The 72,089-nt window shown below is 40.0% G+C and overlaps 3 protein-coding genes across 5 annotated transcripts; 2 read left to right on the plus strand and 1 right to left on the minus strand.

Annotated features, from left to right (window-relative positions):
- The first annotated feature begins 954 nt into the window (after positions 1-954).
- LOC149933311 (uncharacterized) lies at positions 955-8,169 on the plus strand. Of its 3 annotated transcripts, XM_090155277.1 has the most exons (3): positions 957-1,499; positions 7,751-7,980; positions 8,044-8,166. In XM_090155277.1, exons 1-3 carry the CDS (start codon positions 1,474-1,476, stop codon positions 8,112-8,114), a joined length of 327 nt encoding a protein of 108 aa, XP_090011403.1. In that variant the 5' UTR covers positions 957-1,473; the 3' UTR covers positions 8,115-8,166. The 3 variants fall into 3 exon arrangements, 2 of the variants coding, with proteins under 2 accessions (XP_090011401.1, XP_090011403.1); XM_090155275.1 differs by having other exon boundaries at positions 955-1,499; positions 7,751-8,168; XR_016472774.1 differs by lacking the exon at positions 957-1,499 and adding an exon at positions 3,327-6,541 and having other exon boundaries at positions 7,751-8,169.
- A 20,640-nt stretch (positions 8,170-28,809) lies between these two features.
- On the minus strand, positions 28,810-39,491 carry LOC149933312 (uncharacterized). Its single transcript, XM_090156367.1, has 4 exons — positions 39,343-39,491; positions 38,989-39,227; positions 32,773-33,314; positions 28,810-29,455 (listed from the first exon to the last, which is right to left on the minus strand). Exons 2-4 carry the CDS (start codon positions 39,148-39,150, stop codon positions 29,176-29,178), a joined length of 984 nt encoding a protein of 327 aa, XP_090012493.1. The 5' UTR covers positions 39,151-39,227; positions 39,343-39,491; the 3' UTR covers positions 28,810-29,175.
- A 4,669-nt stretch (positions 39,492-44,160) lies between these two features.
- Positions 44,161-56,055, plus strand: LOC149933313 (fatty-acid amide hydrolase 2-B-like). The gene is made up of 7 exons (XM_090155949.1): positions 44,161-44,461; positions 46,316-46,535; positions 47,363-47,572; positions 49,198-49,317; positions 52,154-52,308; positions 53,547-53,642; positions 55,301-56,055. Exons 1-7 carry the CDS (start codon positions 44,219-44,221, stop codon positions 55,886-55,888), a joined length of 1,632 nt encoding a protein of 543 aa, XP_090012075.1. The 5' UTR covers positions 44,161-44,218; the 3' UTR covers positions 55,889-56,055.
- Positions 56,056-72,089: the final 16,034 nt, after the last annotated feature.

Below are 72,089 nucleotides of genomic sequence, written 5' to 3' on the forward strand. Positions count from 1 at the left end.
CTTACTAATTTGGAAAATATTTTTATTAAATTTTTTTGAAACATTTGTACTTAATTACAAAATAACAGATGTGAAAGCTTGAGAGTAGTTCATAGGGCCTGGTTTCGGGTCAATTGGAAGGTATCTCTTATTTTTGGACATTTTCACCCTTCATTTGACTCCTCATAGTTCGATCCAGACCCATCTTCAGACACCTTGATGAAAGGGGATGAAATAACAGTACATATTTCTACCATTTAAAGTATTTAAAAATACTGTGCCAAAAATTAATGAAAATCACTCGATGCTGGTTTAAACTCTTTATTATGTTTACATTTTAATCTGAATTATACTGTTTCATAGCTTCCTCATACCTTACTATATACATATTGATTTATTCTAATATTAACTTTTTTCCTCAAAAAGTACTTGTATTGACTTGTGAATGTGGATATTCAAATAAGTTTGATGATGGAGGACTAGCCATTTTGAATATGGGACCATTCTGCATAAGCCATTTTGTACACAGAAAATATATTAAGCCATTTTGTACACGGAAAATATACTAAGGATTTTCAACATTGTCGGCGAGGCAATTTTTTGCTTCAAGTCTCTCTTCCAATGGGCGCAACGTTTGAAAATTGACGAAATGTTTAACACTATACTGCCATAGAAACATTACTGGTTTCTAACGTAACTCTAAAATTGTTTTTAATTTCTGAAAGTTTAGGTTACACTCTCTCTACCCAAATATATAGACAAAGAAATGAAAATAGGAATACTGTTGTGGCAATATTCAGCATTAAACTCTAGAAATATGACACCCTTTATACCAGGAGCAACCTTAACACAATTACTAAAAACTTATTACGTCAGTTTTATCAGAGTGCTATTAATTTTTTTTATGAAACATATAGTATTTAATTGGAATGACAGAACCTTTTTTATTAAAAATTTACCCAATATTTACTTTTTTTTAACTTAGTAAGTCTTAGGTCTTTGCTTATATTCTAATATTTAGTAAAAGAGACCCTTTTTTGATACATAAAACATCACACATTATTAATGTTTCCAATGAATAACTGCTTAGGTATATAGGTACTTCTCTCGTAAGAAATATATTATATACTTCTGCTAGTACGTAAATTAAACCTTTTTTTGAATTAGGTGTACAATAATTACCTGAACTGTATGCCTGAGAAAAATATTCTTGACACCTTCGCTTGAAAATTCAAAAATGATCAAAAATTTTAATTGTTTGAAACCAAATTTATCGGTCTACTTTTGTAATGGAAAGAGTGCTTATTTGTTTTCATCTAAGGTATTACCAGTTCTTCATAAGATAATTTAATTGTTTTGTTTCTTTCATAAAGTAAAATTTGGTTTTGCCAAAGTGGGCCCTTTGTTATCTTACCAAAGATAATACATTTTTTATCTTTATTGTATGTAGGGTACACTACAGGTTTCACCAGGAATTCATACCTCGAACTTGGAATGGTTATCCGGCCGTATTCCCTATGGTAAGATCTCGGGGACCGTTTTCAGTGACGTGAATGAGAAAAAAAATCGCCCCCTCGCACGTGTCTCCCCTCTTTAGGAGTTTTTACGCCGCGCAACCTCCCGTTTTTTGTTGTTCGACTCCCCGTCATTTCGAAATTTAGGGTTTGAAACCCTACCATTGATAGCGACGGGTCAGCTCGCTCTCCCGACCTCTCCATGTGGAAGGATTAAGTCCGGCATTGTTAGCGCTGTCAAAATTGTCAGCAGTTACAATGCCCTTGAGAACCGCGAAGTCCGAATTACGAGGGGACCGTCGCTATCAATAGAGCGACAGCGAAGGGAAAAGCAAAAAGATGTTTGAACCCTTTTTCGACACAGGGGGATGAAATTATCTGGCAAAAATAAATCTGACTAAAAAACGAGCAAGTTCGGCTTGTAGGAAATCTTTCAACAGCCACCCAGTTCTACTACCAGGAGTGTTTACTCTCTATTGTGAACATGGTAAAGGATTATAGAATCATTTGTTAGTAGCAATTTTCCATAAGTTGGGAGTTATCAAAATTAAAAGCAACAAATATTTTTGAGGGGCCACTTGTTCATCCTAATATGGGGCTGGTGGACCCTTTTATCTGATTCAGCGTCTTTCAACATGTGCATCAATTACTAGCTACATTAAAACCTCAGTTACAATTATCTTCTCAAAATATTTACCAAGATAAAAATTAGTATGTCTTACAAGGGAAGTATCCATCTGAAGTATAAATGAAACATGTACCTTTGCTGGCTAATGATTTAAAACGCAAAAATTTACTCTTAATTAGGAATATTTATTTATAAGCCATATTTTTAATAAAATCAGTAAGCCTCTGCGAAGATACATGTTTAAAAAGAATAACATTAGCAGTATAAGGAGATTAATACTTCTCTCTAAGAGGTATATTATATATTTCTGGTTTTAAGTCTTATTAGCTACATAGAATTGATATGAGTGTAAAAAATTTACCACTAATCATTAAGGTTAGATCAGGGAAAGGGGTTTTTATGGGTTTCTTTTGCAATGTTATTTAATAGTATGGAAGCAACTATGTTATACAACAAAACATACGATGTAAAGTTCTATTTACTTAAGATATATGTTATGTTGTGAATCTAAATATAACCTTTACAATTTTGACAACAGGCTTAGGAGGTTTGCAAGTTCAATATGCGTAGTTGATGATTAATGAAATTAAAAACGACTTCGTTATATTTGCATATTTAATAAAATATTTATGATATTTACAATGAAAGTCCGTCGTGCCTAGCATGACATCTTCAGGGAAGATGTCATGCTAGGCACGACGAAACTAGTCGGACTTTCATTGTAAATATCATAAATATTTTATTAAATATGCAAATATAACGAAGTCGTTTTTAATTTCATTAATCAATTTTGACAACACGATTTAAAAAAGGCTGGTACTTTGAATTTACTTGCGTAAATTGAATCTGAAAATTTTGTGGTAACCCTTTATTTACTACAAATGTTATAAGCTTCAAATATGTACCTGCACAGGCTACCACTGCATTTTTCCAATAAAAAATTAGAAGAAAAATAGTTTTGGCTTGAAATCATTTTGTGACTTTATATAGCTATTATAGTTTTATATTATAATTGTATGCATACAGCCATGTTGCATGGTTGGCTATCTGTACTAAATAGATTTTATATATTTCCAAACTGCATTGTTTATGTATAATAATGCTTGTGCTCTTCAAACATTGCCTGAACAGAGCCACAACTTTTTAACAACACAAGGTTCCTTGTTGACAGACTTCACTGGAAAAATCATACTGGTAAATTTTTATAATATGTTATTGACTATGTACAATTTCCAAGAAAATAGCTATAGGCTTATTCTGGAAATGTTACATTGCAATGAAAAGGGTCACAACCTGGATCATAAATTAATTCGCATAATGATTAAAGTTCATTGTTACTTAGAAAAATATCTGGCTACAAAGTAGTACATGTAATCAATTATTTGTAAAAATAATTGGGGCTTTTAAAAGTGCAAAACTCATGCTAAACTTTTACGACTACACAATTGTTAGCAGGATCTGCAATACTTCTAATTTCATAATTTCAGTTTGATAGCAGATTTATTTTAAAACTAAACGCCTATTATAATGGCATTTAGAAAAAATTAGGTAATGGAGTGTACTACATTAAAAATGTCCTCTTCACACTGACTAGCAAATAGTGTTCACTAGATTGCCATTGTTGGATTTCCAAAAAACCATTATTTTACTTGACTCTTTTACGATAATGAAAACGAGAGAGAACATGGAATTTAGTTTTATTGGAAGTTTATAAAAATAAATACTTAAATCAAAAGCCTTGGTGTAAAGTGTCTGAGTTACCTTGAAATTTTAGACCTGTAAAGCCTAGGTCAATCTTTAATTCTTATTTGTTAGTCGAAGCTACATGTAGAATCAACAAACATGAGGAGAGAAAAATTTTCATTGGCTGTTCATGCATATTTTTTACTTGGGGAAAGTGCCGGCTTATTTTAAAAATAAGCTGGCTTCAAATAGGCTCTAGGCAAAAAAAACTTAGAATTCTTCAGAGTTATATATGATTAGTCTCCCCTCGCGTGTGGTGCATTTGTTAAGAAAAATTTATACTTGCTTTAGGTTAGGCTTCACAAAGCACTTACCAGGTGACTAGGTTTAAACCCTTCTAAAAAGTTCCTCCAATAAAATGTATTGTTATCTTCAATTAGTGTTTGTACGGGGACCCCTTCCCCCGAAAGTCTGGAATCCCCAACTTTTGTCCTCGACCCCAACTCCAATCCTGATGATCAAAAATTAAGTCGGCGTTAAGGTTTTTGGTTAAGGACAGTTGCACCCTACTAAAAATAAAAGATCCTTCCCTCCCTTTTTTCGTGGGTGATAATGGAATGACGCTTGTGACCTTCGAAATGCATCACTCAAGGGGTTTGGTTTTTTTTAGTTTGTTTTAGAATTGTGGTCTCGGCTGCAGAGCTAGTGCAGTGGTATTTTTTTTTGTAACTTGTAAGGTGAAAAACAATGGGAACATTTTGAGCAGCCTTTACAAGAAAAATCCTTTACTAACTTGGAATATTGAAGAAAAACCTAACTTTCACAGGTATCTAAAACTGGGTCACTAATACATACAAATAGTTTCCCATCAACAACCCCAATTTTGTTTTTCCGTGGATAGCCCAACCCTGTACGAACACTATCTTTAATAGCAATAGCTTTATTGGGGCCCGGGAGTGCTCTCGGTGGCTTTTGCACTAATAATTCAGTGTATTCTTCACCAAAGTGATAAAGTGAACTTTACTGACAGTGGGACCTAGTTGTTAGAAAAAACCAAAACATTTGTCATAATAATGAAAGAATGAAAATAATACACTTCGAAGTTATTTCAATGCTTCTATTCTGCAAGCTTTTTTCATGTTCAATTCAATCAAAAGTAATAATAATTATTAGCTCAGCTAAGTCATCGACAATAGTGTTGCCATTATTTCAGTGGGCTGGTTTAAATTGTTTATAAGGGTAGTGGCAAGCCCTTTATGCCACATGAGAACTTGCAAAATCAACACAAGAGTGATCTTGAATTTTTAAAGCAGTGCCACAAGCTGAGAAAAAACCCGGCTTGATCCTCTTAAGAATAATACTCAGTCTAATACCCAAGGCACCACCTTAGGCCCAAGTCATCTAGCGACTTATAATGCCTTTAAACAGGTGGCCGGGTTACGACGCGTAGGAGGGTGGTGGCAAGCCCTTCATGCCACGCGAGCCAACAGCTCCCTACACTAACTATTACCGTTAACCTTGACAAGTGTGTATGGGAAGGCAAAACGAAGAACTCGGGGGAAAACCTCTTTAACCAGTGGGGAGAGAACTTGCGAACTCAACGCAGGAGTAGTTCCCAGTTTTCACCCAGTGCCATAAGTTGGGATCAAACCCAGCTCCTAACCACTCTGCCACCCTACCTATAAACTGATATTTTGCTCTTTCCATTTACAGAAAGTAAAACAAATCTAATTAATTACTTTAAACTAATATTGTTAACTCAATTTTTTTATCACAGGTTGTCCCACTAGATATTTCTTGGAAAAATATCCACAATATAAGCAAATGAATTCAAGTTCACAAAAAAATTTAAAACTCAATTTCCTACATGACTGAGACAAATTTTATTTCACATGCAAAGTTATATATGTGGTTAACAAAGAAAAAACAAAATGTAAAATGAACTATGAAAATAATAATAAACTTTACATAAGAGTATTATAAATATTTAGAGTAATTTTATGACAATATACATTTTCAGTTATGAAAAAAGAAAGAGATTCGTATGGAACCTTCAACGACCTCATTCATAATAACGATATAAGTGCAAAGTATTTGAATCTTCTTACTGGTTAGCTTAGACAATGAAATATAACTTAAACCACTTTTTACAGCTATCTAGATGTACATGTAGACAAGCTTCTTAAGCCAATGTTAAATGACGGGAAAATCCATTGCAGTGCCATTTTCTCACAAATGAATTAGAACAAATCTATAATTAACCACCTGGGGGGGAGTGGAAAAAGCTTAGAATATTCACCATGAAACTATATAGCCGTGTTGGATGAGTACAGTCTAGTTCTCATACAGTAATGTTGCCCGGTTTTTTCTATTGGTAATGTATGGGTTTATCAGTTGGAGGACCCGGGCTTAAATGTTGGCTCTGGCGTGACAAATTTTACTCAGTTTTGCACAGTTCTTTAAAAACTTTGTTTCTGATAAAAACAAAGGTAACGAGATTATTAATTACTTTTGCATTTCAAAATTGAAATATTCTATAGCATAAATTAAAAGTAGCGACTAGTGCAAATAATACGAGATAAAAAAGGCCAACAATTATATATTTAAAAGTGCACAAGATAAATTAATTAATTAAAATGAACCCGACTAGTTTCAGATACACGATTGATCTGTCATCAGGGGTCTAATCAGTTTACACACACTGGTCCATATCTATAACCTAGTAGTTTCTTAAAAAGTAATACATTCAATTTTTTTATGTTATCAACACCAGGACCTCCCTTACCAAAAAATAAGTTGGTTTTTAGTTGGTATTTAGTTGGTTTTCACATTTAAGTTGGTTTTTAGTTGGTATTTAGTAGGTTTTCACATTTAAGTTGGTTTTAAGTAGGTTCAAGTTGCCAGCATATTTTAATAAACTATTTAAAGAGGTAATAAGTTGTTTTTAAGTTGTTTTTAAGTTGGCTGGAAAATACTCATTTTTTGAAGTTGGTTTTTAGTGGTCAGATAATTACTTATAATTTTTAAGTAGGTTATAAGTTGGCTTTAAGTGGTCTTTATTAAGAGGTCTTTTTAAGTAAGTTTTAAGTTGGTTTTAAGTGGTCTTTATTAAGAAAGCTTTTAGTTGGTTTTAAGTTGGTGTAAAGTGGTTTTTAAGTAGGTTTTTAGTTGGTATTTAGTTGGCATTTGTTCCAAATACGAACTTAAAACCAACTTAAAAAGTTACAAGACCACTTATTTTTTGGTAAGGGCTAGGTCACTAGTCCGTGAGCCAAGCGAGTGGTTGGTTTCATGGCGCCATCTATCACTTTTAACTAGACATTTTCCAAAGGCCACTGAAAGCGCTGGTCGTATCACAACCATTGCTTCTTCGGTTATCTCGAGACCTCATCAAGCGTTGATCAGGTAGTTCAACGATATAAACTTTATGCTGAACAATTATTCCATTATCTCGGTGAGACGTGCCCAAGCCGCTAAGAGTTTCATCTATGTCGTAGGCTAAAGTTGTCGGAACATTTGGGTAAAACGTCTTAAGTAATAGTAGATCCGATTCGTCACAGGCCTCAATTTTTTCAAGACAAAGAGCCGTATTGATTTCTTCCAATTGTGTGTATGATATGCCATGACAAAGCCGATTTAAAAATGTTATAATTTCGACCTTACCAGTTAAACGTGTCGCAGAATCCCTTGGAAAGAAGCGTGTGAGGCTTTACTAGGAATGCATGCTTTCACCGTTTGTGATACGACCAGCGCTTTCAGTGGCCTTTGGAAAATGTCTAGTTTAAAGTGATAGATGGCGCCGTGCAGAAAGCGATGTCAGAATTAGGGAAATCTTGGACTATAGAAGACGATCTTTTCGATAAACTTAGAGTTTACTTGCAAAATGTACGCAATTAACCACCTCAAAATCAAGTTCAGTAAACAATCTTCACTATGACCTTTTTAGGCTGAAGAGAGGTCAAGTAGATTCTAGTCAGCTACCTCCGAGCAAGGATGCACTTTACCGACATTCGAGGCGCGCAAACTATCAAGCGGCTATTTGGCGAAGAAGTTTGGAAAAACAACCAGCTATACCTAGTCCAGATGGCCAGATAATTGATGACAACGAAATAAAAGTAAATTGGATGAAAGCACAGTCTGCGCCTAATTCAGTTTTGGAACTAATGGCTTGTAAATGTAAGAAAGAATGCAAGTTGCCTACATGCAAGTGTATGGTAAATAACATTCGCTATTCTTCAGCATGTATTCTTGAAGATTGTGCCAATATGATAGAGCACATGGTGATTATCGACTCTGATGACGAAGAATAACGCTTAAAAATAAGCGTAATGTGTAAATGTTGTATAATAAAATAAAATTGATTTTCAAAGCATATTTTTCTCATTGAACATATTGAGGTTTTTCCAATAGTCGCTGAGCTATATCTTCGGAACTAAGCGAGATAGCCTATACCTGTACTAGACATTAGTTATTGGGCTTGAGTCACGCTTTCGAATGCACTATTACACAAGTAACTAGGATGAGCGGTAGCAGAGCTATAAGCTTTCAAAGGTTTGTGAAATTTGAATTTTCCCCCTTTTGGGGGGGAAAGCTGTGCGTCCAAACCGTCCACCAATTTTTCCCATACTCCCCAGTATTTTCGAAATTTTGAAATTGGTTAAAATAGAAAAAATAGATATAAATTGATAAAAAAAACATCAAAACTGATCAACTTTTGATCAATTTGAGGTCAAAATCCCATGTTATTTTCAATGGGAAAATTTAAATTTGTTGTTGTCAAAAACATTTTTCGTTGCCATGGCAAAACGGTTGCCCATTGAATATATTCCCTTTAGGATTTTTCAAGTTACATGAAGGTCTACCAATCCCCCGAGTTTGAACAAAATCGGTGGGTTACACTTCGGGATGTCTCCTTGTAAGTGTAGCTAGACGTGCCCGTTGCCGGAACCGAAGAACAGTGAGCTAAGGTGGAGGTATGAACAAATAAAAGTATTATTAAATCATTATATTGGCGTCTTCCCTCAAAAATAAATATAAGACGTGTAATCTCTCTGTAGTTTCAGTATTTGAAAGGAGTTTATTACACATGTATATATTTATGTATATACATACAAACATACACACACGTGTATGTATAAATGTGTATGTTTACATGAATAAGTGTATATACGTATGAACATATATTCACATTAGCCACGTTCACACATACCCTCGTTTTGATTTATCTGCGGTTAATAGAGTTTGGAAATCTGTTTGTTCACACGTTAATTTCCAGTGAGTTTTGAAGAAAATTGGGCATGTGTAGTATAGCCATGTAATTAGGAGTACGTATGCTCATGCAGTTCTGTCACGTTTTAAAACCATCTAATTAAAGACGAATGCACAAAGAAAATTTTTTTTAATTTAATTATGCCAAAAGCTGGAAGATTATTTTCTTGTAAAATATTAATATTTTATTAGGCGCAAAAAATCCACGATTGTTGATTTTCTTAAAGATTAAAAAACATGATGTCATGAATCGCTGCCAAACTGGTTGAAGAAGTGGTTCAGCCGAAGCGATCTGAAACATTGGGACGCGCAACAGCATCCAAACATTGCGGGAGCGCTCGCATCTTTTCAGAGGGTAGGTGCATGTGAATGCGGCTTTTCCTATTTTCGACACAAAGGTAAGAATCTGTTTGAAGAAGTCATGCGTCTCCAGCCGATGCATACCAACATGCTCAAACCTTTAAGCCGCATAGATGCGTGTATGTTTGTATAGTAATAATAATAATATTAGTAATAATAGTAATAATAATAAAATAAGCTTTATTGGATATTCCTACTATATGTTTATGTGTGTATAAATAGGATTGAAAATCTATTAACGATTTTCAATCATAAACCTTGTCAGGTAGAGTTCAACAAATAATAGCGGTCTCTATCACATTTGCAAAATTTGAAACCAATATTACGTATATTAAGAATCAAATTCCTATTAACGTGTTAATATGAATTTAGTTATTTAACTAAGTAAGTTTGGCGATGGCCATCATTTTGAGTGAAAATTTATATCTATAGCAAAAAGCATAGGTGACGTTGCATGATGTCCTGCTGCCAAGTACCTATAAATGCATTTACATATATTTGACAGAAATGTCAATGAAAAATTATTTAAAAAGACCCTCTTTAAAACTGCTCACTAAGGCTGCTTCCATGAAAATGAAGGGTTTGGTGTTAACATCGGGCTAGTAAACAAAATTTACCTTTAGAACTCTCCTGAGAAAGGAATACAATACAAATCTGAGCTTAGGAGGTACACGCAGTCAAAAATGATAACCCCAAAAAATACACATACGTGGATAATAGGTGTAACCTAATATTTAACCTACAGGCATTTCCCTTGTTTTATGTTTACGCAAACAGAAAATCATGATTAATTTAAAATATGAACAGTGTTTGCAAAAACACCAAAATGGGTCTATAGCCACTGAAAGAAGGGTTGGGTCGGTATTTTCTGGAAGTGTTCTTAAAATATTCAGGTGAGCCATGTTACCTTTTTAGTAAGAAATTATACAATCTAAATTTGTTAATTCAAACTAATATTTAAATAAAACGCTCAAATAATTTATCCAAGATAACAGTAGGCAAATATTATTTTGGGCCTTGGCCTTTTACACATGGCGCTGACTTAAGCGACGAAATATTACCAAAATTAAACGAATTTATCACTTAAATATGGTCAATTATTATAAAAATACATGATTTATAATAACATTCCCTTTCTAAGATTAATTAGATTAAATATTACGCTTGAAAATAGGTTATAAAATCCTACAATGCTAAGAAAACGTCGTAGGCCGCTTTAAAATAAAATAGCAGACGACACTTACGACGAACTCTGCAGACAAACAAAATCCATTCGAAATCCTTTACCCCTCCACAGCTTCCACAATACAAAATTGTAATCATGGTTAGGGTCTGATTTTCGGAACATTTCATTTCTCCATATGTTCGTCAAAAGTGTCGGAGATAATTATCAAATCATCTAAATAAGCTAAAACCCCAGAGTCCTTTAAATGGTTAAATAGTATATTCATCATTCTCTGGAATGTGCCGGGGGCGTTGGTTAAGCCAAACATTAGAACGGTAGGGTGAAATAAGCCCTTATGAGTAACAAACGCGGCTTTGTCGCGACTACCTGGATCCAACGGCACCTGCCAGTAGCCGGCGCGAAGGTCCATAACGGAGATATATTTGGGCTTGTTAATTCGATCAAAGATGTCGTCTATTCGCGCCATGGGAAACTTATCTTTCCGCGTATGTTTACTGACTTTCCTATAGTCGATACATAGTCGCTTACCGCCATCTTTTTTTGAAACTAATATAGTAGGCGAACTCCAAGGACTGTTACACGGTTCTATAAGACCTAATTCTAACATTTCATCTATAAGTTTGTCCATGTCGGCCTGTTTGGCGGGTTAATAGCGGTAAGGCGGTTGCGCGATAGGTGCGGTATCTCCCGTATCTATATGATGAGTCGCGGAATTGGTTTGACCCGGTACCAACGAAAACACATGTTCGAATGGTTTAATTACCTCGCAAAGCCTAGACTTAAGTATCGGGTCGAGGTTGGCAGAGCGTAAAGCCGTATCTAACCCCTCCCTATCTATGTCGTAAATTAAACAAGCTGTGGGACAATTATTTAAACGTTCCTCAAAGATATATCGCACCCGTGGATTTTCTCCCCAAAACCAAGTATTATCAGCGAAGTCTACACAAATTTTAAAGAAACAAACAAAATCGACACCCAAAATACAGGGATGCGGTAAATCGGGCATAAAGAAAGAATCGTGAGTGACAGTTTTTCCGGGAAGTGTAAAAGTAACAGAGACTCCCCCCTGAGTACCCTTTAAGGAGCTATCGGCTATTGTTAGGTTTTTATCAATATTTTTATAAGTACAGCCTTCAGACAATAAGCGCTCCTTTAAATTGGGATTAAAAAGTGTATAGGACGAACCTGGATCTAATAATGCTAAACATTCGAAAGTACCAATTTTAATTTTAATGAATTTTAAATTTAAATTATTACTATCCCCTGACTGAGCTACGGAAACTGTACCCCTCTCCCCTATTGGGTCCACTATGGACGGCTTCACTTCTTTGCGGGAGGTTTCGGAACCCCCCCTATCCCGTTTCCCGACCATTGTTGGGAATTTTGAGGATGTTTAGTAGACGCTAAGCTACATCTATCTTGAAAATGGCCTGTTTTATTGCACAACTTGCAAATAAGTTTGGGGCACTCTGGGCGTTTATGTCCCGATTCTTGACAATGATGGCAAACGATAGGCGTACCATCACCGTTGGTTTTAACTGGTAGCTTTTGGGCGCTATTGGAATTATTCGAATTAGTAACTCGAGAGTTATTCGAATGAGAATTAGAATTGGTAGGCCTATTATTGGACGAATGACCATTACGGCCATTGTTATAGGAATTATTCGTTGTATTACTAGCATTCCTACTCCCTTTTAAAGCTATTTCAGTACGGGTAGCGTCTGACACTAAATCTCGAAGAGTCGCATAGGTGTTACGGGCCAAATAGGGTTTTAAATTAGGCAGCAAATTATTATAAATTATGCTCAATTGCGTATGCACCTCGAGAGGTCTAAGTAACCCTGAAAACAAATCTTGCATTTTCTCAACATAGGAGCTTACTGACTGACCTGGATTTTGCCTATAATTCATTATCTGTTCTAGGGACATGTTATCATTATTTTGCGAAGAAAACTCTTCCATTAAATAATGCTCAAATTGCAACCAAGTGGTAATATTTGCCTGCTTAAGCCACCATTCAAGAGCGGGACCCGTAAACATAGCGGGCGGCCAATGGGTGAGAAACACGTCTTCGGGCATTCCGCGACTAAGGAGCAGCTGTTTGGCCTTGATTAAAAAATCTTTGGGTCCCCCCTCGGAAAACCGACCCGAATAGGTAGGAAGCGCCATCGTAGGCAGCCAGTTTTTATTGACAGGTGGCGCCGCGTACATAGTTTGTCCCAATCCCATAGCCCCGGAGTGGACAGTAGGCCCTAAACCAAACGTTTGATTAGCGGACGTGCCGGGTAAACTAAAAATAGGCGTAAAAGGCTGAGATTGCGCGAACAATTGGGAACTTACAGAAGTTACAGGGGTGGTTCGCGGTAACGTAGAATTCATTATTGGTAAGCTAGACAATTGGGCGGTTGTAAACAGTCCCGTAGGTTGAGAAACCGGTGGAATGGCCGTAACGCTAGAGGAGGGGTTTTGAAATGAGCTACCCCCCGCTACTTGGGCTTCACGTAATATTTTAACCTCAGAACGCAACTGTTTAAGCTCCGCGAATAACGTAGTTATATCTTGTCTCGTAAGTAATGGGGCATCTTCGTCACTATCCCCATCAGCGTTAGCAGAATCACTATTACTATCTTGATTTTTAGGCATTGTTCTATTGTGTAGGCGGGCTAACCTGGATTGATTCTGATAGTCTTTAAGGCACGCCTCGCAAGATTGAAATTTACCCAAATCGGGCGCGCAATTAGGATGGAAGTTGTTCATACGACGTAAAGCAAATTAAGGTGAACGAAGCCACAAGGCTCCAAACCGAGTTAATATTAAATAAAATATTTGTCTATAGAGACATGAATAAGAAAAACCATGCAGAACGTAGATATATGTACATTGACATGTGGCTATGAGTGTAGATATTAAAAAAAAATCGTAAAATGACTTCAACGCGAGTACAATAGACCCCCTACTAAGGAGAGTTACGGTATACGAGATATACGAAAGAGAGACGAGCTTTGTGGACACGCCACCCCCCCCCTGGACCGGACGGACCCCCAGTTATGCAACAATCTTTTGGTTGCTCTAACGAGAATTATCTCGAGCGACCAACTTACTAGGTATTGTTGGCATATTATAAAAATTAAATTATATTAACTAAGTAATTAAATTAAAAGGGCAAGATTTCCAAGTGAATAATTAAACAAGTTTTAATTATAAAAACTGAATATCATTAATGAAATAGCAAATACAAAATAAACAAATCCTATAACCCTAACCAATTAATACTTTTCAAACTAGCTAACTTATACACTAACCCCCAGGAATATTCCTTTGAATCCTAACATTATATGGCCAATATTTAATAATTTAAAATTACGGGTTAACCCTTATTCGCGTCACTAATTAAAACTAGAGGATTACAGTTAATAATTCCTTATGGAATTCTTACTAAATACAGAGCTCCTTATAGAGATGTAATTGTTTAACAATATGTTAACTAGGTAACCTCCTTACAAAGTGATATCACTCATTAAAATAGTGCGCTTATTAAGAATGCGGTTTACCGCCACAATTAGGTTCTACTCATCGTTATAGTTTCGGTGGCTCCCGTCTGATGACTTGGTGATAAATCCAATGAAGAGTCCACTGTTAGGTATGACTTCGACGGCACACATTTCACTTTTTTTAACGGTTCTTTTAATAAGTCCGCGTGTTTAAAGTCTTAATACGACGCATCACGACTAACCCTTTTCGGGTGGCGAGTACAGTTGCGAGACGAGTGGTTTCGTTGGAGTTCACGACAGTTCTTTTTCGTTTCTTTATCCGAGCGCGTTTAAGAAATCTCGGGTTAAGGTCACGTGACCAGGTCGAATGACGTTTATGGAAAATCTTAAAACACATTTCACCACTTTTGTAACCTTTGCAGGTGAGTCCGATACATTTTTACAAAAACACACTTTATATCGTATATACATGAAAAACCCTTGGAAATCTTCCACGGTCAAAATCTACTTAAGGAAAACTTATTTCTCAAGCATTCCACAGAATTACTACAATGCACGGGAAATCGTTGGACGCTCGAGGTAGAAACCCAGGGGACCCCCCTACGACCTAGCCCATCTCTCTTTCCGTATATCTGTGATAAGCCTATATTTTATATTTTCACTTGGAATATTTTTATTTTTAAACTTACAATATTATAATATATATTTTTATGCAATTAAAAATGGTACGACTATAAAAGATCGTTACAGGGGGTCGGAACAGACACCTGGCCATGAAAGTTTCACGCGTCGTGCAGGTCCCAGGGAAGGGGCACCCCTGGAGCGCTTTTTCGGGTCGTTCAGCCTAACAAAGGGCAACCATGCCATCGCTCCGTCCCCCTCCAGATTAGGTATGTTTCTGGCCAAACGGTTGCGGTTCGTGGAAAAGTCAATAGAATTGCGTATTATTTATATTTCATTTTTGCTTCCGCCTACATGATGATGATATTTACATTTCACCTATTTTATTTAGATAATTTTCAATCGACTCGTAACTGTCGCGAAGTATAGATCTGTGAAGTATTGTGAAAACGAAAATTTCCAATTGCATAAAAGAATGAAAAACTAGTGTAGATTTCCTATAAATTTGATAAAGCTACGCAATATTAATTTTTTTATATGAAATGGGTAAAATGGCTTAAAGAGGTTAGAGCGGATTTCACGAAAGCTAAGATAACCAAAAGCACATATTTATGCACTAAACACTTCATTGGATGGATCTAAAGAACCAACTGATGAATTTCCGGACCCTGTGCATCCGAATTTTGTATCCATATACTTATCTTACATATTTGGGTAAATTTTACAGAGCATGGTATCGCTTTTAAAGTCCATATTGTCACGAAGTATGGAATGTAATGCCAAATTATCAACTTCAAAGGAACCTACAACTTCGAAAGAACCAACTCAGACTAATGTTAGTATAACCAAATTTATAGTGTTGACACTGCCACAAATTATGGTAATTCATTTCTTTTCTGTAGAAATCGGTATCTTTGTTGAAGCCAAATTTTTCAAGTACACCAAAACCGCTTTCTCGACTTCCAATATCAGAAAGACGGATAGAAGCTCAAAGGTTCCTGGATCTGGACAAAAATGTAAGTTTTTTATTAACTGACATAATTACGCTGATGAAGTCGAAAATACTAATTGTTTTTTGTTTGCAGGATGATGAAACAGAATCAATGGATTTTGTTGACCCTGATAATTTTTGAACACCTTAATCCAGAATACTACCAACCAATCTGTATATAATCTGGACATCAGTAATCAAAGCTTAACCAAAAATGCAGAGATAGTTGCTCAAAGAGAAACTGCAGATAATTCGCACATGATCAATGAAACTGACGGAGAATGCATTTCGGAGATAGTCATCCAAAGTGAAATTGATGATCAACATATGATTCAAACTGAGAATGGAAATCAACAGCTAATAAATAATGCACAGAAGACACCTGCCAAGAACATTTACAAAGACTTTATGACCTCAACAGAATGGCTAAAACTAGTAAAAGAAAATTGGTTGTCCAACTTATCCAATTTAGAAAATAGGAAAGTGCACTTTCTGAAGGTTATGGAAGAAACTAACATCCCATTAATATCGATATCCATAAATGAGGACTACAGCGTAGAAGCTAAAGTCTTTGAAAAGAATTTGGCCAACCATAGCTTAGTTGAGTTACCAGCATAAATTGTTTGAATGGATTCTTGGAAAACATTAACAGGTTCAAAATTTGTCAAGGAGTTAAAGAACCTAATTTGATGGAACTGTTAAAGGAAAGGTGTCGTGGGTATTTCAGCTTCAATGTTATGAGATATGAAAATTGTATGGGACTCTCAAATAGCAAAACATGCTTCTACAATTTTTTCGATTTGATCAAAATGAGTTAATCGTAACCTACAAAAATATACTGCATATCAACTTATCAATTATCATACATATTTTAATTGGGTACCAAGGCAAAATAACAATAATAATAATAATTAACTAGGCTAATACCCTAGGTAGCACTCCAGGGCCAAGTCTTCTAGCGACTTTTAACCTTTAGTAACTACTAACTACAATTAAAATCAAAGGACATGCTACATACTTCATAGTTTGCAAACACTTAATTAAAATTTCAAGTTTTAAATATATGTAAAACGCGAGGGAGCAGATCTTTTGTTACAAATTAAAAAATTTCATTTATTTAATTTTAAATCAATAATTATTAATTTAGTTAACTCAAAAATTCTAAACAGAAAAATCCATAAAGTTACTTACTTCAACTTTCCTCCCGGTTTTTAGTTTTTTCTTGGACTTGGTTTACGTTTTAGTCTCAATTTTAGTTTTACTTTGCTATTCTAGAAAATTCCATAACAAAACAGAACACGCGAGTAATCTAGCCAATAGGCGCTAGAATACACAGCTTCTGCCTTTCCTTTTTAATTATTTCTCTAAGAAGTTTTAATACAAATGATATGGATAACGAACGCGCAAGCTACTCTTTATATGGTCCTTGGCGCTGCGGCCTTAAGAGAGGTGCCAGATATAAGGACTAGTTCGGCAATTTCTAGAATAGCAAAGTAAAACTAAAATTGAGACTAAAACGTAAACCAAGTCCAAAAAAAAACTAAAAACCGGGAGGAAAGTTGAAGTAAGTAACTTTATGGATTTTTCTGTTTAGAATTTTTGAGTTAACTAAATTAATAATTATTGATTTAAAATTAAATAAATGCAATTTTTTAATTTGTAACCAAAGATCTGCTCCCTCGCGTTTTACATATATTTAAAAACTTGAAATTTTAATTAAGTGTTTGCAAACTATGAAGTATGTAGCATGTCCTTTGATTTTAATTGTAGTTAGTAGTTACTAAAGGTTAAAAGTCGCTAGAAGACTTGGCCCTGGAGTGCTACCTAGGGTATTAGCCTAGTTAATTATTACTATTATTATTATTTTGCCTTGGTACCCAATTAAAATATGTATGATAATTGATAAGTTGATATGCAGTATATTTTTGTAGGTTACGATTAACTCATTTTGATCAAATCGAAAAAATTGTTCGAAGGAAGGTTGAAAATAAAGAAATTTTGTACAACAATTAGAATTAATTTGAATGGTAAGTTAGAGTTTACCACAGTGGCGTAATATAAAATTCTGGGCCCATCTGCAGCCTGAGACAATGGACCCCCTTCAGTGTTTTTTATTAAGAGCCTTAGAGAAGGCTAAGTAAATAGAAAAATTAAAAATTTTAAAGACCATCTTTTAGGACGGGCCTGTCATTATACCACTAATTTACCAAGTTTGCCCAGAGAACTTTGTTCTAGGCTATACTATATTTGGTTTAATATTTTACTATTTTCAAGTAAAACGAACAGTGATTTCAATTACTTTTTTTGACAAATATGCAAACTATTTGGCTATTTGAAAACCAAATACGTCGAATAATTTGATATTCGAAATACTATTTGGTATTTGATCAGTTAACTGGTCTAAATTTTTGCCCTGAAAATATTCGACCAAATTATTTGACGTTATAAATATTCGATTTGGTATTTGCCGTGCTTTGAAAAAAATATTTGATATTCGATTCGATCCCCAAAAAATGGTATTTGCACACCTCTACTCCTAGGTTCTATTTTTCTTATCTACCCGTCCACGGAACGTGTTTTCTGGAACCAATTGACGTCAGACGACAAGGGGCGCTACCGATTTCCTCCCCACTACCTCCCGCGAAATTTATCTAAAAAAACTCGCTGTATCAGCCAACCTCTTAGTACTACTGTCTCTACAAACCTTGCACGGGACTAACGTACGCCGAGAAAGCCACGGGACTTTAAAATAGGAACAAACCCGAAAATCGCCCCCCCCTATCCTCTCCCCCACCTCCCACCTCCCCGTTTCCGAAACTCACGGGCCTTCTGAAACTACCCCTTACGATCCACCCCTCCCACCTACCTCCGAAATCCGCGGCAGACCGACAGATAATTTCGGGTGTATTGCGTGTTGGGACAAACACGGCCCAACTCTCAGGGGCGACTGATTTTGAGCATTTTTAGAAACTGACATTTGCGTTACTTTTGAAAATTTGTAATAACGAATTTAAAAACCAAATCGGAAATCAAAGCCGACGCGATACGAAAACGCGAATCGTAGCGTACGTAGAAAAATGCCACGCGACCCTCGCGCCCGTAACGCGCGCGCGAAAAGCGTCGGAAAAGTGGGAAATAAATCGCCAAAATCGGTTGACGAACGTACGTACCACCCAACCAACAGCTTTTTATTATATAGACTAGACGAGAAGCCCGCCTTACAGGCGGGCCCTCAGCTAGTTGTGTGTTTCGAGGCGCTCCACTCCAGTACGCCCCCCCCAAAACCTTTTTCCCATGGGATAATTTCCCCATAGTCGATCCACTGCAGTAAGGCACCCTCCCCCTTTTACCCATGCGAGAATTTCCGTGACACCCTTTACCCAATAGTCGAACCACCGCAGTAAGGCCCTTCCTCTCCTTTTTCCAATGTGATAATTACCGGGGTACCCCCTCCCCATTTTTTCCATGTGATAATTACCGTGGTACCCCCTCTCCGCTTTCCCATGTGATAATTACCGTGGTACACCCTCTCCGCTTTTCACATCTGATAATCACCGTGGTACCCTCTCCGCTTTTCACATGTGATAATTACCGTGGTACTCTTTTCCCCATAGTAAAACCACCCCAGTAAGGCCCTTCCTCCCCCTTTCCCCATGTGATAATTACCGTGGTACCCCTCTCCGCTTTTCCCATGTGATAATTACCGTGGTACCCCTCTCCGCTTTTCCCATGTGATAATTACCGTGGTACCCCCTCTCCGCTTTTCACATGTGATAATTACCGTGGTACCCACTCTCCGCTTTTCACATTTGATAATTACCGTGGTACCCCCTCTCCGCTATTCACATGTGATAATTACCGTGGTACTCTTTTCCCCATAGTAAAACCACCCCAGTAAGGCCCTTCCTCCCCCTTTCCCCATGTGATAATTACCGTGGTACCCCTCTCCGCTTTTCCCATGTGATAATTACCGTGGTACCCCTTCCGCTTTTCCCATGTGATAATTACCGTGGTACCCCCTCTCCGCTTTTCACATGTCATAATTACCGTGGTACCCACTCTCCGCTTTTCACATTTGATAATTACCGTGGTACCCCCTCTCCGCTATTCACATGTGATAATTACCGTGGTACTCTTTTCCCCATAGTAAAACCACCCCAGTAAGGCCCTTCCTCCCCCTTTTCCCCATGTGATAATTACCGTGGTACCCCCTCTCCGCTTTTCCCATGTGATAATTACCGTGGTACCCCCTCTCCGCTTTTCCCATGTGATAATTACCGTGGTACCCCTTCTCCGCTTTTCACAAGTGATAATTACCGTGGTACCCCCTCTCCACTTTTCCCATGTGATAATTACCGTGGTACCCCCTCTCCGCTTTTCCCATGTGATAATTACCGTGGTACCCCTTCTCCGCTTTTCACAAGTGATAATTACCGTGGTACCCCCTCTCCGCTTTTCACATGTGATAATTACCGTGGTACCCCTCTCCGCTTTTCACATGTGATAATCACCGTGATACCTCTCCCCCTTTTTCCCATGTGATAATTACCGTGGTACCCCCTCTCCGCTTTTCCCATGAGATAATTACCGTGGTACCCCTCTCCGCTTTTCACATGTGATAATCACCGTGATACCTCTCCCCCTTTTTCCCATGTGATAATTACCGTGGTACCCCCTCTCCGCTTTTCCCATGTGATAATTACCGTGGTACCCCTCTCCGCTTTTCCCATGTGATAATTACCGTGGTTACCCCTCTCCGCTTTTCCCATGTGATAATTACCGTGATACCCCCTCTCCGCTTTTCCCATGTGATAATTACCGTGGTACCCCCTCTCCACTTTTCCCATGTGATAATTAACGTGGTACCCCCTCTCCGCTTTTCCCATGTGATAATTACCGTGGTACCCCTTCTCCGCTTTTCACAAGTGATAATTACCGTGGTACCCCCTCTCCGCTTTTCACATGTGATAATTACCGTGATACCCCCTCTCCGCTTTTCCCATGTGATAATATCCGTGGTACCCCCTCCCCACTTTTCCCATGTGATAATTACCGTGATACCCCCTCTCCGCTTTTCCCATGTGATAATATCCGTGGTACCCCCTCTCCACTTTTCCAATGTGATAATTACCGTGGTACCCACTCTCCGCTTTTCACATGTGATAATTACCGTGGTACCCACTCCGCTTTTCACATGTGATAATTACCGTGGTACCACCTCTCCGCTTTTCACATGTGATAATTACCGTGGTACTCTTTTCCCCATAGTAAAACCACCCCAGTAAGGCCCTTCCTCCCCCTTTCCCCATGTGATAATTACCGTGGTACCGATATCTGCTTTTCCCATGTGATAATTACCGTGGTACCCCCTCTCCGCTTTTCACATGTGATAATTACCGTGGTACCACCTCTCCGCTATTCACATGTGATAATTACCGTGGTACTATTTTCCCCATAGTAAAACCACCCCAGTAAGGCCCTTCCTCCCCCTTTTCCCCATGTGATAATTACCGTGGTACCCCCTCTCCGCTTTTCCCATGTGATAATTACCGTGGTACCCCCTCTCCGCTTTTCCCATGTGATAATTACCGTGGTACCCCCTCTCCGCTTTTCCCATGTGATAATTACCGTGGTACCCCCTCTCCGCTTTTCACAAGTGATAATTACCGTAATACCCCCTCTCCGCTTTTCACATGTGATAATTACCGTGGTACCCCTCTCCGCTTTTCACATGTGATAATTACCGTGGTACCCCTTCTCCGCTGTTCACATAAGATAATCACCGTGGTACCTCTCCCCCTTTTTCCCATGTGAGAATTACCGTGGTACCCCTTCTCCGCTTTTCACATGTGATAATTACCGTGGTACCCCCTCTCCGCTTTTCACATGTGATAATTACCGTGGTACCCCTCTCCACTTTTCCCATGTGATAATTACCGTGGTACCCCCTCTCCGCTTTTCACAAGTGATAATTACCGTGGTACCCCCTCTCCGCTTTTCACATGTGATAATTACCGTGGTACCCCTCTCCGCTTTTCACATGTGATAATCACCGTGATACCTCTCCCCCTTTTTCCCATGTGATAATTACCGTGGTACCCCCTCTCCGCTTTTCCCATGTGATAATTACCGTGGTACCCCATCTCCGCTTTTCCCATGTGATAATTACCGTGGTTACCCCTCTCCGCTTTTCCCATGTGATAATTACCGTGATACCCCCTCTCCGCTTTTCCCATGTGATAATTACCGTGGTACCCCCTCTCCGCTTTTCCCATGTGATAATATCCGTGGTACCCCCTCTCCACTTTTCCCATGTGATAATTACCGTGGTACCCCCTCTCCGCTTTTCACAAGAGATAATTACCGTGGTACCGCCTCTCCGCTTTTCACATATGATAATTACCGTGGTACCCCTCTCCGCTTTTCACATGTGATAATCACCGTGGTACCTCTCCCCCTTTTTCCCATGTGATAATTACCGTGGTACCCCCTCTCCGCTTTTCCCATGTGATAATTACCGTGGTACCCCTTCTCCGCTTTTCCCATGTGATAATTACCGTGGTACCCCCTCTCCGCTTTTCCCATGTGATAATTACCGTGGTACCTCTCCCCCTTTTTCCCATGTGATAATTACCGTGGTACCCCCTCTCCGCTTTTCCCATGTGATAATTACCGTGGTACCCCCTCTCCGCTTTTCCCATGTGATAATTACCGTGGTACCCCCTCTCCGCTTTTCCCATGTGATAATATCCGTGGTACCCCCTCTCCACTTTTCCCATGTGATAATTACCGTGGTACCCCCTCTCCGCTTTTCACAAGAGATAATTACCGTGGTACCGCCTCTCCGCTTTTCACATATGATAATTACCGTGGTACCCCTCTCCGCTTTTCACATGTGATAATCACCGTGGTACCTCTCCCCCTTTTTCCCATGTGATAATTACCGTGGTACCCCCTCTCCGCTTTTCCCATGTGATAATTACCGTGGTACCCCTTCTCCGCTTTTCCCATGTGATAATTACCGTGGTACCCCCTCTCCGCTTTTCCCATGTGATAATTACCGTGGTACCCACTCTCCGCTTTTCACATGTGATAATTACCGTGGTACCACCTCTCCGCTTTTCACATGTGATAATTACCGTGGTACTCTTTTCCCCATAGTAAAACTACCGCAGTAAGGCCCTTCCTCCCCCTTTCCCCATGTGATAATTACCGTGGTACCGATCTCTGCTTTTCCCATGTGATAATTACCGTGGCACCCCCTCTCCGCTTTTCACATGTGATAATTACCGTGGTACCCACTCTCCGCTTTTCACATATGATAATTACCGTGGTACCCCCTCTCCGCTATTCACATGTGATAATTACCGTGGTACTATTTTCCCCATAGTAAAACCACCCCAGTAAGGCCCTTCCTCCCCCTTTTCCCCATGTGATAATTACCGTGGTACCCCCTCTCCGCTTTTCCCATGTGATAATTACCGTGGTACCCCCTCTCCGCTTTTCCCATGTGATAATTACCGTGGTACCCCCTCTCCGCTTTTCACAAGTGATAATTAAAGTGGTACCCCCTCTCCGCTTTTCACATGTGATAATTACCGTGGTACCCCTCTCCGCTTTTCACATGTTATAATCACCGTGGTACCTCTCCCCCTTTTTCCCATGTGATAATTACCGTGGTACCCCCTCTCCGCTTTTCCCATGTGATAATTACCGTGGTACCCCTTCTCCGCTTTTCACATGTGATAATCACCGTGGTACCTCTCCCCCTTTTTCCCATGTGATAATTACCGTGGTACCCCCTCTCCGCTTTTCCCATGTGATAATTACCGTGGTACCCCCTCTCCGCTTTTCCCATGTGATAATTACCGTGGTACCCCCTCTCCGCTTTTCCCATGTGATAATTACCGTGGTACCCCTTCTCCGCTTTTCACATGTGATAATCACCGTGGTACCTCTCCCCCTTTTTCCCATGTGATAATTACCGTGGTACCCCCTCTCCGCTTTTCCCATGTGATAATTACCGTGGTACCCCCTCTCCGCTTTTCCCATGTGATAATTACCGTGGTACCCCCTCTCCGCTTTTCCCATGTGATAATTACCGTGGTACCCCCTCTCCGCTTTTCCCATGTGATAATCACCGTGGTACCTCTCCCCCTTTTTCCCATGTGATAATTACCGTGGTACCCCCTCTCCGCTTTTCCCATGTGATAATTACCGTGGTACCCCTTCTCCGCTTTTCCCATGTGATAATTACCGTGGTACCCCCTCTCCGCTTTTCCCATGTGATAATTACCGTGGTACCCACTCTCCGCTTTTCACATGTGATAATTACCGTGGTACCACCTCTCCGCTTTTCACATGTGATAATTACCGTGGTACTCTTTTCCCCATAGTAAAACTACCGCAGTAAGGCCCTTCCTCCCCCTTTCCCCATGTGATAATTACCGTGGTACCGATCTCTGCTTTTCCCATGTGATAATTACCGTGGCACCCCCTCTCCGCTTTTCACATGTGATAATTACCGTGGTACCCACTCTCCGCTTTTCACATATGATAATTACCGTGGTACCCCCTCTCCGCTATTCACATGTGATAATTACCGTGGTACTATTTTCCCCATAGTAAAACCACCCCAGTAAGGCCCTTCCTCCCCCTTTTCCCCATGTGATAATTACCGTGGTACCCCCTCTCCGCTTTTCCCATGTGATAATTACCGTGGTACCCCCTCTCCGCTTTTCCCATGTGATAATTACCGTGGTACCCCCTCTCCGCTTTTCACAAGTGATAATTAAAGTGGTACCCCCTCTCCGCTTTTCACATGTGATAATTACCGTGGTACCCCTCTCCGCTTTTCACATGTTATAATCACCGTGGTACCTCTCCCCCTTTTTCCCATGTGATAATTACCGTGGTACCCCCTCTCCGCTTTTCCCATGTGATAATTACCGTGGTACCCCTTCTCCGCTTTTCACATGTGATAATCACCGTGGTACCTCTCCCCCTTTTTCCCATGTGATAATTACCGTGGTACCCCCTCTCCGCTTTTCCCATGTGATAATTACCGTGGTACCCCCTCTCCGCTTTTCCCATGTGATAATTACCGTGGTACCCCCTCTCCGCTTTTCCCATGTGATAATTACCGTGGTACCCCTACTCCGCTTTTCACAAGTGATAATTACCGTGGTATCCCCTCTCCGCTTTTCCCATGTGATAATTACCGTGGTACCCCTTCTCCGCTTTTCACAAGTGATAATTAACGTGGTACCCCCTCTCCACTTTTCCCATGTGATAATTACCGTGGTACCCCCTCTCCGCTTTTCCCATGTGATAATTACCGTGGTACCCCCTCTCCGCTTTTCCCATGTGATAATTACCGTGGTACCCCCTCTCCGCTTTTCCCATGTGATAATTACCGTGGTACCCCCTCTCCGCTTTTCACAAGTGATAATTAAAGTGGTACCCCCTCTCCGCTTTTCACATGTGATAATTACCGTGGTACCCCTCTCCGCTTTTCACATGTTATAATCACCGTGGTACCTCTCCCCCTTTTTCCCATGTGATAATTACCGTGGTACCCCCTCTCCGCTTTTCCCATGTGATAATTACCGTGGTACCCCTTCTCCGCTTTTCACATGTGATAATCACCGTGGTACCTCTCCCCCTTTTTCCCATGTGATAATTACCGTGGTACCCCCTCTCCGCTTTTCCCATGTGATAATTACCGTGGTACCCCCTCTCCGCTTTTCCCATGTGATAATTACCGTGGTACCCCCTCTCCGCTTTTCCCATGTGATAATTACCGTGGTACCCCTACTCCGCTTTTCACAAGTGATAATTACCGTGGTATCCCCTCTCCGCTTTTCCCATGTGATAATTACCGTGGTACCCCTTCTCCGCTTTTCACAAGTGATAATTAACGTGGTACCCCCTCTCCACTTTTCCCATGTGATAATTACCGTGGTACCCCCTCTCCGCTTTTCCCATGTGATAATTACCGTGGTACCCCCTCTCCGCTTTTCCCATGTGATAATTACCGTGGTACCCCCTCTCCGCTTTTCCCATGTGATAATTACCGTGGTACCCCCTCTCCGCTTTTCCCATGTGATAATTACCGTGGTACCTCTCCCCCTTTTTCCCATGTGATAATTACCGTGGTACCCCCTCTCCGCTTTTCCCATGTGATAATTACCGTGGTACCCCCTCTCCGCTTTTCCCATGTGATAATTACCGTGGTACCCCCTCTCCGCTTTTCCCATGTGATAATTACCGTGGTACCCCCTCTCCGCTTTTCCCATGTGATAATTACCGTGGTACCCCTTCTCCGCTTTTCACAAGTGATAATTACCGTGGTACCCCCTCTCCACTTTTCCCATGTGATAATTACCATGGTACCCCCTCTCCGCTTTTCCCATGTGATAATTACCGTGGTACCCCTTCTCCGCTTTTCACAAGTGATAATTACCGTGGTACCCCCTCTCCGCTTTTCACATGTGATAATTACTTTGGTACCCCTCTCCGCTTTTCACATGTGATAATCACCGTGATACCTCTCCCCCTTTTCCCCATGTGATAATTACCGTGGTACCCCCTCTCCGCTTTTCCCATGAGATAATTACCGTGGTACCCCATCTCCGCTTTTCCCATGTGATAATTACCGTGGTTACCCCTCTCCGCTTTTCCCATGGGATAATTACCGTGATACCCCTCTCCGCTTTTCCCATGTGATAATTACCGTGGTACCCCCTCTCCACTTTTCCCATGTGATAATTACCGTGGTACCCCCTCTCCGCTTTTCCCATGTGATAAATACCGTTGTACCCCTTCTCCGCTTTTCACAAGTGATAATTACCGTGGTACCCCCTCTCCGCTTTTCACATGTGATAATTACCGTGATACCCCCTCTCCGCTTTTCCCATGTGATAATATCCGTGGTACCCCCTCTCCACTTTTCCCATGTGATAATTACCGTGGTACCCCCTCTCCGCTTTCCACATGTGATAATTACCGTGGTACCCACTCTCCGCTTTTCACATGTGATAATTACCGTGGTACCCACTCTCCGCTTTTCACATGTGATAATTACCGTGGTACCACCTCTCCGCTTTTCACATGTGATAATTACCGTGGTACTCTTTTCCCCATAGTAAAACTACCCCAGTAAGGCCCTTCTTCCCCCTTTCCCCATGTGATAATTATCGTGGTACCGATCTCTGCTTTTCCCATGTGATAATTACCGTGGTACCCCCTCTCCGCTTTTCACATGTGATAATTACCGTGGTACCCACTCTCCGCTTTTCACATATGATAATTACCGTGGTACCCCCTCTCCGCTATTCACATGTGATAATTACCGTGGTACTATTTTCCCCATAGTAAAACCACCCCAGTAAGGCCCTTCCTCCCCCTTTTCCCCATGTGATAATTACCGTGGTACCCCCTCTCCGCTTTTCCCATGTGATAATTACCGTGGTACCCCCTCTCCGCTTTTCACAAGTGATAATTAAAGTGGTACCCCCTCTCCGCTTTTCACATGTGATAATTACCGTGGTACCCCTCTCCGCTTTTCACATGTTATAATCACCGTGGTACCTCTCCCCCTCTTTCCCATGTGATAATTACCGTGGTACCCCCTCTCCGTTTTTCCCATGTGATAATTACCGTGGTACCCCTTCTCCGCTGTTCACATGTGATAATCACCGTGGTACCTCTCCCCCTTTTTCCCATGTGATAATTACCGTGGTACCCCCTCTCCGCTTTTCACAAGTGATAATTAAAGTGGTACCCCCTCTCCGCTTTTCACATGTGATAATTACCGTGGTACCCCTCTCCGCTTTTCACATGTTATAATCACCGTGGTACCTCTCCCCCTCTTTCCCATGTGATAATTACCGTGGTACCCCCTCTCCGTTTTTCCCATGTGATAATTACCGTGGTACCCCTTCTCCGCTGTTCACATGTGATAATCACCGTGGTACCTCTCCCCCTTTTTCCCATGTGATAATTACCGTGGTACCCCTTCTCCGCTTTTCACATGTGATAATCACCGTGGTACCTCTCCCCCTTTTTCCCATGTGATAATTACCGTGATACCCCCTCTCCGCTTTTCCCATGTGATAATTACCGTGGTACCCCCTCTCCGCTTTTCCCATGTGATAATTACCGTGGTACCCCTTCTCCGCTTTTCACAAGTGATAATTACCGTGGTATCCCCTCTCCGCTTTTCCCATGTGATAATTACCGTGGTACCCCTTCTCCGCTTTTCACAAGTGATAATTAACGTGGTACCCCATCTCCGCTTTTCCCATGTGATAATTACCGTGTTACCCCCTCTCCGCTTTTCCCATGTGATAATTACCGTGGTACTCTCTCCCCCTTTTCTCCATGCGAGAATTTCCGTCGTACTACCCTCCCCCTTACCAATGCGAGAATTTCCGTGGCACCCTTTACCCCATAGTCGAACCACCGCAAACGTACGCCGAGAGAGCCACGTAACTTTAAAATCGGAACGAACCCGTAACCACCCCCCCCCCCTCCCCGTTTCCGAAACTCACAGGCCTTCTGATACTTCCCCGAACGATCACCCGCCCCCCCCCCTCCCAAATCCGCGGTGGAAAGAGCGCGCGCGCGCGAAAAGCGTCAGAAAATCGAGAAATAAGTCGCCAAAATCGGTTGACGAACCTACCTACCTACCTACCACCCAACCAACAGCTTTTTATTATATATATATATATATATATATATATATATATATATATATATATATATATATATATAGATTCAGCGGATGGCGGAAATATCGAACCTCATTTATTATAAGAATAGTACATTGTAATTCCTTCAAAAAGTTAATTCCTATAATTTATTTTTACTTTATTTTAAGTTCGTGAGTACACTCTACATCATTTTCATTAAAAGTTTTCGTCTACCACCTAGCGGTAAAAAAATTACTTTTCCAAAACCGTGAAAAATTCCAAGATTTTTCTGAAATTTACAAATTGCAAAGATCTCTCTCGTGTATCCAGAATATATAATTTTTGAGAAAAATGCCTGGAGCGATCTAATCAAAACACCTTGTTGAAATAATATATTCGTGGTTTTAGGTAAACGTCAACATACATAGTCACAAAATATTTCATAAAATGCCTATGTTTGCTTTATAATGTGTTTATTCGGGTAAATACCTAAATACTCAAACTATGTAAATCGTGCCTTTGTCCAAGTCAATTGATGCATTATTTTTTCTCCTTTTCTACATGAAAATTTTTGCAACTTACATTTTATTTAATAAAATATATTAAATACGTTTCAACAGTACAGTTCGTTTGAACAAAATAAATATGTTTTTTTTTTACCATGGATAATAAATTATCACTTTCCACGATATCACTTTGAAATCTTAATTGATTAATATCATAAATAAAAACGTTTATTTAGGCGTTATTGTGATGATTTCATAACCGTTTAAGTTTTTCGGTCCACTCCGCGATTCTTTTTCTGACTTCTATGACGAAATTTTGAAACCTAGAGTCGCTAGACTGGGCTATCGCTTCGTATGGCAGTTCTCCACTTCTTTTACTAAACTTAAAAACCGGACTATAGTAACACGAAGGGTAACGATGTTCGCATAATTCCGAGCCGACTTTCTCGTCTCTGGGAACTTTCTTGATATTAATCCAAAATGATTTACTCAAATCCCTGCGTCGTCTGAAAAATGCCTTCGATGACAGTGGTCTAAAAAGAAAATTCACATAATTGGAGACAATTACAAGAAAATAATTTCGACCACGGAATATATCTGGCATGAGGAAACTAGACCTTGATTGTCTAAGAATACATTGATTTTACCACAAGTTCATAGTCCTAGCTGTTTCACATAAGCGTGGTGCTCCCTACTTTCGACAAGTTAAAAAAAATTCTAAGCACCATTTTCAGTATGACGACACGTATTTGGGTGACTTCAGTACGAGCATAAGTAACATAATAACCATATGTATGACATATTCTATTGTTTTAATTCTAACTTTCTTACCGAACTTACTGACACTCAAGCCCAGCACCGACTTGGGCCGTTAGTAGTAAGTTCGGTTATAATTTTTTCTAAGGGTAATTATGACATTATGCTACTTATCGTACAATCCATTAGACTTAACACGTACTCTGACTTATCGACATTGTGGAAGCGTGCAGGACCGCCTTTCCTAAAACTGTAAACACTTTATTCAAACAAATTTACGACGAAAACATTTACTCTGCGCATGTGCAAAAGTATCACAAGGAGCAGCCATGTTTAAAAACAGGAGTAGAGCATATACTCTTTTTTTAAACATGGCCGCTTCTTGTGATATCTTCTCACATGTGCAATTGCTGTTACGCCTATTATCCCCGATAGTGATAGGAACTTAGGAAGAAGAGAGTTTCGCGCTTGCTAAAGAAATTCAGTAGCACCTAAAAATCCCTTTATCAATTTGTGAGTGATAATCAGTGGTGTAGTCCTAAAATAACAAGAACCGGGGCGCTACCTGGGTACAGCCAACTTCGATTACGCGCGAAATCGAAGTTGGCTGTACCGGCAAAGGATTGTATTTAGTTTCTGTTTAGCGAAATTATGCATCAAGATGATATTCCGGATAGCTGGAAAGAGTCACGTGTTACTATGGTTTTCAAAGGAGAGGGAAAGGCTGAGGAAGAACTCAGTTCCTATCGTCCTATAGCAGTAACGTCGGTCTTCTACAAAGTGTATGCCATACTTTGGAAAGAACGTAATTAGCGGGTATATGGAAATAAACGGCTTGCTCGATGAAGCTCAGTATGGTTTTCGAAGAGGTAGAAGGATTTCGGACAATATTTTTGTGCTTTCTCAGCTGGTTAAACTCTATCAGAAACAGGGGCTCTCTATTTTCTGCGTTTCTTGACCTTCACAAGGCGTACGACAGTGTCAATCATGATAAGTTGTGGAAAACGTTGCGTGACTTCGGCTTTGTCCCGAGTGTCGTTCGCCAAATTCAAAAACTGTACGCTGATAGCTCGTATATATACACAGCCCAAGGTGTTACTACTGAGGCGTTGAGGTGTGGTGTAGGTTTGCGTCAGGGGTGTCCATTGTCCCCCGTACTGTTTATTTCTTATATCAATGGCCTTGCGGTGAGTTTGTCCGAGTCGGGAGTTGGCGCTAAGATCGAAAAGTTGGAGAAGGATAAAGGAGCCTCTGTTGGCAAAGTGTCGATCCCTTGCTTACGGTTTGCATATGACATTCTTCTCTTGGCACATTCTGCGGCGGATTTACAGGAGCTGTTGGATAGATGTTCTGCTTATGCTGATTCCAAGGCGTTAAGGTTTAGCCCAGAGAAATCAAAAGTTTTGATGTTTGGAAGCTAGCCCGGTCCCCTTTACGTTGCAAAACGCCTCTTTGGAAGTGGTGGAAGAGTAAAGCTATCTTGGTGTCCTGTTCTGTTCTAACTATATGGAAAATCATGAGCGCAACCTTGTAGCTAAAGCTACTCGTCTACGGTGGGTGGTCAAGAATATGGCGGATGGATCATATAACAAATATAGTGTATCTAGGACTTTGTGGAAAGCTGTGGCGGTACCCACCATCACGTATGCAAACGATGTTCTACCATATTCCCGGGTCTCAATCACAGCCTTTGAATATGCTCAGAGAGAAGTTGGCCGTGCTGCACTTTCGGCGGGCCCTTTCGCAGCTAAGGCTGCAATTAAAGGTGAAATGGGTTGGAGCAGCATGAAGGAACGTGAAGCCACGAATAAGCTGAAATACCTAGGGCGGCTGTTACTTATGCCGGCGTCCATGCTTCCTGGCATAGTTTTTAGATCGCTGAGGCTTCAAGGAGTTGAGACCAGGCTACTTAAGCGTATGGCACAGCTTGATCGTGTCTATGGCAATGGCACGACCCGGAATACAGCGACGAACGACAGAGAATGGGCTGCTGTAGTAGTGCGAGTTGTTCATGAAGCGGCGGAGAGGCGTTGGCGTAATGATGTCAAAAGCAAGAATAATCTGAAGCTCTACCTAGTGAAACAGAAGCCACAAACCGAATCGTGTTATGATGGTTCTTGGTGTAGTGGCCTCCTGTTTGACGCTAGAACGGGCTGCCTTCTGACGGGAGAGAGGCAACATCGTTTGTTTGGTTTTGAACCGGCCTGCAAGCTGTGTGGGAATGCCTATGAAGACATCGCCCATGTACTCTTTCATTGTCCGGTTGGTGAAAGCGATGAAGATATCTTTGAATGGCGCGTGCGGAACCCGGAAATCTCCTTAGAGGAAGCCCTTGGATTGTCGAGAAATTTCCATCACTTGTATATAGTTAAACACATTCTGGTTACCTGGAGGGCTAATAAAGATACGTGGCGTCGTGAAAATATTTAGGAATTTAAATGTTTATTCGTTATATATATAATTTTATTGTTGCATACTGTAACTTATATTTGATACTTTTTAGTACTATATATTATATATTTGGTTTAATGTTGTGTATTTTTTTAAACCGTGCTCCCTTTAATTTGGTGAGCCGCCCCGATTTCAAGGGGTTGTACTTTGTATGGGTTTACCAATAAATCTTAAATCTATAAATGTACGTCCAACTTCAATTTTTAACGTGATCGAAGCTGACCGTACCTAGGTAACGATTTGAAATTGTTATGGTATTTTCCTGCGACCAAAATTTATAATAAATTCACACACCCTTTATTCGAGAAAAAATGATTTACGAAATAGAAGCAAGGCGCGCCCTGGCAAGTTGAAAAAAGAGGCAGGGCGCGCCCTGGCAAAATGGAAAAACCAAGGCGGGGCGGCGCCCTGCTTTTGAGAAAAGCACCGGGGCGACGCCCTGCCCCGCCCTGGCCCGACTACACCACTGGTGATAATTCCTTTTAAGTGGTGTATTTTACTCGCTTTGTATTTGGATGTGACATCATTTCTACGTTAATCAGTTACATAGCGATCAGTTATTATTTCGATTAACTGACCAACATATCAAACACAAGAGGTAGATCTTATGATTTTAGTTTTAAATAATTCAAAATGTATTTACTTTGATAACCCTAAGAGCAGTTGTTCTATTTGTCCACCTGAAGCTTTATCGGGATGAAATTCAAATTCGCACACCATCTTCAAAATGCAAGCGTCCTTGGGGTCCACTAACTTCGATTTTAAATAATCTGGAACTTTGGGTAAAGGTCGGGGGAGTGGTGGTAACAAGGGACTAAAGGGTGGGCCGAATGGTCCGGGAGGCCCAGGAAAAGCATATGTCGGAGATAAATAGGACGCCGCACCCACCGGTCCAAAACTTGGAAAAGGCTTGTTAGGAAAAGGACTGTGAGGAAAAGGAAAAGGTGTTAGTCCAGTAGGCGGTACGAAATGATGGTGATTGAAGGACGATGAACCGAGATGTCCAAATACTGGCGGAAAAGATGGAGCCCAGGGATTGAACTCCGGCAATGAACGCAGCGGAGCGATGCTCGGAGGAAGAATAACTGGTGGTCGACGACTGGACTTCTTCTTGGAGATTTTTTTGCGCGCTGTTTTCAAAATTTTAAGTTTTCCTTTGGCTAGTAATGCCGTTGCTAGTGAGAGCTACGTAATAAAAATTCATTCAATTAACTTCCTGAATTTAAGTATTTGCAAGAATGTGTTTATTTATACTTAGGGATATTGACTAAGTTTGACCAACGGAGAGGATTTAACGACACGCATGTGTGTTTCAATGGCTCCGTAAGACGTAAGTTTTAGGGAACTACTGAGATACAAGATATATTTGATTGTGTTTGAAAAAGAGGAGCCTACAGGCATGAGGTGGATTATCAGGGCAAGCTCAAGTAATTTTTTTCACCCGGGCAAGGGGGATTTTTGGCGCCCCTGTTATTTTGAAACTAAATTAAACTACCCCGCCCCCCGGAAAAACATTACCATGTCCGTGTTATAAATTTACGGTTTTCATGACAATAAATAATCCTTTAATCGTTTTCTAAATGCTTTGTGTAAACATATTTAATACCTTCTTTATGGTACGTAGATATTTTACATGGAGCTTGAAACACTAGGTAAGGTGGCAAGACTAGTATACCTTAAGTACATTAATTATAATGTCCATACTGAATAGTATCAGTGCCAAAAAACACTTCCAATTCAGCGACAGTGTCGGCCTGACCAAAGAATAAAAGCCCCAGTAATGGAAGATTGATATTATTGGCCGCGTGTTTTGGTTGCGTTAGAAACTTCCGGCAAAGCAAATCAGAGTAACCGGAAACAGTTAACGCAATCCAGTCTCTCCTTAAAAACGAGAGGCGCAAAAGTTCCACTAGACGGAGCTACACCTTCCATTCCTGGGGCTTTATATTCTTTGGCCTGACCGTTCCGACGGTCTCGACGGACTCTCCGCCCTGCTATTGTCGCGTTAACTGAGACAAAACTGGACTCCTCGATAAATTCCTCGGAAAAATTTTGCTCAGACTTTGCCGTATACCGTCACGACCGAAATCGACACGGTGGTGGTGTCCTGATCGCGGTCGCCAATAGCATAAAATCTTATCCAGTGCGCTCCGAGGATACCATTGAGGCGGTTGTAGTGCGACTTACTATGGGCTCCAAATGTCTGAGGGTCACTTGCGTCTATCGTCCCCCCTCGTCCAATAAGTCGTATTCTGCCCGGGTCAACGCCTTAATTGAAAAGCTGTCCAAGGGTGTCTCTGATATCCTAGTAGTTGGCAATTTCAACTATAAATCCATAGACTGGGATCTGTTACAAAACACTTTAACTCTCGATTCGAAGTTCTTGTGCACTGTGGTCTCGTGCAACTACACGCAGCACGTTCTAAGTGCTACCAGAACTACGTCTTCCTGTGAAACCATTCTCGACTTAGCGGTTTCGTCTCCCGCAGGAGTTGTTGGCGAGGTGATACACCGCCCAGGTCTCGGGGACCACGACTTCCTTCAATTCACTCTGCCGGCTCTCCCCTCAGCACCTAGACTGCCCCCCGCACCTGCCTAGCGATCTGCAAAGTGGATACTGAAGCTATCTCCGCTGAACTCCAGTTACTGTGCCTCCCAAACCAGGATATGTGTGACAAGTGGAACACTTTTAAGGCTACCCTCTCTGAGGCGGTCTTACGTCACACCCCTCACGCAACATCTCATCCAGATTCGTTGTCCCCCTCCTCCCCCCGGTCTGCCCCCTATGGAAGATATCACAATCTCAACACGGGAATCATAAAGCTCCTTCAGCAGCTTAATCCCCATAAAGCGCCAGGGCCCGATGGACTTCACCCGGCAATCCTGAAACGTTGCGCGGTACCGCTGGATCTCCGGTAGAGGACATGATTGCTTGCTCGCTCTTCACAGCCACACTCCCCCATGACTGGAAGCGCGCCAATGTAACGCCGATTCCAAAGGGATGGCCCTAAGATGATCCTGAGGAATACAGACAAATCTCCCGGTTGGCCCAACTCCTAAAGGTTGCTGAGCACGTTGTCACCTCCTCCGTCACCACGCACTTGGAGCTCCATAATGCCATTACTCCAGCCCAGCACGGCTTCCGCCGTGGTTACAGTATCGAAACCCAGCTCCACTCCAGCGTGGACGCTTGGTGCACCGGTCTGGAGACCGCCCCCCAAGTAGATGTGGTCTTCCTAGACTTCAGAAAGGCATTTGACACGGTGCCTCATCAGTTTCTTCTTTCGAAACTACATAGCTACGGCGTACGCGGCCCCACTCTACGGTGGCTAGCCTAATACCTGGAGGGGCGTGAGTTCCGTGTAGTACTTCCTGGTGCCGAGTCAGATTGGTATCCCGTGACTTCAGGCGTACCACAGGGCTCAGTACTTGGCCCTCTTCTCTTCACAATGTATGCCAATGACGTAGGCTCTGGTGTATTCTCTCGTTTGTCCATTTACCACAACGAAGTCACCCTGTCTCGAGCAATTTGCTGCCCTTGCGATCACTACACCCTGCAGCTGGACCTCGACCAAATCATGCTCTAGAGCTGCCACTGGAAGCTGAAACTAAACTATAAAAAATGCAAAGTGCTAAGCCTTCGCCGCCGAGGGTTTAAACCCACCTCCTTCGGGTAACAAGTTGAAGGCACGGCCATCGATCACATTCAAGATTTCAAGTATCTCGGTGTTACTGCCACGCTCTCCTGGGATATCCACGTTTCTATGACTGTCTCTAGGGCCCACCGAGCTCTGGGCTTCCTCAGTCGAAGCCTCCACGGCTGCTCCTTTCCCACGAAGGCATTGCCCATATAAAAACCTACGTCCCTCCGATTTTGGAGTACTGCTCAGCCCTGTGGTCCACACACACCGTGGCGGAAACCCACAAACTTGAAATGGACAACGAAAGGCCGTCCGTTTCGCCACATCGGTCGGGTACTCGTGGGACATCAGTATCTCACAAGTACTTAAGAATGTTAAGTGGCCCACTCTCACGTCGCGTCGCCGCATCAAACGTCTTGTGGCGATAAACTCCATCATCCATAAGGCGAATGGGGCTTTTTCACCAATCGCGCATACAATATCATCGTGGATGCGTTCCCCCCGCGGTTTGAAAACCGGCCAATCCTATGATATCCCCTATCTGAAAACTAAACTTCGGAAGCACGCATTTGTTCCCTCCTCCATCAAGGACTGAAACTCTCTCCCGGACCACCTGAAGTCCCTGCCAAACCGCGTAAACTTCACACGTGAAATATCTAGGTCAGCTCTAAGCTGACCTTCTCTTTTACTCTAACGTGATGAGCATCGCCTTTTGTCGGAATTAAAATACTTCAGAACTTTAGAACTTTAGAACTTTAGAACTTTAATATATGTGAAATAAAAGAATTAAGATTACGAAGAACCCGTGAGTGAAAGATAATAATAATGTATATTTTTATTTTTAACTCTCGGTTTGTTCTTAGTAAACTTAATTATTTTATTCCTTATATTAATTGCTTTAACAACTTAATTAAAACACTATTTTGCGGGATTTTTTAAGGCTGTCGCTTGCTTTTCTGCTTCAACGGCTTCTCTTCATTTCCTTTTTTTATGAAAAGAACCAGAATGCTGCTTTTTCTCGGACATCTTAATTCAATTCAACGTGACTCTAATTAATATCTATCTAACTAAAACTATTTAACTAAAACTAATAAATGGCTTTCTGCGCGTGCTCGTAAAATAGAACTAACTGTAACCACGGACACACGACAGAGTAAATCGTACCGATAGACTGCTTTGGAACTAGCCATCGAAAACGGTTTAAATGCATTTTGAAGATTGAATGCCGGTTCATAAGAGCCTAAAAAACAAATAGAATTCTTGAAGATGGCCTGCTAGTTTATTTATCATAAAGCTGGATAAATTACAACGAAATAGCAAGCAAGTACATTGAAGTACTATATTCCTTTGGGCTTCCTTCTTCTATTCTTGTAGTATCGCCCAATCACTTTTTCTTCTTCATATTATATACCCTGGTTTATAATGAAAATACCAGGAAAATGCTTTATCCGTCAGAACTATCCACTGTAATTTTATGGATAATTTACTATTGTAAAGTAAATAGTAGAGAAAAAACGTTCATCGACTATGTTGGACATTTTCGTTGGGAAAGCGATATGTATTTCTAATTAGCTAAAGGTTTTTCGAATTATGTTATGCTTTCATTAAAATTTTTCTAAACAAATCCAATTCTTGGTAAAAGGCGCTCAACTCAATTTCGGCGCCCCTCTCAAACCGGCGCCCCGGGCAGTTGCCCGGCCATTCAGCCGCCCAAATACATTCTTGGTATATGTGAGTATTTTATTTATAATTATATGCGATAAGTGTGTCAGTTATTCGAAATAATTACTAATATTTTTTACGTTATACCCCCAAATATAAGTGCCTCTGGCAGGGCAAAAAAATGAAACTTAAAAACCAAAGAGTGCATATTAGGCGTAATGCCTTAGTCTGATATTCACTAAAAATGTGTGGTCATTCTAGAAATAGCTCTTAGTAAAAATGTAACGTGCGGAAGATAGGGAACTAACACACTTATGCGAAACATAGTAATAAACATTATTTACTTCTGGTAAGGGCTACAAGCTTAGAAAAGAACCGTCATCTGCTTTAATACCTATCAACTAAATGTATGTGGAAATAGCAGAGAACTATGGAATTTAAATGTTACCAGGATTATTCAACTTTTTAGAAGGTAAGAATGAAAAAGCCTGTCCCACAATAAGTTAGACTTATCCCCTCTTTGGTGAAGAAGGGGGGTTTAATGTTGATTTATCAACAGCGCCCTCTATTGCATGAAGTCGATGATTTATGAAAATAATTAATTTACTTTATAACTTAAATAAAATAAATTAATATTTTCAGTTAATGTTTTAAAATTATGGCTATCTTTACAAGTTGTCAGATATTTTTAGACCGGTGCTCCAAGCGAAATCGTGGTAGCCTCATCATTTTGCCCTACGTCAGTGCGCACAAGCCCGGACAGTGGACAAAAACAGTCATGGGTACTACTGACGGTCTCACCCTCGACGCAAGCCACTCATCCCGACAAAAGGCGCAGCAATGGGGCGAACAGCTGTGGGATTGAGAGTGGATAACACCGCCAGCCGACACACTACCTACTTAGGTAGAGAGCCTAGCCCTTCAGAAAGAGCTCCTAATGGGGATCGACGAGCACACAGTGACCCACGTAACCCGGCATAGCTGGCACCGGATATCCCGGTGTGGCTCCAAAAGGCCGGTAAACAGGGCCACTGCGCCTTATATGGAGACCCACCGCCCCACAGCAGGCTACCCAATACGCCGAGGTGGTCAGTTTGCCTGGACCCTCTCCGTTAGCCTGAGCCGAAACCCAGTTTCCGGCCCCTACCTGACCGAAGTCGGAGGTGGAAATAGTACCATTTGACCACGGCTAACATCTCCCAGTGCGCAACCGCCCTTATGGGTTACAAGTGCCGGAACACGACTCCCCGGTAACGCCACCAGGATCTGGCTATCTTTACATACACTAAAGTGAATAAAAAGCTAGGTTACCCATATGCTATTACAATAAAAGAGCCGGAATTTGGAAAGCAAGTCGGTCTTATGGGCGCCATCCGCAAGCTAAATTTCTAAAGTTAAATAATCATAACGTTACTATGATGAAACGTTCAGCTGTTGCACGGAGGTAATTTTAAATGAGCAGACAGGTTTCACACATTCTGGCGGCGATACTTCTGACAAAAATTTGAGCTACGCGGGAAGCCTATTTCTACTCCGCGAAATCCATAACATCTTACCTTGGCAACTTTTAGCGATGCTAATCCAACAAGGCCGTTGAATGGAATACTCAATTTAACTGGCGCCCAAACATATGTGTGTCCTCCCGAAGATGCGAATGGAATTAGATTCGGCGCTACCAACCACAGGCATACCACCCACATGGACAGATCCATTTTCATTTTTCTATCATCGGGATGAATTTAGTCATACAAAACATGGTATGTTGAAGAAGGGTATACCATCATGTTGCGTCGCTCTGCAATATTGAAAGAGTTAGAATTTTTTATATTATTATAAATTACGTGAAGTATTGATTTAAACCATAATTTTTCAAACTCTACTGTTATACTTTCCATGTTCAAATTGGTAACTTTTCATAAAACCAAGAGTAGCATAATTATTAATTTACCCATAACTATATCAAACGGATTATTTTATTAATATATAATATTCTCAATAAAAATATATCAAAATAAAGTAAAGAACTACACTCAAATTTTTCAACGCCTAAGTAAACATTTAATTTTTAAATTAATTTTAATTTATTTATTTATTATAATATTTCTTTTCATTTAAATTTAAGTTGACATTCATTTAAATGAATTAAGGTAAAAATGGAAATTACGGAATTTCATGCTTGACGATATACTTTTTTATAGATCGTAAAAAACACATTATGAACTTCTGGTGATTCATCGAAATGTGAAGGATTTGACGCGTAATAGAGAACAGGCATACGAAAAATAACAATATAAGAGTATGACGCGAGGGTAAATGTCATAATCTACATCCTTTCATCAAGGTGAGGCGAAAAGTCATTTCATTCATTGTACTTCCGGGAATTAAATCGACTCGCTCGCTCGTTTACCATTTTAGTTCAAAGCATTATAAGGCTGAACATTTGGTTTTATATTTCGACCGTCAGTATCTTCGTATCGTTTGATTTTAATCCAAGGCGTAGCCAAATTCAAAATGCTTTCAAAATGAAAATTAATGACGCCTAAAATAATGAAGAATGTTTAAATAGGAATATGAATCTAGAGGTAAAATTGTTCAAATTTGAGCAGCATATAACATTTTTCGCAGCTAGGCGTCACCAATTACCAAACATTTTAACTACCCAGAGGACCAATGGTAACGAGCGAATTGTAGTGCAAATTAGGTATAGAGTAATGGCAGTGCTACGTCACACGACGTCATCCATGCTTTTTCTTAGTCGTAAACAATTCGCGACCACAATGGCAGGCCATGGCCAAAGCTACGGAGTGCTACTACTCAATAACAATTTAGGTATTATCTCCGAAACAAAATACTAGGCAGTCTCGAATTTGTCAAAAGTCATAGGAGGGAGCGGCCATTGGAACCTTGAGAGGGGGGGGGGGATGCAAAAGAAATACTAGAGGCTATATTCCCTTTAAGTTTGGCAAATTTTGAATGATAAGGTAAAAAACTTAAAATATGTCTGAATTGACGATATGAAAATGATGACGAGTAATGGAAAAAGTTAGAATTCTAGTTTTTTTCATAACGTTAAAACTACGACAACAACCGAAATATTCCATGATAAAAATGTCAAAAATCTTACCTTGAAATCGTTTTTGCCTGCGATTTTTGGTATATCTTCAGATATACAAGACGGCACCTTAGTGATTCGAAGATTCCACAGGAATACTTTAAGAATCGGAAATTGGGTCAGAATAAAGAGGCCGTGAACCCATAAACGATGCCCGGATCGGTGGAAAGACTACTGTTAAAAACCTCTTTGGTCGGGGGGACGACACTTGTTCCGATTTAAGATCTAACATCCGTGTTTTTAGTAGAACATTGCCCGAAGGAGCCAGTTTACGTGGTAGGACTGTCAGGTTATGTATTATAATTTTTCGAGGGAAAAGCCGGCTTATTGGACCGAAGCAAAGACTATTTAAAGAAATTTTCCGTGGCAATAAACAATTGAGCGTTTGTTTTACTATTAAAAAAATGTGGAATCGCCGTGTTAATTCAGTGAATTACAATGGATTCAAAGCTTGAATTCTTATAATAAAGGGAAAATTGAAGTCCTTATTTATGGCGGATCACCTAATATAACGTTAAAAACAAGTCGTAGCTCGTGTTAGCGGACGATTTTTTTAATGTAGAATATAAATATATAAGTCCTTATGAAAAATTCGTGGGTGAAACGTGTATGGTGAACAGTTTTGCAAATTACGAACGTTTCTAAATTATTTTTCAAATTACTAAATTACAAATTTTTTAAATTTACTAAATTAGGTTTTGTAAAATAAAAAATTACGAAATTACTTATTGCAGTATATTATTCAATTAAAGGAAATTACTAAATAACTTTGCAAGTTAGTTTTTTTGTAAAATAATAAATTTACCTTAAACAAATCGATAAATTACAATTCAAATACTTATTTACTTATTGTAAAAAGTAGGATAACGTTCTAATTTTTTAAATATTAACATTATACTTTTCGTTAAATACTAAATTACAAATTAAATTTGTAATGAGTTACTAAATTACAGGGCCACACCGCCCTTTAAAAAACCTGTAGTACCTCTGTCCGTCCCTCCCGAGATAACAATATTTTTACGATTTGAAAATGACCAAAATAACACGAATCGAATTTTTTTCCAATACAAGAGCTCTAGTAAAAATAAAACTCTCCTAAATTTCTGATAGACTACTCTGAAGTCACCAGAAAACCCACATTTGCAACTTCATTTCTAGAAGTGAATCGCAAATCTGAATCTTCATTTACTATATCTGTTCCTGAATTATAAAATAATGTGTATATGTTCCTGAATATTTGATTTTTCTCGAAAGGTAATTAAAAATATTTAATTATTTTGTTTGCTAGAACGGATATTTTCACGGTTTTGTGGGTTTAAAGGGCAAATGTGCGGTCGGCCGTTAGTTGGATTGTATTGATCATTTTTTTCAAATGTACCGATGACCGACTGCGAGTTAAAATTATACTGTGAAGTTACTAAGAGTTATTTGAGGAAAACACAAAATTTTAAACATCACGAGAATCTCATCACTTTTTACACACAATCCTAAGGATTTGTATGTATTAGTTTCACGTACAGTTTAGCCGTTGCCGATGCCGCCGTGTCGTGCATATCTCTTCAACAGTTAGGGCTAAAAGAGTCAATAATATCTCGTTCGAATGTACATACATCGCCATTGATAGCCTTTCATAAAGTTTTCAAATCGGAGCCCTAGAAGTTGGGCATTTGCCCAATTTACTATTTTCGGTGGTTTCGCTTTATGTGGTAGATATTTTATTTTATTTTTAAAATTAAGTCCAATAACGTTAAAAAAATATTATTGGATATGTTAGGATTCAGCGGAGCTACAACTTCGGTTATATCAGTAAATATTAAATTTAAGTATAGTTTTCGGGGTAATTTACGGGACCCCAATTTTTGTGGTTTTATACTTTCGCCTAAAAATCTACATACAGCAGTGGCGTAGCTGAGAACTCAGAGGCCGCCCCGCAAAAATCTCTATGAGGCCCCCTTTTTAATTTTTTTATGGTTAGCGCCCCCCCCCCTCCCCGAAGCTCGAGGCCCCCCGCACCGCGGGCCCTGCGGACCATCAGCGTATCAGCTACGCCACTGACATACAGTTCCTTAATTTAAGTCCGATTTTCATGAAAGTTATATTTTTGAATAGCTGTGGTTTACATATAACCTAGAGTTGCAAATACGTTCCTTAATTTTAATTCTAAGTAAGGTTTTTTTGGCAGCGTATACGGACCCCCGCAATTTCCAACATTGTAAATCCGCGTGTTTATAGAGGTCTACGCGCTCGTTTCCCTCTAGCGTTTTTCAAGGCCGTTCAGAGTGCGCCCGCGCTTTCAACGTATGACGAGAAGTAACAATTAAGTATGACACTGATCGACCTAGTCTTCGGCGTATGACCAAAAGTAATAAGTGTGATACTCAACGTAACAAATAAGTGGGACACTCAACGTAACAAATAAGTGTGATCAGAAGTAACAAATAAGTATGTGAAACTGATCGAACTAGTCTTTGTCGTATAACCAGAAGAAATAAGTGTGACACTCAACGGCTGACTAGAAGTATCAAACAAGTGTGATCAGAAGTAAAATATAAGAGTGACACTGATCGAAGGAATCTTCGATGCTTTCAAAGTATGACTAGAAGTAACAAATAAGTGTAAATACAATTATGTGTGACCGTGAATATATATTGGTTGTGATACCGGCGTTGCAGGTTGCTGTGAATAGCTCAAACAAACTTAACACATTAGAAGGATTGTGTGTATTCTGACCGTCGTACGTCTGGTTTTTTCTTCAAGTAATCAATGTAACATAAAGTCGGCATCTGTGATCGAAATAGTCACAATAACGTATATAAAGATTTTCCGACATTTAAATAAAATAATTTTTCAGACGGCTTCCGATCATAACCCGAAAAACACTATTCGAATTTGGTCATTCCGACTCAAAATAGTCACAATGGCGTTGTTAGGGTTTTTCAACTTTTATTTTTTTGTATTTTTAATTCGGCTTTTGCTCGTGAACATCAAACCAACCTTTCTAAATAACACGTGCTACCGGACATGCGACGCGTGCCGCAATTAAATAGAAGCGGAAAAGCCCCCTACTGTTACGTAGCACCATTTTCGGAAAAATCTTGTTCATGGAAAAGACCCCCACCTCCCAAGTAACATAAATTCTCAACTTTCCAACTTAAGTCAATTTATTTATAGTTTTTTCACTATAAAACTAATCATACTATAATAAATGAGAAAAACAAGGAGAAATGTATCACAAAAATTGGACGTCTTCTATCGGGCTGCGCTGTCCTTGCATAATTGTCGTCGGGTGCAACAACCAAAATACCGCGATACCGATAACTTAAAGAGAGCACTCGAGCGTGGTATTTTTCAATACAAAGCTTTAAGCCAACTTAACTTGCTAGTTCACAGGTATATGTCAAAAATCCCCCCCCCCAATTTCTGCCCTTGATTTCCACTACGAGTCTAAAGAAACCGATAGTAGCTTTTTCAACGTTTCTAGTGGTTCGGGAAGGTCTTTGCCCCCCTCGAAAGAAAATAATAATTCTCGACGCGGCGTCAACGGAGAGAGAAGATCCACCCGTACTTGGCCTTTGCGTGAAGGAGCTTTCATTCTATTCAATTCAAAATGGCTATTTAGGCCTTAAACCGCGTATTTGCAACGTCCAAAGTAGTAGATATAAGGAAAGTAGAATATGTTAAAGATATCTAAGATTCTGCGAAAGACGGTGACTTTTAAATTAAATAGCGTGGAAAGTTCGATCATGCTGGCTTTGGTTTACATCGCGTTGCGCATCGGTCGACGGATTTTGGACGCGTTCACTTCATTCCTTGGATGTCTGTTTTACGGAAAACAAACCAAAAGAATTCCGACCATTAGAAACAATTTATTGAAATATTCCGCGACTGAATTGGCCGATAAAATTCGTAATAGACAAGTAAGTGATTATATTATAGAAAAGAACGCTTTCGATTACATAACAAAATATTATTCATTGGTTATGTTATATTTGCGTTTCCATCCATTTCTATACTCGCAAAATCATCCCTAAAAACGAGCCGCCCCTTCTTACATTGTTAGTCACACCACTCAGGGCCGTAGCTAGGCAGGGGCGGGTTGGGCGGCCGCCTCGGGTGCCACTTTCGCGTTAGAATCTATACGGGCGCAAATATATAATTTTTCTATAAGGGTTTTAAGCTTATTGGAAGTGCCAAATTTGCACTCGCCCCGTGTGCAATTTTTTTGCTAGCTACGGCCCTGACGCCACTGTTTGATTCTTCCTTGATGTCACTTGGAAATTGTTTTCTGATACTCGTACGAGTCAGTCACGACATCATTGATTTAGTACATTAAGTGCCATTTGTATTATGAAAAGCGAACTTGGCACGCGGGAAATTAGAAAAAACCACGCGAAATACGAAATAATATCTAATTATAGGAAAAATGGTAAAATAATAGGAAAATAAAGGAAAGCATTGAAATATAGGAAAAATTATAAAATAAAGGAAGAATGGTCACCCTGCATCAATACCTCATCGGGCTTTGTTGGTCACAATTTTGAGTATAGTCACTCGCGTATTCTATAGTCGGGAAAACGTGAAGTCATAATATAGTTTAGGGTTTTTTATGTCGAGTTTTATAATCTTTGGTAATTTGTTTTGAAAACATCAACTAGTTTTTATTCCCTTGCCACCAAAAAGGTTTGAAGTGATGCCATCTATTATAAATAAAAGCTTTAAACTAGAACCTCTAAAGACTTCGCTTTAAATGTTTCTTTCGTGGTACTCAACTTGTGAATTTTTCTATTACATAAACTTCATTTTAACGAAAGTCCCCGGTACACAGGATTAAATTATTTTTTGGGTGATTGTTTAAAAACATTTCGACATCTGTTGGATATTTCAATACCAATATGTATTAATTTCTACTGAGGGAGACGATCCGCGGGTATTAGCCTAGCTGATTTTTATTATTATTATTATAATTATTGTCTTCGAATTTTGCCCCGGCACGAGAGGGGGAGGGAGGAAAAACGACACCGGCGTGTACTTCGATCGCTTCGAAAGGTCACCAATGAGATACTGGGTTGATTTTATTTTGTTTAAGGGGATGGATATTACTATTCGAAAAAGCGACGTAAGACCCAAAGTGTAACAGAGCGGTTTATTTTTAATGAGAGGGGGTGAAAAATACGTCATCAAAATTTTAAATTTTCAGCGACGCCGAGTGAAGCGTTTTAGAACGTATGTCTAAGAGTGAGTAAATTAAAGAGATAAAATCGCACCAGGGCATAGACCAAAGATACAGTTGCTAGTACTCTGCCAACTAGTACGCCATGTAGTCTATTGTGAGACTAGCTAAACTATTTTTAAAGGGCGCAAAGGTGGAGTTGGCACACTTTTGGGTCTTATGTCGCTTTTGCTATTAAAGTATGAAACGGATTGGGATCAACGATAAGAACCCTCTTAACATAGCATAGTTATTATCTTTTTGATACTACTATGAACTTGAACTTTTCAATATCTGCCCCTTTGGATAAAGTTATAAATTTGGACATTAGTCCATAAGTATGAGAAGACAATATTTAACGTGGAATTTTTTACTCAATCGCTACAAGGTAATGAGTGAAATATTGGGCTTGTGATCCTACCAGTTTTCAGAATCGAAAAGTTCGATGGCAAACCTGGCATAAATTTAAGCGAACGTTTTCGTCAGCTTTCATATTTTATCAAAATGCGCACGATTTAGCAAAATAACTGTGGGGGCTTTCATTAATTTTTTTTGTTTGTAGGTGAAAGCCGAAGAAGTAGTGAAAGTTTACATTGCGAGAATTAAAGCGGTAAATCCACTTATTAACGCGGTCAATGAAAATCGCTTTGTGGAAGCTATAAAAATTGCTCAAGAAGTGGACACATTCATCGTATCGTCTGGCCGAACGCCTGAACAATTGGCGAAAGCCAAACCTTTATTGGGGGTCCCTGTTTCCATCAAAAATTCATTCTCAGTGAAAGGTAACAAATGGTATTTTTAAAATAAAAGTGGTTGCGCGAATTCCATTTCTTGGGCATCAAACCTAATATCAAAAGTTTTTTGGGGTTGATGTAACCCGACCCGTGAGCATTTAGGTCTAATTTAGCCCCACCGCAAGAGGGGAAAAGAAACACGTGGAAAGAGCTTGCTGTTAGAGCATGAGGTGAACTGGGAGCAACGCTAAAAATCGTCATTCTCCCCTAAGTATAAATACCTACCTTCTTGCGCATATATCGCCGTCACGGTAATAATGTCCACAACGAGTTGAGTAGTAGATTTCGCTGTTCCAAAACCTACGCAATCCCTGTTATTAAGGGAAGTATGAAGAGTTGTGAATGTTGCTGGGTAGTAATTGTGGGAAGGGGGAGTTTAATGTCGCATGTATAGCATGATCAGAGCTTCCCCAAGTTAACGCAGTGTGTGGTATAACCGAATAGCAGAATCTTCTTGGAACGAATTATCTTCCATTAATTAGCTACCAAGAACGGCAGCGGAAAAGGCACACCGTTCCTAATTTTGCATTAGGCGGTATTACAGACAGTCACCCTACAGTTAATCAACCGCTCTCGTAGCGCCAAAATTTGTTGATCCACATTCTAACTCCCTACATTATAGTCCCTTTAAAGGATATCATAATATTGTGTCTTACTTTATTTTTATTTATGGCTTAAGTTTAATGTAACGAAACTGGAAATGTGAACTGTAAGGTTTCCTGTTGTGAAAACACCTAAACTTTGACTTAGCTACAAATAAAACTCCAACTAGGTACTAGTATTAATTAATAACGCTTTTTTAAATTTTTTGTAAGGTTGGGCTTGGGACACCGGATGTGCTGCTCGAAGGACGAAAAAGGGAGTTCAAGACTCTCCAGCTGTATTACGTTTGCGCCAAGCCGGAGCGATTTTAGTGGTCTTAACCAATGTACCCGAACTTTGCATGTGGCTGGATTCATACAATATTATATATGGTGCCACATATAATCCTTACGATCTGAGCAGAATTCCTGGTGGAAGTAGTGGTGTGTACTATTTTAGTGGTTTCAGAAATATATAATATATATCTGGGAGTGAGGCATTATTTTCCTGTACGGTTAATATTATTCGCTGGAAAATCCAAGTGATTTCCAAAAATAGTTCCAGAAGAAATGGTGCTAAATGTTTTTGAAACTTAGGTTCACCAAAATAAATTTAAAAACAGCAAACACTCTTTATAAGAATATATTCGACTATTGCACAAAAAAAGTTTTTGTAAGTTAAAAACACTACAATTGTTTCGACGTGTAACCCACGTAATCTTCACGTGAACACTAATCGACTATATTCTTATAAATCTATAATATACACAAGCCTTGAACGACTAACTTAATATTTCAGCAAACACTCAATGAACATGGTTTTAGATATTACCTATATAAAATAAAACGTGGGGTCAAACTTAACTTCTCCCATCCTTACACCAACCTCGTTACGGATTTGTAAACTACGCAGGCCCGTACTTGAGCATCCCCAATCTGACTGACCCAAAAAAATCGATTGCTCAATTACCGAAAGATATGATCTAAAATATTTTTATATTAATCAAAAAGGAAAATTACTTTTACTAGAGAGCTAGTATCAGTAAATATTTGAAACCATTTTACTAAAGTTCATGAAAATTGCTTTCGCGCGTCTCACTGCACCAGAAAAACTTTTCAATTGTAGAAATATTGAACCAGCTGATCAAAGATGTTTCGACGGATATTTTAGGGCTACAACCAGATTAGTATATTTACTAATTTCATAGGTGGGGAGATAAAAATTACTCTAGGTATTGGCACCCCCAAAAAGAATTTGAGCGCCCCCGAGTTTTGGCGGCTGTGTACGGGCCTGAAACTACGTAGCAAACAAAAGAAAAAATAGAGGAAGAAGCAAATATTCAGTGTCGCGAAACTCGCGATCGAGCCGTCGCGATTCAGATTCATATCCGCCATGATTAACCGGAAAAGATTCCATCACTAGAGTTTGATTTCCGAGGTGATTCCACGATTCCAGTTTCTGAGATGATTCAATGATTCGAATTTGATACCCTGTAACTTTGTAAGATTCCAGATACGAATATAATTCTTTGATTTCGGAAAAATTTAAGATTCCCGCCTAGATTCCTGTGATTCGGAATAAGGGAATCAGGGCCTGTACATGATTCCTTTAAGTGACGGACCCCTCGGCCGGAAGCCTTTTCGACGGACCAGCCAAGGCTTATTGAAAATTTAAATGCTTTCTAAAGTGTAAATAACTTTTGGAAAATAATGGTGAATTATTGAACCGGAAGATAAAAATAACTATTATAAACACTAGCTCCATTTCAGAAGTTAGTTTTTTTCGAATTTCAAAGCTAAATGCTTGTATACGCAATTATTTCTCGCCATCAAACTAACCAACTATTTTGCTGACGGGAAGAGTAGGAAGAGACGAGTTTCATGTTCGGAAAATTCTTACTTCGCAATCACTCACCGACAAACTATCATTCACCGATTTCGTTCTGTGCCATACTTATGTTTATTATGTTTCTTATGTCGATCCTTACCTCGTATGATATGTATTATATACTTCTGTTTCTTTTTTTATATTCCCGTGGTGTACTAACTTGAAAGTATGTTTTTTTAAGGAGGCGAAGCTGCATTGATCGCAGCTGCGGGTTCCGTCTTGGGTCTTGGCAATGACATAGGTGGAAGTTTAAGATTCCCGGCTTTCTTTTGCGGTGTGTATAGCCACAAGGCATCGGTTGGTAAGTATCACTCATTCCGTCCCTACTGGAACCCGAGGGGCTAACCTCTTACTATAAATATGTCGAGGGGTCGGACACTTACCAAAATTGTGTACGGGATTTCGAAATCGCGGAGAGATTTCATGATTTCGAAATGATTTCGCGATTTTGAACTGATTTCGAAATTCTCGAAATCGCTAGAGTTCTTAAAAGTGATTTCGCGATTTCGGGAATGATTTCGCGATTTCGGGAGTGATTTCGCGATTTCGGGAATGATTTCGCGATTTCAAGAGTGATTTCGCGATTTCGGGAATGATTTCGCGATTTCAAGAGTGATTTCGCGATTTCGGGAGTGATTTAAATATTTCTAAAGCTTTGTTATCGAATTTAAGTCCACGAAGCTTTTAGAATATTAAACCTATTTTGGGCTTTATATCTAAAGCTTTTCTGGGTTTATGAAAGCCGAGATGAAACATTCTCTAGTTTCGTCTACGCCTTTCGTCTCTAGAGTAATTGTACTTTAAGTTCTTACCTATCCCATACGCAAAGCTGCAATCCGGGCCAAATCCGCTGGTTTTAAATTTTTTGGTTAAAGACCCCCCTCCGTATGAAAATGTCGAAGAGGAGTTTAGTGAAAATCCTTTCTGGCAGTACTAAATTCTGATTCGTTAATTTTACTCTCTGATGAAGGAGCTTTCAGGTCTTCTACTCCTGATGTTTGTTCAGCTGTTGGTTTCGATGCTGTCGAGGATGTTGTGCTACTGGATTCTGATCTCGATTCTGATGGCGTTTTCTTTGTTACATCAATTTGATTGTTAGACGGGGAAATTGGTAAATGATATTTAATACTCCCTGCAGATACTAATGGTCTAAATGTAAGAAAGGCTTGTCTGGTTTTTCCATGAGGCTTGTTGAGAACCGAGCATAATTTTAAATGTCTATAATAATTGGATGCGTTAAATCCACGCGAATGGCTTTTGACTACCAGATTTGGCTTACCGCATTTTTAACATATTATTTTTTATTTGGTTTCTGAGTTGCCCTCGGGATTTTCAGATCTTTAGTATCGTATCCTTCAATTGCTTTGGTTGAAATATATTGCTGGATTAGGCTTCGAATTTTTAGAAGATCATGTTCAATTTTAACTGAATTAATTTCCACGCGGTTAGCTCGAGGGGCTAACCACTCTTAGAAAGTCTATACACCGATTACGCCGGATTACGCTTAGGTTAGCACTGCCAAAGGCAGGGACTTCAATCAGCGTCTTCATCAAAAAGTCCAACAGGTATTTGTATATTTTTTCGTGTATGTGCCTTATTACATTTCTAGTAAGATTTCGATGAAGATTTACGTTTGCGCTTTATACCAGTAGCCTCGGTTAGTGTTAGAGTAAATGAAAGGTTTTTCTCATTAGCAGCGATTATATTCTCGGCTTCTTCTCCATAAGCTTTTAAAGTGTGTATATGACCGGGAAAAACTGGAACTTCTGTGGAATTTTAAAAAAACATAACAAACATTCCATTTTGCTCTGTGTTCTTTTCATCTTGATAGAGTTCCCAGTGTTCTCGAATAAATTTTTCAAGTTTCTCAATTTCTGAAATATCCGATAATTTTGCGATTGAATTTAGTTTTATAGCCGGTGTTTTCTAGACAACGGTGTAGATCATCTGGCAAATTTTCCTTTAATTTGTCCAAAAATATCGTCTCGATATCGTCTCTGGTGAAGTCTCTGGTCTTTGCTTAGACATTTTATAACAAGAGCTACGAGTGTTTAACTAACTCGTAAGTACCATATCAATAACCGAGGGTGAATAACGCAACAAATATGGAGCTATTTTCACTTACATCACACGAGGCCGAAGTTAAAAGCAAATTGAAAGCACAATGTCAAACCTCCTACTAATCCATCTAAATTGGTAGCAATTCTTCCAGACAACAAAAATATTCTTAACGCCATTGGTTGTAATATCTACTAGTAGGCCCTACCGATGCCGGCCCAAATGCACCGTCTGTTTCCGACGGGAAAAAAGTACGGGTAAACCAAAAGGTAAATCACCTTTTTTTTAAAAGCAAATACCGATGACGCTAGAAGGAGTGTCTCAAGGCCATCGCGGGAAAATGTGTTTCTGAAAATATTTCGAGAAATGATTTCGGGATTTAGAGATTGATTTCGCGATTTTAGGGTTGATTTCGGGGTTTAGGGATGGATTTCGCGATTTCAGGATTGATTTCGGGATTTAGAGATTGATTTCGCGGTATTAGGATTGATTTCGCTATTTTGGGATTGATTTCGTGATTTCAGTATTAATTTCGGTGATTTCGCGATTTTGGGAGTGATTTCGGAATTTCCGGAGGGATTTCGCGATTTCGGAAGTTTTTTCGGACTGATTTTGTTTTGCGTGTACGGGATTTCGGCAAGTGTCCGACCCCTCGAAATATGTACACCGATTACAGCCTACAGGCTAATGATACCTTTGGGAATGCTAAATCTGTAATCAGTTACGTAATCACTTTAGAACACTCAAAGCTACAGGCTTGTACACCGATAACGGAAAGTAATCAGCCCCTCGGCGGTACCTAATAATATGGGACAATAGCATTAGCCTCTGCTACCACCGTCGCGTACTTAGTAGCGAGAGTTCGTTTGCTTTTAAATCACAAAAGCCATACATAGATTTCGATAGTCTGTGTGCAAATATCACGAAATATATAAACCAGACGATCTTAAGCTAGAAAGTATGCGCCGGTGGGGTTTTAGATTATCTGCATTCCATATTCTTCAGTACTTGAAAACACTCTTGATTCCGTTACCTCATACGATATGTTGCTCTAAATTGGAAGACATTTCGTTTCGTAGGCTTAATTTCGACGGATCTGATATATCCAGCACCGGGTAAAGAAACTTTGGCTTATGCTTCAGTGGGTCCAGTTTGTCGGTATGTGTCGGATATAATACCGTCCTTAAAAATTCTTATTGGGAAGCAGTCTTCACAGCTCCATTTTGATAAAGAGGTAATTTAATAATGTCAGAGGTTAATAATATCATAATAACATGACTATGAAACTTTCTATTCTTGTCTATAATTGTCACTTTCGCCAATAATCGCATAAATTATAACGTCACTCAGTAGCGGCGCCAGCAATAGGCCGGGGTAGGCCTGGGCCTACTTGAAATTTTGGTAGGGGCCTCCAAAAGTCGTCTTAAGGGGCCTCCGAAATTTAATGTATGTGCCTCCAAATTATTTAATATAAAAAAATTATCTAATTTGTTTGCGAAATAATTTATTTATTTATTAATTTTCCAATATTCAACGCGAGTGATTCGCTTAACGACACTGCTGTTTTTATTCCTTTCAAAGGTACGAGTAGCTTTTCTTTGGAAGTAATTTATTTTTTTGTTTTAATTTTTCGCGAGCGCTACTATATCGAAATTGTATCTTTAATTTTATCTTTACAAATTAATGGTTCTTAAACTTACTTTATTTAGTGTACCTACGTACATTCATTTTCGTAAAGTTGTAAGTTCTGATGTAAGGGATGTACATGCGAAGTACCGAAGGAATGAATTTGAATTGATAGACTGGAATTTAGTCGTAGAAATAAGTAAATAACCACTCATTTGTTAAGTGTTATCGGTACACAAAAGAGGATCAACACACACTCAGTTTTTAGTAATGTTAAAATTCATAATTAACTCTAATTATTTCGTCGCGTACCCATTTTACCCATAAAATTTCACCACTTGCTTCAAAAAAATTAAATAATATACGGGGACGGATTTGAAAAAATTGTGGTGGCGGGGGCTCCATAATTTTGGTGGGGCCTCCAAATGGTTGGCCTACCTCCCCAAAAATCCTGGCGCCGCTACTGACGTCACTTATAGTCTTTGGAACTCTCAGGTAACGACGGCCGAAAAGTTACCGCCGCCAGTCTTTTTAACGGATTAACCAAGACCTAGTCAAAATTGAAACGTCTTTTAAAATAAAAATAATGCTTACTTAGGCAAAATTATGGTGAATTTTTTAATTGTAACATAAAATTGGCTATTATTAACATTAACTTAATGTTAATTTCGAATTTGAGGCCTAAACGCAGTTTCGCTCGTGTCTATTGCCATCAAACTAATCTGGTAGTAATTTTGGCAACAAAGGATGCAGGAACTAAGATAATATAATATAATTTTTCGTACTTAATAGTTTTAGGTCTCTTGTGATAACATGTATCTAAATGTTTTTCCAACTTATTATCAGGTCGATTTCAGCTCCGTGAAATTTTTGTATATAACCGAAATTAACGATCCCTTGACCAGCTCTGTACAACATGAGATTAAGAAAGCGACCCAGAAGGTGATCATTTCGTTCTTAGAATAATAGTTATTTTTATTAATTTAGCTACGCTGGGCCGCGTCAAAATTCTTAGAAGGAATTCTTCTCTTGAGAAGAGTTCTTCGTGAGAATTTTTCTCCCGTGACAACTCACTAAAATGCGTCAAATGTAAATAGATTCTTCTAAAGATGGCGGCTTACGATAATGCCACGAACGTTGTAAACTAAGCCTTCGACAATAAATATTATTTTTACACGATTTCACGACCATATAAGAAGGAAGAAAACATTTACAATTTAAAAGGAAATATTTCATCGGAAATTAACTAACCATTCTATATTCTCTGAAATTCATTTTCGTCCACAAAAAAAATCATAACGTTTATTTTCTTCAGCATCAAGTAAACTGATTAGAATATTATATTATTATTATATTTAATATCCCCCTTTTCGAAAAAGTGAGAATGCTCGGAGGCATTCTCACTCTCCGCAAAAGAACTCGTGAGAAGAGATTACGTCACCTCCTATGAGAAGGACCGTCAAAATTTTGAGAAGTGAGAATTCTCACTATCAAGGGAAGCATTCTTAGATTTTTGACGCGCTCCAGGCGGAACTTGTTTTTATGTTGGTATTACATCACGATGTCATAGCTTTATTAGAATAGTTTTGACACGCGCACTTGAAAATCCGAGGTTTCTCGCACCGTAAGCACGCGCTCATAATATTACCATGAATTTATTTATATTCAACCATTAATATAGAACAGTAGCCTTACATGTATACCTGGTACCATCATTATTAAACAAAGGCTGGACTCTCTGCCGATTTACCTCACAAGGACTATTTTAACGAGCCAATCGGAGGTGAAAGGAAATCACGCTCGCGCTCTGGAGTAACAGTGAGTCCTTTTTGCGTTTTGCGTTTCGTTTTAAGACTCCCTAAGTTTTGCATTAATTATGGTTTAATATGACTAGTTCAAAAGTGAATCTTTTGAAAGCCATTTTTCCACCTCTTGTGATAATTTTAAGAATCTATCATTAGTAAATTTACGTAACTTATCGAACCTAGGCTTAGCATCATTTGAAGTCCGGTTGAATAATTTTTATATCTTTAGCTACAGCAAGGAATTCTGTTGGAATTTTTGAAAAATCATTTTCAATTCAGTCAATATACTGGATTGATAAGTATCACAGTCAAGACTGCGTTTCTCATTCACTTCTGTTAACAAACGTAAACCAAAATGGTCTAGATGTTTGAGCCTTTGTGGTTTTAAAATTCCTTCCTCCTTATCAAGGGCTAATCTAGCAATAACCTTTTGGGTTAATTCTTCACTCGCTAAATTTATTTTAGATCTAACTAAAACTAATTTCACGCACAACTTTCACGTTTTTTTACCCATAATTGCTCTTATCAAACAGGCTCAAAATATTTATGGACGCGAAATTTTAGGCAGACGACTGTATGCGGTGACGCCACTGTGGGTGGGGTTTAAAAGTTCTGCCTTTTTTGAACATGGTGGCGCCAGTATCACAGGAGATCTATATTCATGGTTGAATATGAATAAATTCATGATATTAACAAGTAGAAGTTGTGACGTAGTAGCAACATTCAAACAAGAAGGCCATGTTAATTTATAAAAACACCTATTTGAAATGTTTTAATAACTTTTCAAATACTTAGGCCGCTCTGCATTTTAAAAACAAATTTTGCGCCAGTGTCGAGAAAATTTCACTGCCGCTTCTGGATAGCGTGTTCGTCACGTGGTTGTCGGCCATGAGGGTTGCTGACAATCCCAGTTTCTCCGAACTCATGACCGACATGAATGGTCAAGCTCACCTTCTTCCCGAGTTTCTGTTGTGGCTACTTCGTCGTCCGCGACACACTTTACCGATCTTGCTGTTCGCCTTAATGGAACGTTATTCGCCTCCGAAAGACGCACTCGGATATAAGAATATTCTGCAGAATCTGGAGAAGCTTAAGAGCCAATTCGACGCCATCTTTCCACGGGATGAAGAAGTAGTTTTGATCATGCCACCGTACCCGGAAGTTGCTCCGTTTCACAATGAAACTCTTCTGAAATCCGTGAACTGCGCCTATTCCTTTCCCTTCAACCTCGCTGGACTTCCCGTTACTACTTGTCCAACTGGGAAAGGCAGAAATAATTTGCCGATTGGAGTGCAGATCACTAGCGGTTCCAGAAAGGACTACTTAACTATTAAAGTTGCGGAGGAGTTGGATACAGTCTTTGGAGGATGGGTTCCGCCTTAAGATATCATCCGTTTTCTATTTATTTCCGTAACTTGTGTCTTTTTTTTATTTGCTAATTTTAATAAATGGACCTTCACATAAACTACACTGAGAAAAAAGCCCTGTTCAAATTACATGAAAGTGTTGGAAGCAGGCGATGCCAAGACGTTACTGTAAATATAACAGCTTATTCCGTATTATAATTTTACAAGTAATTTTATGTTAATTTAACATGATGAAATAGCTGTAAATAACATAGTAATAAAGTCTGTCAAATCAACATGAATTACAGTCTGGAGTACGTGAACCTTATACGTAATTTAATTGGCATATTAAAGTTGGTTTTAAACATCCGTCGGTAGAAATTACTTTTTACATCTCAGTAAATTCGATAAGTAGCAAATAATTAAATCAACAAACATTATTGTAGAAAATACACTAACACGTTTAGTCAAATTTACGAATATGAAACTGAATTTTTGACGTGGTAGCTAGGGAAAAAACAGCTAATATGCAGGGCCGATCTCACATTTTCCAATAATATATAATTAAAAGGTTATGCGCACAGACAATTCATTAAAATCATTTCCAAATCACTTCTTGGTATGCAGGGTGAAGGATTATCAAAGAAATTACCATGCATTATGCATAATTAAATTGACGGGGTTCAGATGCTATTAACTAAGTAGATGAAGGGTGGTCGTACGGGGCGCACCCCCACAGCAATAAAACAATAAATAAAACTGTTTAAAAAATTTGTGTGCTGAAATAACCAGTTTTTCAAAAATACTGGCTCTCCGATGAATTATACGTTTGAGTTTTTAAATTGAAATTAATGGATTCCAGTATATCTACAGTGTCAGATACAGGAGCGGATCCAGGCCATCAAGTAAGGAGGGGCGATCATGGGAATTCAAAAGTCGTCTGCTATTTCTTCACAAATTTAGTTGGCAGGTATTAAAGTAGATGGAGCGTGAAAATGTAACGTGGAGCTCTCATTTTCGTTTGCTTAAACAAAGTACTTTCTACAACTAGAAAGTCTAGTATACTCTAGTCTCTTTAAATATATTTCAATAACTTCAAATGTTTTTTATGTTTTTTCAAGTATTCGCCCCCCCTATGGATCCGCCCCTGGTCAGATATGCTAAATGTTTTTAAAGAACTTCAATGTTAATCTTACTGAAGCTAGCCGTTTAAGTACATATCTGTTATTCAAGTAAATTTTACATAATGAACTGTTAATTTTACACTCTCGATGTGTGTAATAAATACAGCTGCAAATATTCCTGAACATTTTTACAATGTCCTTCTGTACATTTTACAAGACCAACCCATTTTTATAGAATACAGGCCATTTATGTACTTGTGTTCCTGTATAAAAAAGGATACGTGTAATTTGTACAGTATTATTCTGTACTAGTTGTACACACACGTTTCATGTTCATATCTTCTGTTAAATTAAAGGATAACAGTAATTATCACAGGATTATTCTGTGCAAGTGATATACAGACGGTTCATGTAAAATTATCCTGTTAAAACTAGGGTTTTTTCTCTCAGTGTAGCTGAGATTACATTTAAAATTTCGTAGCTTTCGAAAACATGAAACCATAAAGCTATCAACGTAATCCGATATGCATAATGGGAACAAATATTTTCTACGCTAAGGCGGGACAGTGTTCGGTCAGAGAGGTGAGGGAGAAGTAAAATAGAAGTCTGAACGAGGGGTAGGTCACTATTCTGATTATTAGGACACACCCTCTGAAATGTAAATCTGATTAAAACATGACTAAATGGATTAAAAAGGCGAGATCGTTGGTAAAATGATGTTATTGTAAAAGTAAGAGGCTGACGTATAAGAGCAACGTATTATTTTTCTTACTTTTTATTTTATTTTGTAGAAACATCTATAGCTGTGGCCAATAGTAATCTTCTGGAAAGGGCCACGGATTACTATATCACTGGGGGCTTCGGAAAAGGTAACACACATGAGACGCGACGCGAAACTATAAAAAATTCTAGTTTCGCACAAGTTTCGCACACGCTTCGCTTGCTCGTACGCGATCTTGATTTTTAAAACTACGCATGTATGCGCGCTCAAAATTAGCTTGCGAGCTTTATGTGTACAGCTGGCTACATGAGACGCGCAATTGGAAAAATGCTAGTTTCGCACACCCTTCGCTTGCTCGTGTGTGAACTTGGTTCTTGAAACTATGCATGCGCGCGCTCTGAAAATTCACTTGTGTGCAGCCAGCTTAAGTCACGAAACATCTCTCACTGACTAGAGTCATTTGAAACTGATTATTCTTTGGTCTCTAGGAAGAGATCTTAAAGGGAAAATAATGACGTTTGTCACGCGCCACCGCTCAAAAATTGAATTGAAGGGCAAAGTTTTGAAACTTAACTAGCTTTCAATGACAATTCTTAGCAGAGGTGGGCACAAGTTGTGAGCGATTTCTGAAATGAACGCTCAGACCTTTTTAATTTGAGTGATCAAGTAAGCTAGTGCTCAATACTGGCGATGCGGTTTTCTCTCTCTTAAACTGAACCAGCTCAGGGCCGAGCGCCGTAAAGTTCTCTCAGTCACTGATCGTTCACAGTGTGTTGAGCGAAATCGGCTGATCGACACGCTAGTTCAGTTCAGTTCAGTTCACTTTTTCACTCCAAATTTGGTCCCTTTTAAATCAGGGAGGCTCACTTAAACTTTCGGATAAGGGGCGCAGTGGGGGGACATGGTGTGTGTCACCACGTTGGTCTTTTTGTAGGTTTGCGGAGCGACCACCACCTGTCCAAGAGGTGTTTGGTGGCCTCCGTCGTCTCTGTTTTTTGTTTGTCTTTGCTTAGTCCAAGCCATCGGAGATAATCCGGGGATGATGGGGCTACTACCATAGGCATTTGCTCGGACTCGCGTATTAAAAGTCGCTCCGGGGTCAACGCCGGGCACTCTTCCAAGATGTGAGCCACGGTTTCTAACGGGGCAGCGTAGAGGTTGCATGTTGGTGTGTTCCCAAGGATCTCGGACTCCCTGGCTGCCGTTGGGAGGGCGCCGGTGCGTGCCTGGAACAGTAGGCAGCTTCCTCGGCTGTTGTCAGATATGGCTTCTTTGGCTGGCTTTTGCTTTAAGGCGTAGTCCCGAAGGCTGTTCTTGCTACTGACCTCTTTTTTCCAGCGCGATTCGTTTGTGGCTGCGACGTCCCTCCATACCTGTTGTCGCCACAGTTTTGCGGTGGGGCAGGTTCCCAGGTTCGCCCGGACCGCGAATTTCCTGTAGAGGCGATTTGTGCGGCGGCTCCATTGCGTTCGGTGGGCGGGCCTATCGATATAGTCGTATACCGCACGTATCTGGCGATCCGGGGGAGCCTGTAGGCATGCTCCGAGGAAATTCATATTCCCTCGGGCTTCTCGTGCCTCGAAAGTGGACCAGCCAATCTCCCCTTCTATGGCCGCGTTAGCCGTGATGGCGTTGCCTCCCAGGGACACCTTGCCAACTTCCCTATGCCTTCGCTCGAGGATCTTCCAAGTTGTGGCATTTAGACACAAACTTTCCGTGGCAAACGTCAGGGCGGGGACGGCGACGGACTTCCACAGGGCGCGGCCCACCTCGTATCTGTCGAGGAGATTGAACCTTTCAACCTATTCGCCTTCGTAATACGGGCCGCATTCGTAGCGTCGAGGTAGTCCTCGCGGGTGGATACTATTACCCCCAGGTATTTCGTCTCGTCTACCTCCGGGAGCGCCTGGCCATCTAGGTAGAACACCGGTGCCGGGAGATCTTCCGGTAGAAGGGCTTTTGGTGTAAAGTTAATTATTACCGACTTAGCGGGGCAGAATCGCATTGCTTTTCCTTTGGCGAACGTCCCAGACGTATCGAGTAGCACCTGGAGATCTTTCGCTGAGTCGGCGATGAGGTCGATATCGTCGGCAAAGAAAGACCCCGGTATTGTCCTGTCTGACCTATCTGCCGATGGCCATCGCAGGTGGAAACCCACCCCAGTACTACGTAGACGGCCTTCCAGCTCTTCCAGGACCAGTGCAAACAGAAGGGGCGATAGGGGGCATCCTTGTTTGACCCCAACCATCACTGGGATCGCTTTGGTGGTGACATCCTCCCATTGTAGAAATACAGTCGCCTCGTTGTAAATGGCCTGGAAGTGGTCTATGACCGTCTCCGGAATGCTCACTCGTCGCATTGCGTCCCAGAGCACCGGGTACTGGATACTATCATAAGCGGCTTTGAGGTCAAGGAACGCAACATACATCTCTCGGTTTTCCAACTTCGCGGTCTCTATGAGGTTAGTTAGGACGAACACATTATCCGCAAGTGATCGACGAGGGCGGAACCCATTCTGCATGTCTCCCATCACTCCCCGGGACTCCAACCAGGGGACCAGGAGATTAAGCCAAAGTGTGACATACAGTTTGTACACATTGCTCGCTACCGTTATCGGCCGGTGCGCGTCAACTGCTTCCGGGTCTCTGCCCTTTCCTTTGAAAATGAGACGGACCCGCGCCTAAGGTGGTGCCTTGGGTATTAGCCTAGCTGATTATTATTATTATTATTATTATTACTTCTTCCACTGGTTCGGGACATCGTTTGAAGTACGAATATCGTTGAATAGACTCAGTAAGTCTGCCCGAGCTGTTGGTCCCAAGGCCTTCAGAAATTCGTTGGGAATATCGTCCGGGCCGACAGATTTTTCAGTCTTAAGAGCTTTAATAGCCGTGTCTAGTTCGTTCGCCGCGAACGGCATGAGTAGTTCATGATTGTCCCCCAGAGGTATTGGCGGTCTAGGAGCAGTGTGGAAGGTAGGAATTAGACTGAGCCAGCCTTCTTGGTTGCGGGAGAAGTTGTCCGTAATAATGTCCGCTATGTCGCTGTGATTCTTTCGCAGGTGACCGTCGGCGCTTTTTAATCCTTCCGGCTTTGGTTTGCCGTGTCCGCCCCTGGACCGTTTGAAGAATCTCCAGAACTTTTTCGCCGCGTGACGGCCAGCAGTGTGGATGGCGTGGGCGGTCTTGCTGTTCATTAAGCGGATCGTGTTTGCTAAGAGTGTTTGAACCGGTGCCTTCTCTTTACGGTATTTGTTACCGCTACTTTCGATTTGGTCAGGATCGCCAATCTTCCTTGCCTTGCGGTAGTCCACGTTAGCGGCTTTTCGCGCTCTTCGCGTATACCACTGCAGGTGTCTATTTGTTGCTCCTATGGCACGTGGTTTCGTTTTCCCACATGTAACGTGGCCCGCGTGAAGGACCTCCTCTTCGAAGACATCGTACCGGTACGGAGTTTCCAATTTTTGTAGGGCTACTTTGAGGGTGTTCGTAAACCGCTGCAGCTTTCCGTCGTCCCGCACTTTCCACGTTGGGCGAGTTACTGTGGAGGGTGCCTTATGGGAGTGTGTGCCCCTATGTTGGCGCGGTAGAATTTCAACCCAGCACAGGTTATGGTCGCTGTCTAAGTCCCCCACTCCCGCTTCGTCTATAAACATACGGGGTAAACGGGGTAGCAACGACTGTGTACATAAAGCATAGTCGATACATGTGCCCTGGTCCCCGCGTTGCCATGTCTTCCGGCCTTCGCATATAGGTTCGAGGTTGAGAATTATTAGACTCAGTTCATCCACGAATGTCTGCAGGGCCTCTCCCGCTTGATCTTCACGCCCATCTAGATCCATGATGTGTGCGTTGAAATCGCCCACAAGGATGATATCAGGGTGGTTGTTTCCCTGCAACTCCTGAATGTCTTTCTTGAGGGGGGTTTTCCGATCTGACAGCCATATACGTAATGGCGAGGTGGAATTGTTCTCTGTTTTTCCTGTCCATTATCACTAGCCACGGATGTTCGTCACAACGTTTATGGACCGACTGGGTCCATGCTCCCGTCGGGGGTATCAACGCGCCGATTCCTCCCCCTTTCTTGCTGGTGCCTACACGATTCTTTCCTTTCCAGAGGAACGGGCTTAGGTTCGCTGGGGGAGTCTCAAAATCCCGCAGGTGCGTTTCTGTTACCGCCATCATTTCTAAGTTTTGTTCCCGCATTGTCTGAATCATGTCTAGCCACTTCAGTGGGTTACGGCCCCCATTCATATTGCAGAACCCGAGACGGCTGGGTGCAGCATTCGAAGAGCCGTTGTGTCTCTTACCCCGCCGAACACGTCGCGCATATATGGATGGGGGGCCGATGCGAACCGGCTGGTTTTCAAGGTCTCCACTTAGTTGCCCATGGAGACCTGGGTCCCGTTTTTTGGACCATTGTGGTGTGGGGGTTGCTCTGTGTTGTTGTCGTCATTTGAGGCCACCTTCATTTCTTGATGTTCCGTCCCGGATGTTAGTTTTCGTAAGTACCGCGGGCGCATGTATATCGCTGGGCGACTGGATTTGCTGCCGTGAGCGTTGACCACAGCTTTAGTCGCATCAAGTAGGATTTGTCGTGTATTTTCGTCCCGAGCTGTAATGAGGATTGGCTGTCTCGCAAGTTCTTTGTGGTTGCCAAATCGACGACATGCATCGATTTTCAGCGAGTCTGCTGATACCGGGAGAGTGAAGGTGGAGACCAACCACTCCGGGGTCTTGACAACATCCGATGGGGCGTCGTCCGCTACTCCAAAGAGGATGAGGTTATCTCGTCTTTCCGCGTCAGTTGTCTCCACTGTGGGCGGATACTTTTTGCCGCCCTTCATTGTGGGTCTTCTACTCTTCGGCTTCTTGTCTTGATAGTTTTGCACATGGGCCTTCTCGAGACTCGTCATTTTTTCAATGACCGCTTTGAGGCCACCTCTCAACTCCGCGAGTTGTAACGACAGATTGTCTGTGACATTTCCGGTCGCGGCATCGACATCTCCGCGTAGATTATTCATTTCCTTTCTGAAACTTTCTTCGGTTTTTAGGATTTGAACGTCGGTATATATCTGGGTGCGGTCCTCACTTTCTTTAGTAAGCTTGTTAACAGTGGCCCTCATGTCTGTTTGTCCTTTCGCGACCTCCGCACGCACCACGGTAATTTCCGTGCGGATGCTGCCGATTTTATTTTGCACCGCTTGGATCGCCGTCATCAGTTTTGCCAGTTCCCCCATTAGAGCCGGGTCGTGGTTAGTTTGAGCGATGTTGACTACCTCCGCGCTACCTTTCCCACACGCTGCTGTGGCCCGGTAGGTACAGTTTTCTAGTCTACAGTGGAAAACTGCCCTTTCGTCGTCGTGGAACTGCTTATATAGGGAGTCTGGTATCTTTGCGCAGGATTTATGTAGCCAGCCCTCGCAGGCATAACATTGTAGCCATCGCCAGTTGGCGCTGCCCAATTCGCCACATATTTTGCAGCCTGCTCAATTTGAAGCGCCACGTCCTCCAGCGGCGGGATAATTCATTCACTAGAAAGCGCTGACGGCGGGCTCAGTGAGATCGCGCCGAGAGAATCGGTAGTTTTTTAACATTGGAATTTCTCAACCCACTGAGCGACGGGATAGTTTTTTTTCCCGGAATTTGCTCACAGCGCGGTGAGAAAAAATTATACAAATAATATTTTATTGTCGATTTTTTTATTCAATGCACTTTTTTATGAAATAATTTATAAGAAATGAAATTAAAACGGTTTAACTTAACCCTTGTCCATTTACTGTGCTTACTTATGTGGCAACAAATTTTAGAAGAAAACGACTACACTCCGAAAGAGCCAGCCCAAATACATTATTAAAGTATAGTTATTAAAAAATCAGAACCACCTGTACAACGCTTAAAGCTTCCAGCTCAGATAAAAAAACCAGAAAATGAAAACGAATTTCCAAATAATTTAATGGTTACATTTATTAGAAGGACAGACACGAGACTGTGGATAACTGAGAGGAGAGACAGACTCACAGAATCCAATTTTGGTAAAATTGTAAAGCGTAAGAAAGGAGGTGCAGATATCTCAAGAAATAAATACATAAGAGAGGGTATTGAAAACGAAGTTAGAGCTCTAGAAAAATATTTATCGATGAGAGAAAGGAAAGCTTACGCTTTTAAATCAGGATTTGTTGTGAACCGTTGGTTTCCAGTTATTGGAGCCTCCCCAGATGGGCTTACTTTCTTATAAAAATATTCTAAAAATGTCTAAAAAGCTTTATAGAGTTTTATGGTTTTATAGAATGCCTATGGCGCACTAATACCTACAGTGCCATGGCTGGACTCTCTTGACCTAAATAAAGGCCCAGTATTCCTCTTTCCCCTACACCACTTTTCTAGTACTGTAAGTAGTATTACGGTGCATGGGTATACAAATCCACCAGTGTTTGTTTTTTGTTTTTTTGTCTTGAAAATCAACGACGGTACCCCGCCCCCCCCCCCCAAATATTTGTCTGGAGCCGCCCCTGCCTGTAACCAATTGAAATCCTAAAAATTGTAAAATTAAAAGAAGTGCGATTGTAGATATTACCTGGCCCTAAATGGGTTAGAGTGTGCAATAACTGGTATCTTTACCGGGGAGTCGGGGTCCGGCTCTTGTAACCCATAAGGGCGGTGGCGCACTGGGAGATGTTAGCTCTGATCAAATGGTCCTATCTCCACCTCCGACTTCGGTCAGGTTTGGGCTGGATACTGAGCTTCGGCTCAGGCTAAAGGAGAGTGTCAGTGCAAACTGGCCGCCTCGGCGGATTGGGCCGCATGCTGTGGGGCGGCGGGCCTCTGTATGAGGGCACGGCGGTTCTGTTTTCCGGCCTTTTGGAGCTACACCGGGATCTCCTAAAAATATAAACATTAGAATAGGTGCTAGCATAAATTGCTTATGTCTTGTTCAACAGTTGAACAAGAAAAGTTACTTGTTAAAATGTTCCACGCGCTTTTTAATATTTTAGCATAAAAGGCTTGCGCAATTTTATTATTTTGATGAGCTCGCGCGAAATCGCTCGAGCCCGTTTACACTAAAATATAACGACGCGCGTGGAACATTTTAACAAGTTGAACAAGACATAAATAGAGCTTATGCTAGCGTCTATTGAATTTGATACCACCAAGTACAAATAAGAAATAAAACCAAGAGTTTCCTATTTTGGCTTAACTAACTTGATTTCATTTACCTACCTTTACTTGTGACAATCCCGACTCTAAGGATCCAGAACAAATAAATTCGATACATACGGCACGGGGAAATAAGTAGTTAAATTTCCCTCGGAATTAGTGTGTGGGCAGATTCCCAAAGTTCCTATTGGTACTTTTTGGATCATCCCTCCTTTCAGACTTTCTCGACTCCTCCCCTCCCCCTGAAAGTTATAGTGTCGTAATAGCGTTTCTGAAACGTAGGGCAGTGGGATCCCAGTGATTCCGATTGGGTTCCTACGTTAAAATTGCCCAAAAGTATCCAGCTTTTAGAAGAAAAATTGCAATTAAATCATCGTAGGAAGATAAGGAATGATAAAAGAACCTAAATTAAGGTAAGCGTTAACAATTCTATGCCTTCAAATTACTTAAATTTTTTGACATTCCATAAGCCTTACCATTTTTCATAAGCTCTTATTAATTAATATTTTTACATTTTAGGAAGAAGAATATAAGCATTTCGCAAATGAGCTGGTATACCAAAAAAACTTTGTTTCTTTTGGGTTTTCATGATTATGTTGGTACAAGTGTTAGCTCTAAATAAACTAGTGAAACTGTGGTAATGGAAACAAGTGAAACATCTGTTAAAATTCCTAGTGAAACTTTATCTGAAGAAAGTTAAATCACGAATGAAAATGAAGTGTCAATGAATGCGGTTAGTCTTTTTTCAAGAGAAAAAGATCTAATTAGTGTGGGGTCTCAGACCGAGTATTATAACCTAGAAATGGAAAATATTAATTTACGGCAAGAGATAGCCGAGCTTCAAGAAATTTTAATCCCACGGGCTTGGAGTGCTTACAAGCTAAAAGACAATGACAAGATAACCTTGTTTTACACTAGTTTGCCAACCTATGGACTTTTTCTGTGGCTTTTCAGGTATGTCATTAGTATATTTTTTTAAGATTTTAGCGTCTTATATATAATAGTGCGAATTATTAGTTTTTTAAAGGATAAAACTGAAAAGATGACATTCAAAAGAGGAGAAAAAAAGAAGCAAGCTTCTGGGACAAGGAAGAGGTCATTCAAACTTCCATTACTGGATCAATCCTTGGCTGTCATGAGACCGAAAGTAGGCTTATTCGCTCAAGATATCTCCGTTCGTTTCAACATCCACCTTCTCTGATATGTTTCAAACGTGAATAAAACTAATGGAACTTGAGTTAAAGGACTGGTTTCCGTTTCCTTCTAAAGCTTTAGTGGACAAGTATATACATAGACATATGAAATAAAAAAGACCCCCGGCGAATAGGCTAAGCCTAACAATAAACACGCAAGCAAGATCTAGCAGTCGTGAGGTAAATTCAGTAAAAAGCACCATCTGAAATAACAATTCGAAATTATCAAAACTTATTTCGCGACATCTACTCATGGCTAAAAACGACATACAAAAAGATCAATCGCGGAACTCGACGTAAGCTTAAAAGAGACGCAAAGAGGTTTGGTATTTTCAAGTGCTAAAATGGTCAAAAGTTGCGCGTTTTCGCCTTGCCGAAATTATAAATTAGTCACAAACGTATCAGTTCATAGGTAGGAGAAGTTTTCAATATTTTATATTATTATTTATAGGCCTTTAATTGTTTTAAACTATAGGTTTCCCTTCACTAAACCCGAAACACACTCAAAATGGATTAGTGCCGTCAACCGTGATCAGAGAACGATTTTGTTTGTAGTGACCATTTTTTAGACGCGAATATAGAAATATTCAATAGGAAACGGAGACTTGTACCCAACGTAATTCCAACTGAGAATTTATTTCATGTTGAACTAGAATCTTCAAAGGATATCTCTCCAACTACTGACACATACTTCGATCACGAATCTATTCGTGTAGGTTTAAGAATAAATATTAAATTGTTAATCTGTTACTACCTTGCGGAAATTACTGTTACAAGCAGTGTATTTTACTAGAGACGAGTCGGGCCCACTTTTTTTTCGCCCCGACCCGACCCGACCCGAAAAACGTAAAAATAAATTTTGCCCGATCCGACCCGACCCGAAATAATTAAAATAAAATTTTGCCCCGACCCGACCCGACCCGAAATTTTTAAAATTAAATTTTGCCCGACCCGACCCGTAAAAAATGAAAATCGATTTTGCCCGGCCCAGCCCGGAAACCCGACAGAACCCGAAAACCAGATAATTCCCAGGAAACCGGATAAGACCCGAAGAACCCCCCTTTTTTTCTGTTACACTCTAGTCCCTATCGGGCATTGTCTGTAAATATTTTTTTTATATTCCTTTTTTTTCTCACTCATATGATCTCATTGTGGTACATTATATTCTGGAATCACATTTCTTTTGTATCTACTCCCAAGTCTGTATATAAGTCGCAACGGCTTCACAAATGTTTATTGTTCAAATAAATAAATAAAAAATAAACCGCCGCAACCCATAGCATGAAGCTTTGTTTTAAATTTTATTTATATAGTGTAGATGTAGATATGCAATACAAAATATAACAAGTGGCATTTATTTATTTAAATAACAACAGTTAGTTGCGAAAGAGTTGAACCTTTTAAATTCGTTCTTCGAGGACCAAGTGTCAGTCCCGTGCTGGAAAATACACGTTCGTCACTCGTTTGTGACGCGGGAATATCTAGAATTCTTTTAGCTATATTTTTTCAAAGTACGCCGAGACACGCGACTTGCAAATTCGCAATTAAACGCCGTGAAATCGAAAGTAAAACCAAAACTAAACGTAAGATAAGTTTAGGCGAATCGGACGACTGAGATGACCTTGAAATGATAGTCAATAGACGCTAGAATTCATTACGTCTATCTCTCTCCCACCCCCTCTCTCTTCCTCTATCTCTCTTCGTACAACACCCGAACATTTCACACGCCCTACGCAGTACGCAGTCGCGGGTAAGGGTCGGGTCGGGTCGGGCCGGGCCTTTTTTAAAATAATATAATTTACGATTTGTCTACCTTTCATTTCCTACGAATTAATATATTTATTTGTATAATTAAAATTAAATAGCACCTTCATCAGATTACCAAAGAATCATTTTCTCGAAATCACGTGGGATTATATAATTCCTTATTTAATCTGGTCATCGATAGAAGGCGCTTTCCGTGTAAAATCGGGGGTCTATTTTGTTTCATATTGTCTATATAAATGGTTACGGATACATGTAGAGTGAAGAAATTTTACATTTTTGATGGAATTATGCCCTTGACAATAACTAAAATCGCTAGGCGTATTTTCGCAGCTTGCAGCTACGTATATTTTTAAAGCACTTTTATAAAAAAAAATTAATAAAATTGTTAATTAAAAAAAAACAGTTTTTGGTAAAATACCTTGTTTAAAATGGGAACAAGCCTTTTTAGAGTAACATTATTTAAGTAGAGATACAAACAGCATTTTTTTAATATTATTATAAGAAATTATTTTTCTTAAGAAAAATGTAAATATTCTTAAGAAAAATAACTTCTTATTTATAAACGTCATGTAGTATCGTGGCTCTACTTAAATAATATTGCTCTAATAATTTCCATCATGAATCGTATACAGCTGATAATAAAGGAGCAAGCATTTTATTCTACTCTTGAAATACAGTTTTGGACGATTCAGTGGTATTTCCCTCAGTGGTTTTGGTTCGATGTTTCTTAATTTAGGAGCTTTCCATCCACACATTGTTGAGGTGCATGCTATTTTAATAAATACAAAAATATATTAAATAGGGTAAATTAAATAGTGTTAAATAGAAAAATATATAGGTAGGTTAAATTAAATACAAAAATATATTAAATAGAAAAAATATATACAAAGTTTAAATTAAATACAAAAATTTTCACATATACATATAGGTTAAATTAAATATAAAAATCTTTACATAGGTTAAATTAAACAGAAAAATATATGCATATACATAGGTTAAATTAAATAGAAAAATATATACAAATACATAGGTTAAATTAAATAGAAAAATATATACATATACATAGGTTAAATTAAATAGAAAAATATATACATAGGTAATATATTAAACAGTTGGTTCGTGTTCGGTTTCCTCAGCGGTTGGTTCCTTAGCGTTATGCTCGTCAGCGGTTGGCTTGCCAACGACTGGCTCGTTATCGCCATCCAACTTATTTTTTTGGGGAAGAAACGAGGTCCTCCGCCACAAAAGGATACAAATAATCATCCTCGTCTCTTTAAGCTTGTCTTAGATTTTGATAACGCACATCATCCCTTTTGCCGATTGGAAATTTGTTCAAGCTCTGAAGTATTCTTTGTGTTATGAGTATAATTGTGATTCTATACAATATGACCTGTTTGATAGTTCCAATTCTTAATTTTATCTTGTAAAGTATCATTCACACTATAGAAGTTTCGTTGGTTCTCTTCTTTAGGCTTAACTAATTTAACACTTCGATTTGTCAGTCATTTAGGAATCTCTTTCAACGTGATCTAGGCGGATTTGTACTCGATACAAGAGCAGGCCTTATATTTCTCCATTCCCCTCCCCCCTTCTCTCCTTTAAAGACATAATCAAATGGTTAAAGAACCTACTCTCTATCGAAATGTAGATGAAAATTAAGTACAAAAATTATATTTACATTATTTTATTAATTAAAACCAACTTTTAATTTAATAAAATCATCGTGTAGAACTTGCCAAAAGCATACGAAATTTTTCTTCGCGGCTTGGGCGTGGGGATTACACAGCGTGGGCTTCTGCCATTCAGAAGGTCGCGGGCTTTTATTTAAAACACTCTAAAGTAAAAACGTTTGTACTAGAGAGTGTTGCTAAATTAAATTTTAAAGAAACCAATTTAGCACTGTTAAACTTGATATCATAGGTGGGGGGCTCTGGGCTTTAAAGATCGCCAATGCCCTAGGTTAGGCTCTCTTTTGTATATTAGAATGCCGATCTCTGCTTGATATATAACGGTTCATTAAACCTTTTATAAAGGTTGCGTTTACTTTGTCCTGTGTAGCTTTTTCCACAGGAGCAATCGATTTCATAAACTCCAAATTTGTCGGATATTGCAATTTTGTCTTTGAGGGAATTTAAACAGTTTAGGGTTTTATTAATTGGTTTAAATACTGGTTTTATGTTATTATTACTGCTCCTGTGGAAAAAGCTACACAGGACAAAGTAAACGCAACCTTTATAAAAGGTTTAATGAACACAAAAACGACATAAAAAAAACAAAAAAGTCCACTCTTCAGCCCTAGCGGCTCATTCCGTTGAATTCCCGAAAAACAATTTATCATTAGACAAACCCAAGCTTATCAATCTACAAAATAATGTCTTTAAACTTAACATATTGGAATCACTTCAAATTGTCAAAAAACAAAAAGATGAATGTAGCCTCAATAGAGATAACGGCCCGAGTGCAATAATAGCTGAACTTTGGTATCGCGATTATTTTTCGACCCACCCCCATGACATGTGACCCGAGCTAAATTCATACATTTCTAACTGCTGCTGAAATCAGACCTGATGATGCCTCGGAAAGAGAGCGAAACTAGTCGTTGTTAAAATTTTAAATTGTATTAAAGTTTTTTACTGTGTAATTAAAGTTGTTTTTACTATTCTTTATGACCATATACACAGGTGTTTTTCCTTTTTAATTAAAGTATAGTGTTCGTTAGATTAACTGATTCAAGATATTAAGAAATAAAACGAGGCATTTATTTATTCATGAGGCTTACATGGTTTGCGCGTGTGTTTGATCTCTTCCTCAAACTAAAACTTTTTTATTCAAGGTCATATTGCACAACAACGAAGAATATATAAGAGGGCTAGAAATAAGGTTAGAAAATAAGGTGGGTCTAAATTATACAGACATTACACCCCTCCTTAGTCAGATCAATTAAATATACAAGGCACAGAATGAATATTTTATATCTCGTTGATTAATCTTCTTGGCGGCATTCTAGTGGTTAAAAGGTTGTAGCGCGGTGCAACGGGAACTATTACTGGGACCGCTGTAGGTGTTTCAGCTTGGGTGATTGACGCTTCTTGACCAAGTTGATCAGGCTCTATAGATATAGATTGACGCTGTGGCGTACCAATCTGTTTAAAGAACGATGAGTTCCTCGTTACCCGGTGTCCATTACGTTACACTGATACCATCGTGCCTTTAACCGAAGATACTTCATATTCGAGAAGATTGAAGTATGGCGACAATTTATGAGCTCGAGGGGTCTTTATTAAAACCTTGTCGCCAACTTGTAGTGGTTGATGTTTTATGGTACTTCGATTATCATGGTAGTTCTTCATTTTTGATTTAGCTGAACCATCTCGGTCCTGTAAATCACTATCATCAATTGGTGTCGTCTGTCGAGGTAGAGAAGGTAATTTAGTACGGACTGATCTTTCGAACATAAGAGCAAACGGACTCTTTGATGTTGAGCAATGTGGCGCATTGCGATAGTTGTGTAAAAACCGTTGTAATTCGATTTTCCAATCTACTCCACTGACTTCGGCAGCCCGTAACATTTTTCTTGTGGCTAGATTGGTGTTATCTTACTAGGATATCAGAGACACACTGGGATAGCTTTTCAAGTAAGGTGTTGACCCGGGCAGAATACGACTTATTGGACGAGGGGGGACGATAAACGCAAGCGACCCTCAGACATTTGGAGCCCATAGTAACTCGCACTACAACCGTCTCAACGGTATCCTAGGAGCGAACTGGATAAGATTTTTATGCTATTGGCGACCGCGATCAGGACACCACCATCGTGTCGATTTCGGTCGTGACGGTATACGGCGAAGTCCGAGCCAAATATTTCCGAGGAATTTATCGAGGAGTGCAGTTTTGTCTCAGTTAACGCGACAATAGCAGGGCGGAGAGTTGAGAGGTAACCTCGGAAGGCTGGGATTTTAATGCAGAGCGATTCCATGTTGGCGTAGAGGAGAGTCCGTGGAGACCGTCGGGACAGTCAGGCCGACACGGTCGCTGAATTGGAAGTATTTTTTGGCACTGATAAATTCAGTAGTATTTAGAAAGTGATTAAAGGGATTATTTATTGTTATGAAAACCGTGAATTTATAACACGGACATGGTAATGTTTTTTTACGGGGGGGGGTACTTTAATTTAGTTTCAAAATAACAGGGGCGCAAAAAATACCCCTTGCCCGGGTGAAAAAATTACTTGAGCCAACCCTGGCCAATGCCTTTAAACAGCGAAGGATACTTCTGA

Source organism: Leiobunum rupestre, chromosome 8, assembly GCF_980474605.1.
Source record: "Leiobunum rupestre chromosome 8, qqLeiRupe1.1.hap1, whole genome shotgun sequence".
Lineage (NCBI taxonomy): Eukaryota > Metazoa > Arthropoda > Arachnida > Opiliones > Sclerosomatidae > Leiobunum > Leiobunum rupestre.

Coding starts and splice junctions, on each gene's coding strand:
- LOC149933312 (XM_090156367.1), bottom strand. CDS start 39,150: ATGAAAATGGATCTGTCCATGTGGGTGGTATGCCTGTGGTTGGTAGCG. Junction 33,315..38,988: donor CATCGCTAAAAGTTGCCAAG/GTAAGATGTTAT, acceptor TTTATTACGTAG/CTCTCACTAGCAACGGCATT. Junction 29,456..32,772: donor CTGCTCTTAGGGTTATCAAA/GTAAATACATTT, acceptor TTTTCTTTTTAG/ACCACTGTCATCGAAGGCAT.
- LOC149933313 (XM_090155949.1), top strand. CDS start 44,219: ATGTTAAAGATATCTAAGATTCTGCGAAAGACGGTGACTTTTAAATTA. Junction 46,536..47,362: donor AAATTCATTCTCAGTGAAAG/GTAACAAATGGT, acceptor ATTTTTTGTAAG/GTTGGGCTTGGGACACCGGA. Junction 52,309..53,546: donor AGCTCCATTTTGATAAAGAG/GTAATTTAATAA, acceptor ACTTATTATCAG/GTCGATTTCAGCTCCGTGAA.
- LOC149933311 (XM_090155275.1), top strand. CDS start 1,474: ATGGTTATCCGGCCGTATTCCCTATG. Junction 1,500..7,750: donor ATCCGGCCGTATTCCCTATG/GTAAGATCTCGG, acceptor TGACCTTTTTAG/GCTGAAGAGAGGTCAAGTAG.